Here is a 72,089-nt window from a genome sequence, read left to right on the forward strand (position 1 = left end):
TTTTTTCTATGGATGCCTTGCCCCAAATAGCATGAGGTATGGATTCCTTGCCCCAAACGCATCAAAATTTATATCCTCTCTAAGATTTGCTAGTCTTTTTACCCTAATTTCAGTCCCCAAAAGGCTATGTCATAAGATACCACAAGAGTGAACAAAGTCTTAAAAAGCCATAGTGGGAGAGCGGTCGGAGAGGGGAAACAAGACAACATTCATTTTAAAAAAACATAGCATTCCAAAAAAAAAAGGAGCACTCCCAGAGCTCCCTGAGAACCCCCACACGAACAGGTGCTCGGGGAGCTCTGGGAGCGCCCCTTTTTTTCACATACCCAAACTGTTAAAGCTCTGGGAGCGTGTGCACGGGATCTGCTTCTTCTTCTTCACTTTCTTTGCGATCTTTTCTTCTTCTTCTTCTTCTTCTTCTTCTTCTTCTTCTTCGCTTTCTTCTTCTTTGCTCTCTTCTTCTTCACTGGCGGCCACAAATAGCTTCTCTATACTATATAAAATTTAGGTTTTAGTAAACCAATAGTATATACTCTAGAGATAAATAGAGAAAGTTTTAATAAAACAATACTATATAAAATTTAGGTTTTAGTAAACCAATACTACATACTCTAGAGATAAATAGAAAAGTATAGTATATTAATTATAGTATAGTTTAGTGTCTTAATATTACTATATATAGAATATAATAAAAGGGATTGATTGTATTTTTAGTAACAAATAAAAGGGTGTCCTAGGTATAGTGTATTACTTACATATAGTATAGTAAATAGTATTACTTATAATACTATATAAATAGTATTACTTATAGTATAGTAATATAGTGTATTATATATAGTATGTTTTAGTTTAGTAAAGTATATTTAGTATTGTATAATATAGTATTATGTAGTGTATTATCTATGTAGTGTATTATAGAGTTTATGTATAATATTATAGAGTGTATTACTTAGTATGCTAAAGAGTTTTACTTATATTAAAGTATTATAGTGTATTAATTATTATATAATTTAGTATGTATATATAGTATATTAAGTGTAGCATAATATAGTATTTTATAGAGTGCATGATCGGGTATATGTATAGTATTAAAGGGGAGGAAATCAAGTAGATTGTTCCTTGGATAATGGGGAATGATAAGGCATAGCGCTGGACCTATGGCTATGACTAAGCTTCCTTATGAATACAATGGAAATATTGCATCCGTATTGCCTCCACATTCAGGGAATGGTTCAACTATGGATGGAATGCAACAAAGGTTTGATGGTCATTTGTGTACGAGGCCCAAGGTCATCACCATGGCAATAGACTGCATAGTTCATAAAAGCCAATGCCTTGGTTCTTTGAAGTGTCAAAGACTTAATTGTTTATACTATTTGAACAATAAAAGGTTTAATGACACATACTTTCATTGTTATTTAGATAATCATGTTTCAAAGAGCAGTCTTGCAGTGGAGGACAGGACAAGTATTACTTGCCATTACTATAAGAAAGTGATTTCCTGTGTTGAGACTTATTCTTGCATGGTCTATTATGTCTTGTCAAGAGGACATGACATGACAAGATTAATGCTACATGTTGGGGAGCATTTGCACAATGTGCAACCCGCAACATCACTAGCGGTCAATATTGAGAAGGTTAGGAAGCTGGTAAAAACTGTACTTAAAATAAACAAAAGAAGTGGTCCAAGACGTATTCAAATTATAGTAACAAGATAATTGATTATTGACTCTCTAACTCTTGAGAACACAAAAAAAATAGGTGACAGTGAGGTGATGAACTATCTAGAGGAGTGCATGCCCATTGTGCGGAACCAAATGTGAAACTTTAAACTTCTTCTCCTTATTGTATAAGTTTGTGCAATGCTAACATATTCTATTTGTTTATATGATTAGATTCAAAAATATTGTTACAACAGAGAGAAAACGAGAAATAGCATTGGGGGTGATGGGTATGATAACATTTTGCAACCTAAAAAAAATTGCATCTTTCCATTTTTCCATAAAAGCCGGTTTCCAGGCCAAGGAGGACCAAACAAGAAATGTTTCGTCTTCAAAATGTCGATTATAGGCTCTGGTTGAGGAGTTGACCTTGTGAACCGCATGTGGTGTACAGGAGAAGGTGACCTGCGTAATTCATGGGTGCATTTTGACCACACTCATAGGGTGGATGGATGGGCAACAATGTCATGCTCAGTATATGACCTTGGGTACGTGTCCAAAAGGCATTACAAAGGTCGTTCAAATGGTGGGAAAACAGGATCTCTCATTGGGGAAATCAACTACATGTAAGAATTATTGAATGTTCTCTCATTGGGGAAAATAAGTAGGTTGTTCTTTTGGGCTGTTGTACTTGGAAATATATTAACGTGCATTGCTTTTTTGTAGGATTCTCTGAGTCCTTGGGAAAGAGCCCATATACCAAGCATAAACATGTCTGAAAGTATTCATGCAAGTTGGCTAGCTGGAGAGGGAGGCAAAAGAAAGATCTCTTTGTATGATGCATGCGCCACTAATGTAATAAATGCATATATCTAATGCACAAAACAGCTAGGGCTCATGACAGGACGTTACAGAGGCACAGTCCCTAACATGGAGACATTGCAACACAGAGTTGCAAGTGATAGCACACCAGGACCCACTTTTATTTCTCAGGTGATGCAGGATAAAGTGTAAGGTACTCCCTTGTATGAGGAGCCAGTTATGTATGGTGATAGGGAGACCATTGAACAACGTAAACATCATGTTCGTCCATGGAAAATTGGATTTGAAACTACACTTCCAACTGCAATTGCTCATGATGAATTAGACAAGTCACCAAACAGAGCATTGCAAGAGGAAACAAACCATTCTCTTCAAGAAAATGAAGCCATTGGGGTGGTTGCAAGATGAGGGTACTCACTTTCGTTCACTCTCTCTAAAATTGGGACATCCATGCATCTCGGGCGGAGTACCTCGATCATGATAGTGCCGCGAATTAAAACACGACACGTGCCTCCCAAGCCTAAATCGACATATCTCGATCGAGATACCAACTAATGCCACGCTAGCAAGTCCGAGTTTCCAGGCGTCATCCATGTCACCAATACATGTCACCGCCACCACATTATCTCGATCGAGATATCTATGCCACTCGGATCCACATCAGGGCCACACTGTATCCCCCTAGGCATATTTGACTAGCACATCTCCATCGTCCACGTATCTCGAACGAGAAATTAACATCAAATCGCGACCATTCATTGTTCGAGGTAATGGGATACAATCTCCACCGTCCCCGTATCTCGATCGAGATACTGAGATCAAATCTCAACCATCCAAATATCTCGATCGAGATACAAAGATACAATCTGCACCGTCCAAATATCTCGATCGAGATACGTAGATGCAATATCCACCGTCCAAATATCTCGATCGAGATACGTAGATGCAATATCCACCGTCCAAATATCTCGATCGAGATACGTAAACGCAATCTATACCGTCCATTCACGTACGTTGGAAGATGCGATCTCAGCCGTTTTAATATCTCGATCGAGGTATATAATGAATCTTGACCGTCGACATACCTTGTCGTGGTAATGACTTTAAATCGTGGCCGTCCATGTACCTCGAACGAGATAGTAATATCAAATCTCAGCCGTCGATCCTTCCCCAACCCTAAAATTAAGTGTGTATCTTGGCCGTATGTTGCACTAACCCTAATATCCAGAGCGTTAATCTTGCAAACCCTAAATTGCATGATGTTACCGAACCTCGATCGAGGTTATAAAACCGGAAAACTTTTTTTTTTGCCTCATTGTCACAAGTCGTTTTCACTCTCCTTGCTCTCTTGATTTGGATTAGCATTAGTGAGCCCATTAGCATTGTTTTATAGCTTCATTAGTGCTACTTAGCACTAAGCATTAGACCCTTCACATTAGACCCTTCACATTGAACCTTTGTGTTTGGCTTAGGTTTTAGCATGGAGTCACACGAGGAGGGCCGCTCATCTATTGCAGACCTCATCGCGGAGATAGACTGCGAGTTAGCGGCTATCCGTAGGAGTGCTAGAGACACACTGTCTACATTACATATCGTGGCAGACTTGGAGGCGATGCTTTCGTCCCTTCGTAGCCTTCACGATATTGTTTATGTAGATGAGTGGATAGCCCACCATCGCACTGCTCCTGTGTCACATGGCCCGACATATCGTCAGGTCTGTGATCTTGCTCCTATTAGGGATGGAGCCTACCTAGATCTTTTCCTCGATAGTCGTGGGATGAGGCCTCGGGCGGGCAAGCCCCTTACTATTTCGTGGTGTTCGCATCCTCGTATGGCGGCACATATCTATAGTCGATATGTTGCCGCATATGGGAGGATGCCGAACAACCGCCAGATTCCCATATACTTCGCAAAGCAGTTATATGCGGAGTTTGTCTTAGGGGAGGAGGTGGATTACACCAGCCATCGTCCGGGTGGTGGTGCTGGCTGAGGCCGTCTCCAGGACCAGGGTAGGCGGCCTCCACCAGCCCTTCGTGTAGCACCTACCACAGATCCTTCATTTGTGCCATTGTCGACAGTAGAGGCTCTTGGCACCCAGGTCGGCATTGACGTACGGAGTACCACGGAGAGCATCCAGCACGTGGTGCGCCTGTTCTCACGATCTATACCGACGACAGATGTCGAGGTATTTACATATATATTACGTCTTAAGTTTTTTTGGTCATTTATCTATATGTTTTTATATACTTTTCTATATTTTTACATGAGCAGCATGGTTGATTGTGTCACGTAGGTTTCCACACCTACCACTGAGAGACTCACTCAGGAGTTGGTAGAGGCGAGAGCGGAGATTGACCGCCTCAGAGCTGCATTACAGATGGCAGAGGCAGCTACTGCAGAGGCACAGCATCTGAGAGAGTCCGACATCCAGCAGGTAGGTTTCTCTTGCACGTAAAAGAGTTATAATTAAGGTCCTAAGTTATAAATTTCTTTAAGTAATACCTAATGAGAGACTAATCAATTATTTTAATGCTTTACTTTTTTGCGTAGGCTCGGACCGAGGTAGAGAGCTCTAGAGCTGAGGCACAGCATCATCAGATTATGGAGCAGATTGCCCAGCATAGGGCAGAGCAGTTGATGCTGCATGTTTGAGAGTTTCGCAGATCCTCGGACGTGACAGTGCCTTACCTACCTTTATATCCACGGCCTGTCATCACAGAGGTTTTTCGACGACCTCTCCGGCAGGATGCACCACCCTTCCTACGTGATGCATGCTGCGCTTTATGTATCGAGGACATTGATAGTACAGGTGGATATGCCCTGGGATGTGGACATTTTTTCCACTTGTCTTGCATCACCCAGGAGCTAGTACGGTTCTCAGCATGCCCCTCCTGCCGTGCACGCGTCGACCTAGCGACGTACAGAGTTTTGGGCATCGATGATCTTCACCCAGGCCTCGTTCGAGTAGATGCTAGGACTGGCAGGCCTATTGATTTTACATCAGCTATTGACTTGGGACTCGACGCCTTCGACGATAGAGCCCAGGAGCCTGAGGTGCCTCCAGAGATTGAGTGGAGCTCACATGAGTTTGATGCTTACCAGAGAGTCCTACATGAGAGCCAGATCACAGCATATGAGCGCGTGGGTGGTGCTGGTCCTAGTGGCACCTCGGGTGATGGTGCTAGCAGCAGTGCTGCTTCTCATGAGCAGCGTGTCCTTACAGCAGAGGAGCTTACACGAGCAGAGTGGCAGACACGTATCATTGCAGATTATAGATTTTGGGTTTACAGACAGAGACGTCTTGCATTAGCACGACGTAGAGAGAGAGAGAGGGCCATAGCAGCTTTTGGGACTCGTGAGCTCCCGAGTACACCGACACCAGCTCACGATCCTGCCTTTGAGGCAGACCTCCCCGCAGACATTCGACGACCCCTGCAGCAGCCGGCACAGCCTCCTCGACGTGCACAGCAGCCTCGACGCGCACGTCGACCGGCAGTTAGAGATGACGATTTTGATTGGGTTGCCGTTGATAGTGACTAAACTCAGACTAGCTGGGTTAGCTCACTTACATTGTACTTAGATTTTTGGGCAGTGACTAACCTCAGACTAGCTGGGGTAGCTCATTTTCATTCTGATGTACTTATTTGATGTTTATATCATTATGAGTTTTTTCATTATTGAGTATCATTACATTTTAGTTGATGTTCTTGATTTTATTATATTTTTTAACACTTTGGCTATCATATTGTTTGTTGAAAATCTCCATGCCATCGTACCCAAACATGCTCTGATGGGGACCAAACTTTGCAAGCATGGGGGGGGACCCACCCCCACATGCTTGCAAAGTTTGGTCACAATCAGAGCATGTTTGGATTGGTAATTAGCGCCCAGTGTGGGTTTTTGAAGTCTCTTGGTGCTTAAGAGGCCATGGAAAATCCGGGCCTTCCCCATACCATCGTACCCAAACATGCTCCGATGGGGACCAAACTTTGCAAGCATGTGGGGGTGGCTAGCCACCCGAGATATTGACCCCCTAGTAGTAGATAGCTTACTTGCCAAATGAGCTTAAACACAAATGGAGAACTGCATTTTATAAAGATCAAAGAAAGTGGAGGCATGCTACTAGGTGGCTAGAGGTGATTGCAAACCCTGCACAAGGAGAAGGTTTCTTTGAGAAGCCTACACTCTTCCCTCTTTGCCTATTTGGTAGGCAATGACATTTTATGGTTTTAATGCTGTGGTTTAATTTTGGTATTGTGTTACATATGACTAGTGCAAGTTAATTAGGATGAGAAACCAGATTGTTGATAGAGGATAGGTTGTACAACTTAGCATCTAGCTCATTGCCAAATGACCAGAAAGTAATGATTTTAGATATTTTGATTGATGGCGATTCACAGAGGCTTAAGGGCTTACAAATCCCTAAAAGTAAGTAATAATTACTTCTCCTTTTTTCTTGATATATACAAAGCATTGTATTTTATATGAATAACAATTTCAATGGCAACGCAACAAATGCAAGTTTATTCAAGGATTGGCTAAGAAGCGAAGTCATATGGCATGATATTGGAGCACAAGGTGTGGTCGTCCTTATAGATATAACAGATAAGCACAAAATAATTTTCCCATATACATTTCAGGAGGACCTCGTCGATCTCAAGAGACTGTATTTTGGGAAGCTATTTAAGGAAATGGTGGGATCCCTAAAAAACAAGGCGTGGTAGCTTTAAACACTGTTATCATCAAAGCTAATAAGCGTGATGTGTTCAGGTGCGTAACATTCTAGAAAGCATACTTAGTGCTTTATTGTGCACTTATATTCATAAACTGTGTCTGCCATATCGAGAAATATATTGCAACTATGTCCTGCCACATCATAAATGACTGGTGCGATCCACGACATGAGAGCACTATGTATACACAAACAACAGCAACTTCGAGACCTTTGGAATGTAGGGATATACAAGAGATGCCCATTATTCCTTGACTTTCCAAATGGAAAATTTTCCAAGAGTGAGAAGGAAATGTATACTCGAGCCTATAAATCAATGCAATCAACGATGGTATGTATTATACAATTAGATATTTCAGTTCTTTTTTAATATTGTTTCTTGTATCTTTTCGAATCGTGATTTCTATTGTGAAGACTAGAAGTCTACGTGGCCAATCACATGTTCAAGACAAGGGCAAAGGTCTTATGAAAGATGAAGAGGATGATGATGATGAAAGGGCAAAAGTGCCAAAGAAGGATGCAATTAGGGAAAAGAAAAAAGTAAAAGCACGAGGGGAAGAAGATGATTTTGATGTTTACATCAGAGTAAGATGAAAGCGATTTTGAGGATAGGACTTGTAGATCGAGGCAACCCCAAAAGTTGACGAAGTTGTACAACCTATCCTCTGGTCATTGCAAAATATCTAGAATCATGAGTAAAAGAGTGCCAAACATCTCTGGTAAACTAATGAATCATGAGTAAAGGAGGCAACACAAGCAGGGCACTCTTTTACTCATGATTCATTAGTTTTATTGTTAAATAAATCATGAGTAAAGGAGGCAACACAAGCAGGGCACTCTTTTACTCATGATTCATTAGTTTTATTGTTAAATAGTTTGAATACTAATGAATCATGAGTAAAGGAGGCAACACAAGCAGGGCACTCTTTTACTCATGATTCATTAGTTTTATTGTTAAATAGTTTGAATATTAATGTATATGATTTAGTTATACATTCAGAGATGCTTGGCAAGAGGTAAGGAGTTTGATTATTATAGGGTTAGAATACTGATGTACATGATTTAGTTATATGTCCAGAGATGTTTGGCAAGAGGTGAGGTGTTTGATTATTGTACAGGGCTAGAATACTAACGTAGATGAATAAGTTATGGATCCAAATAAGCTTGGCAAGAGGTGAAGCACCAAATGCACCATTACGACATAATAATCCACCTAGCCTAGGTCTTCTAACCCCGATCCAAATGAATTTGCCAGGTATAATTTTACTTATTTAGTAATGATAATGTAATGTATATGTGTAGTACATGCACTTGCAAAAATGTACGCTTGAATTCTACATGATCAACTAAATGCTAGCTACTCACTGGTTACAGATGAGTTAGGTAATCATTAATGTATGACACTAAATATGCATCAATAAAGAGTATCCACTCATACACAGGGTTAGAATGCTCTGTAGCGACATTCTTGTCAATTAGTGCCACATCTTTTGACTGAATGAGACTCTTGATAATAGAATGCCTTCCATTTGCAAGAATTTGCACCAAGACCACATTCTTTTGATTAGCATGAACCTTGGGTCTAATGTAGACTTCTCTTGGTGTAGCGATGTCCTCATGGAATGGCTTGATGATTTGGGGCTCATGGATTTGGGTGATGCGGTTGTTAAGGCGAGGGAGAAGATCAAGGATAGAGGGATAGAATTTGGATGTAGGTTGTAATCCTATGGATGATGATACATGATGATTGGCAAGAGGGTTTTGGATGGGGTATTGGTTTTGAGGGGGTGGAGCAATTGGTGGGGTATTGGTTTTGAGGGGGTGGAGCAATTGGTGGGGTGGTTTTGGGATGGCTCATTGTCGGTGGGTTTGGAACCTGCTCCTCCTTGGGATCTTGTTTATAACCCAAACTACCAAAAGGGTGTGATTTCTTGTGGATCTTCATCTCTTAAAGGCTTGCACCTAACCTATTTAGCTTCTTCAAGGTCATCTTCTTCATCTATGGGTTTGTGGCTCTTAAAAATTTATAGGCCTCCTATGCCTCGTTGATTTGAATGATTTGATGGTGGCATCTCCAATTTGTGAAGGCTTGCAAAGGTATGTGTAGACTATTTGATATAGTTAAAGGATGCCCTATGGGTTATATTGGTTGTTGGGCATGTGGCATAAGTGGTAATAGCTTGACTTCATACTTCAGAAAATGAGTCTCTTCATGGTTACCATGGTGGAGTGAATCAAATCTTTGTTGATGGAGTACTTAAGGCCGAGGGGTGCCATAAGTTTAAGGAAGTGGTCTTCTTTGGTTAAAAAAGTGTAGAGTTAAAGAACAAGTGGCACCATGTGGACATGTTTGGGTGAGATTCAATGTAGTAAAGGAGCATGGTGTCCATGAAGGAAATGGATTGGTCATAGAGAAGAAGAGAGCAATGGTGAGGATTTGTTGCCACAGGGTGTTAAGGATGGTGTAGAAGATGGGAGTTGAGATTGGTTTGAATAAGAACATGTTAAATTGAAGCATGTAAAATGAAAGGTGTAATTGATGAGGGTGAGAGTATTGACGATAAATTGGTTGGTAAGGTGAGGTATCTAGCTTCTTTTAGTCATACCCTTCTAGAATGCCATTCAAGGCAATGGATTTCGACTTGCGAATTTTTATGTGGCTTGTTGTTAATAATGTTTTCTATGTGTTGGAGGACCTCTCGTTAAGCCTTTTCTCTAGCTATCCACGTGGTCGTCGCCTAGTTATACTCTTTAGAAAATTTGGCTGGGGCCTTTGTTGCCTCTCTAGTTGCTATATGAGGGCATCTTCCCATTCTTTTGCAAACTTAATAGCACGGGGTGGCTTGGGCTTCTTCTGCTTTCAGTAGAGCTTGGTTTGCTTGGAGCTTATGGGCTCCTCATTTCCTCTTATGGCCTTTGTCTTGCCCCTTGACACAAGATTATAGCTAGACACAAGATTTGGAGTGCTTGGAGCTCTCCAAATTTACACTTGCAGCATGTGCCACTATACCATAAGGAATGACATTAGGGTTAGGAGACACGAGATTCAAAGTGCTTGGAGCACTTGGGTGACTTAGTACATGGTTCTTGTGTTGTGTGGAAACTTTGCAATACAGTGTGGGCCATTGTATCACAAAAGCATTGCACATCAGTGTGGGCTACATGTCCAAGTCGAGCTGGCCAAAAGAGAAGCAGAGATCTAACAACCCAAGGACAAGCACAAGGATGAGTTACAAGTGAAAGATGAGCTGTTTTTTTTTTAAGGAATGGTATACCAAAGAGCGGGAAATATGGAAGGGGCTTAGCGAGTACAAAAATAGACTACTAGTATATTTTGTCAGAACAAAGGACAAAGTAGAGGAAACAATCAGGACAGTGTGCAAACACGTTAGGAATCTCACACAACATGCAATGAGAGTTGGAATGGAGGCCTTACAAAACGGATTGACTAGGAAGAGATCAGAGAATTCTTGGAGGAAAAACAAAAAGGCTCAAACTACAGACATAGGAACTATGATGAGGCCATCTAGAGGATCCACCAAGAAAGACATGCCACCAACTCGAGGACAGTTTGGGGAAGCATCTCTGCCTCCTAAGACGGCTAGCCCCAAGTGAGATAGCAAAGGCTCATGCTGATAGCAACACGGTCAAGGCCCCTCACTAACAAACATTATTGCCTAACCTCAAGAGACTACCTGGACCAAAATCTCAAGAAGTATGCCATATAAATGGAGCTAGAGCCAAGGGGATAGGAAACAAAGGCATGATCCAATAATACATATCTACACCGATGATGCCATTACTCCTGAACTCTCAACACACCATGCTTTTATTGTGCAAATGGTGATAGAAACCATGCACATAGCTAGGATCCTATACCCAGAAGCCAAGATCATTGGGGTGGATTTCAAGAACCAAAAAAAGTGAAAGGGTTGGGGTATGGCTACCTTAGCAAAGGCTCATGTCGATAGCAACACGGGCAGGGCCCCTCACTAACAACAAACATTCTTGCCTAACCCCAAGAGACTACCTAGGCCAAAATCTCAAGGAGTATGCCATATAAATGGAGCTAGAGCCAAGGGGATAGGAGACAAAGGCATGATCCAATAATACATATCTACACCGATGATGCCATTACTCCTGAACTCTCAGCACCCCATGCTTTTATTGTGCAAATGGTGATAGAAACCATGCACATAGCTAGGATCCTATACCCAGAAGCCAAGATCATTGGGGTGGATTTTCAAAACCAGAAGAAAGTGAAAGGGTTGGGGTATGGCTACCTTCGAAAAAGACAAAGGACTTACGACTCCAGATACAGTCCAAACGAAAGAATACAATTTGTGTCTAGAGGTAACAATCATGAGGACCCCAACCATCTAGGCTGGGGTCTAGGATAGAACAAAATTGAGATCTAGCAAAGCCTCCCAGCTCAAGAACAGGTTGAAGGTTCAAATTGTGGGCTCTGTCTCCCTCGGGTGTGCCAAGTGTTGGTAGGTGAACCGGCCCCAAGGATTCACTGCTACCAATAGTTTGCTTGCTAGGCACTAACGCCCATCCACAAGTGAGGCCGTGATGGCCTGTCATGATCAAGAGCTCCGACTTGGATAAGAGTTTTCTCTTCTTAATTGTTTTGGGGACAATGAGTAGTACTCCGTTGATCCATGTATGGGGACAGAGTGTGTATGAAAGAAGGAAATTGGCGGCTTAGTTTGGATAGTATATTCTTGCATGATTTTAAATAGACAAGCTTAGTTGGTTTTGTATGAATGAGATAAATGAGAGTGAGTAGTTTGCTATATTGTTTCTTGTACTAAGAGCCTCTTGGGAATTTTTTGTGATATTCATGCGCTTATGGACTCTCTCCCTTTGTCCTCAAGAGCTGTGGTATGTTAATGTATGTTTTGCACTTCTATCTCTCATCTCAATTAGCAGTCTAAATACCCGACTCAAGTCCAAACATGAGAAAGCTGATTGAGACAGCTTCTACAGATTGGTGTGGTGCCAACCACCAACTTCTTACATTAGGCACAGTTGGATAGCACAGCTACAAGACACTGGCTGAGTGGTCCAAAACCACTCGTGTTGGGTTTTTTTTTTGCATAAAAGCATGGAATAAATTGAGTTCTCAACAAAGATAACATCTCTATTCATGAATATCTTCCTTATGTCTAGATGGTAGAGTCTATACCTTTTCTTTCTGAGCTGTATTCCATTAAAAAATCATTTTACCATCTTATTACCTAGCTTATTGCATTGTTGCTTAAGCACAAGAGCATAAGAAAGATAACCAAAAACACACAAATAAACTACAAAGGACTTCTTGCCATTCCAAGATTCACAAGGAGTAATTGTATGTATGGCCTTGGTGGGACATCTATTTAGCACATAAGTGGCACACATACCTGCCTCCAACCAAAAAATATGAGGTAAATCCTGGCCTTTAACCATGCAACTTGCCATCTCCATGAGAGATCTATTCTTCCTCTCAGCCACACCATGTGTAAGGCACCGTGCATTGAAGTTTTATGCCTCTTTCAGCCATATATGCACGAAACTCTTTTAACATATACTCCCCTCCTCGTCGATCTATACAAAGGGTTCTAACTATACATGTAGACACATTTTTAGCCATAGAAACAAAGTGTCTAAAGCATGTAAAAACCTCTAACTTTGCTTTTAGTAGATACATCCACATGTGCCTGGAGTAGTCATCAATAAAAGGCATAAAGTAGAGATATTCCCCGATCATTAGTGTCCTCATAGGACCACATACATCACTATGTATAAGCTATAATTTCTAGACATCCCTTATTGATCCATCTTTGTGATGAATACACTCACGTGTGCCTGGAGTAGTCATCAATAAAAATCACAAAGAAGAGATATCCCCCAATCGATGGTGTCCTCATAGAACCACATACATCACTATATATATGTTGTAATTTCTAGATAGCCCTTCGTGATCCATCTTTCAAAAATGGTGCCTGTTGCATCTTGCCCAAAATGCATCCCTCACTTACATATTTAATAGGGGCCTCAAGCTTTGGCAACTCTAACACCATCTCTTGCCTTAAACTACAAAAGTTTAAGTGACTAAGCTAGGCATGCCATAGCTTTGTGTCACTTATAGCACGTGTGGCATGTCAATAAAACTGAATAAACATTATGTGCCAATCTCTAACACTTGTCCAACCTATAAAGCCCATGGCTTAAAGTATTGGATACCACATGATGTCTCCACATCACTTCAGTTATAAACACACTTTTCATTCATCAAAAAGTCTGACTGCACCATTTGTAACAGTGAGCACAACCTTACCCACAATGATGTCTCCATTACTCCGATCATGAAGCATACACTTGTCATCAACAAACTTGACCAATCTAACCATAAGGTTATGTCTCCATCACTCCGATCATGAAGTGTACACTTGACAACATCAACAAACCTGACCAATCTGACCATAAGGCTTGCCCTAGCAATGGCAGAGATTGATAGCAAGTTCTTTCTAATGTCGTATACAAACAAAACTTCTAAGAGAGTGATTGTCCCACAGCATTTGGCAGTAGTGAGCACAACCTTACCAACTCCTTTCACTAGATTTGCACATGTGACTGTGCCTCAAGGAAGGAAAACAAATCATGTTGAGAAGTAATGTGCCACTACCAAAATACTAGATATGCTACTGACATGCATACATGATGGACAAAAGGGTCACAACCATAGTGCACAACCCACACACACGATAGTTCAGTTTTATCGAGATTGCTCTTATTGTAAGAGCACTGCAACCAACTCATCAAATATAAGGGCATTAGGGTTACCCTTCATTGTGAGCTGAAGTGTAGATACAAAACCTTGGTATAATAAAGCTATGAGAAATCACCAATGAACTATCTAGATAGACTTCATCAATACATGCAAGCTGCTCTCTAAGATCTTTAATCCTTGTGAGAAACTCATCCATTAAGTCTCCCTCATCATTTGATATGCTTGGACTCTAACTACTTATGTAAGTAGGCCACTCGTGCCTCATTATGCACTTGGTAAAGCATGTAGCAAACATATCCCAAGTCTACTTGGTAGTTTTACATGAGTCTATATGAGGAATAATGCTCCGTTTCATGGAAAGTGCCACCAATGCATGTGCATGTGTGTATTCTTTCCATACGTGCCTTGTTCCACTATGGGAGGTGTGAAGGATGCCATAGTTACATCTGAACTAGTATCACCATCCAAATTACCTCTCTTATCATATACTAGTGAGATAGGGTGTGCCTCAATGCCAGTAACAACATTGCAAATCCCTTTGGAAACAGCCTATAGATGACGCATCATATAGGACCACAATGGGTAGTTGGTTCTATCAAGCTTATCCTCAGTGAAAAAGCATCCCAAATACATCATTTCTTTCCATTGGAGCCTACAGATAACGATAATCTTTGACACAAAATTCAAATATCCTAACAACATGCTGGTACTTTCAATTCCCAACCATTGAATATAACCGAGATGGCTACTAATAGATTATGAAGAAACCTGTAAAGTGTATAAAAAATGGAAAAGTATAGAAGTGTAGAAATGTTACTAGTAGGAATGCAAAAATTGATGACAATAATGATGATGTTGTCAAAGATATTGATGACGAGCTCATACATGCAATGTCAATAATGATGATAGCCCTGTCTTCACACCAAGTGTATGCTATTGTTGTAGCATAGAAAACCTAATATTAAACAAAAATAGTTTGAATTGACACTCCTTGGGGATGTTTGTAGAAACCTTACAACATACAAACTTGCTTGAAACACATCGAAACGTGTAAAAAATCTATTAATGTAGTTAACAACACACTATAGAGAGTATATCTTCTCCATTTGAGGGGATAGCTCAATCGAAGACAATCAGAAGAGCAACTCTCGAGGAGAACATGACAAGGGGGTGAAGGCCAAGAGAACCTATTCTGATACCAATTGTTGGAGTGGAGACAAAGGTAGCAACACACACATAGATGTAGCAAGCAAGTAGAGCTAGAGAGAACCTATTTTGATACCCATTGTTGGAGTGGAGACAAAGGTAGCAACACACACATAGATGTAGCAAGCAAGTAGAGATGGAGAGAAGCACAAAACTCAAAGTAGATTGATGAGAATAAGTGAAGTGACACGATACGGTCACTAGCACACACTCATAATAGTATATACACACGTTTAAGGAAAAAAACCTCTTAAGAAGGGAAAAAGTAACCGTGGCCCATTATTAACCTTCCCCACACATCACTACCATATAAATGTCTATAGAATTCTGTGATTCACATTTCACAAATCGTTGGCCTTTCCCACTAAGCACAGGTGGAGATTTCCAAAAGCTTCACATTGCTACTTAAACATTTACATGAATTGAACAAGATCCATTGGTCCATCATATTTTCCCATGAGCATGGTTGGCTCGGACCATATGTAACTCTTCTTGAGTTTAAAGCACCATTCATTCCTTGATGTCACTTGCCCTTCCTAGACCATTCAATATTGCTAATATTTGGGTATCTAGGGGATGCAAGGGTTGTTGAGTGTTGAGTGTTGAGTTTGATAGTCACTAGGGGAATAGGAGTCACCACCAACAAGGGTGTGAAACCTAATGACACACTTAGAGACATATGATGGGTTCAATGCATGGCTTATGATGCGGTTGGAAGTTATACTTGAGGCATGGAGGGCTGCAAGGGTTGGTAGATTTATGTTATTGGATTTAGTTCTATCAAGGCCACATTCAATCCCCTTGAGTTGGTCATGGCTTGCATTGTGCTGAATGCTCAAGTGGTCACTATTTTTAGGTTTTATTTTGTTAAAATTATTGGAATTGAATCTTTTTTGGGAAATTTTTTGGCTTTTGTAATTTGTTTTGATTTTTTGAGGCTCTAGATGTTTTTTTGTGTTTTGTATTAGCTTGGTAGGAAAAGAGAGATTAATTTATGTGTAAACAGCCTCTTAAATGAAGTGAAAATGTTTAGCCAATCCAATTTAGGTCTCAAAGATGCCTAAAAATAGTGCTTAAGGATACACACAGTTTGAGTTTGAGACAATTTGTCTCTCTTTGTTTCTACATATGTATACATTGAAAGAGGGATCCTGGGTGCACCTGCATGCGTTATGGAGTCTCTTAATTAGACCTAAGCATGACCATGCGTTATGGAGTCTCTTAATTAGACCTAAGCATAATTCCTTCTTGAGTTAGGTTCCTACTTCCAAGTGATTGTGCTGATGTTGTGCATTAATGTTGATTACATTTTAAGTCAATAAGCACTCATGTGTTGGCAATTCCACCAACAGAGCTCTCTTCCCTCTTCTCCTTACTCTCTTGCTTGTGTTCTTTTGAATCTTTGCACAAGCTGATGGTGGATGCTTGCATGGATAGGATTGGTTATAGGATCTTTCTTACATGAGCTTCCCATCTCTTTCCACCTCTTAAGGGATTGATCCATAGTGTAGGAAACCTTTTCCTCACCTCTATCAAGGTGTTCAAGCTCTTCCTCCACACCCATGGCTATGAAGCTTTTCGGTGTGATGATAGAGAGCGAGGATCCAAACAATGGACTAGCACACCCACAACTAGGAGAAGTTGCATTTCACGACGACTCTAAGGTGCGACAGTGGGGAGTGATGATCCAGTGTAACAATGAGGAGAGAGGAACAACGGATTAGCACAACCACAACTGGAGGAAGTTGCATTTCACAACTTGAAGGTAAAGCTCCCGATGACACATGTTTCAACAATGCTAGGAAAGCTTTCAACTTGAATAGAGGGGTTTCACTTGAAGGTCATTCCTACTTGCAAATTTAAACGCTCGAAACCAAGACTATATCAAGTCATGCAAGCTAGATAGGTGTGCAATTAATAGTCACCTTGTAGGCGATGCAAAAGGCCCACATAGTAGAGGAAAGTTTTTGTTTCCAATCATTTCTTGTGTCCCCTACTACCATCTTGGTCAAGATAGCACATGAGATTTTATTTGTGCTTTCAACTTGGCCATTTGTTTGTGGAGTAAGGGGTAGACTTAATGTGCACTACAAGAATCCTCCTAGTAGAAGGTCATAATGTAATTTATAAAATGCATACTTAATCACTCAAACCTCGATCACTCACTATTTCTAATGGTCAACCAAAGCGTATTCTCATAAAGGAACTTAGTGGTGGTGAGATGGCAGTCAATCTTGCAGTGATCTTTTCTTGCCGCTTTAGCCTCAGCCCATTTTATGAAATAGTATGATGTAGCTCATTTGTGTTCCTTTAGCAGTTGGGCTAATAGGACTAAGGAAGTTAATGCCTCACTTCTAGAAAGACTAAAGTGATATCACTAGAGTGAGCGGTGAGGTTGCTTACAATGAAAATTGGCTTGGGCTCTTCACTTGGACTAGCTAAATTGACTTTTTTGACCTCAACGAGGTCATCAAAAGAGGTGTTGGCCTCATCGGTCGGGCTTCATTGAGATTTTTTCCCATGTACCACTATGTTCCACACGTGTGTACCTCATATCTTCTTGTGGAGACCTAACAAGATTGCCTTCTTCTCTGCTTCTACCTTAAGCTTGTTGAGTTTTCTTCTAGCAGACTCGAAGAGCCTTAATTGCTTTAAGCCAATTGGCTCTTCGTCATTCTTCTTTGTGGCCACTGGCTTGGACAAAATCATGACTAAATTGAGGCCAATTTCCAATTTTTTTGTGTAGGTGTCATGTGAGTCGACAATCTCAACATATTGAAGCCAATGAATATCCGTTTCCATGGAGAGGCATGGAGTGGATATACTTCTTAGGCTTTCTCTTTGTTTTCCTTTTTCTATATTTCTTGTTGCCACAATGGGGTTTTTAGTAGAGGAATATTTGCTTGAAGGGTCAATTATTATTATTGGCTCAAAATTAATTGTGGATCCCAAAACATGAATTCGCTCCTTGGGGTCCTCTGGCTTCGAGAGAGGCTCATATTTGGGGCCCTCATTTTCACTATCCAACAGCTTCAACACATGTTGGGTTGAAGTAGTTTGAGCTATTATCTTAGACTCTTTAACCCATTGGGACATGATTCTATGTTTTTAGGTTAACTTTCAAAGTCTAGTCACGCTTTGGATGTAGATTGATGATTAGTGTCCCAACAATTGAGGTATCAACCTTGAATTGCGCAGGCCTTCTGAGGATCATGTTGTAGGATCCCCTTCTTTGGAAATTTATTACCACATATGAATGGTGGAAACTCAACCTAAAGGTCTTGATTTTCACATCCTTAAGGACTTCCATCAGTTAGTATGTTCCAATCACGTAAATTCACCATCAAGCTTATTTTAACCAATGGTGTGGGCTACCATAAGATTCCCATTAGAGCTTGTGGGGTGATTATGCTGACTCTAGCACCACCACCCAAGATTACAGCTACTTGTTTTCCTTTATCAGGGATCACAAGATTCATGTTGTTGCTCTTGAAATAAGATTTGGCTTGTTTATGGGCACTTTGGGTAATCCTTCTTTTGTCCTTGGCTCACAAGGAGAGCTTTGGTTGGGCTAGGTTAAATCTCTTCTAGTTCTTTGATTTGGGCTCTAAGATTCTCATTCATCTAGTTTGATAGGTGAAATCTCTTCTAGTTCTATAATTTGGGCTCTAAGGTTCTCATTCATCCAGTTTGATAGGTCTCTCCACAATTGTGAATTTCCTTGCAAAGGAGAGCTTATTGGAACTCATAATTTCAAGGATAAGAAGGCTATTAAACTTGATATGTCCCTCCATACAATGTTTGCACTGGTTCAAAAGCATCTTGCTCGAATTGTATAAGGTATGAAAATGATTCCTCCCTCATGAGGTCAAGCCTCTATTGTGTTGACCTATTGAAGGCATGGTTTGGCCTTCTTCTACCATGCATCAAGCAATGCTCAGCCTCGTTTGGGTTACTCTTGGACCTTTGGCTCTAAAATTGATTCTTCCCTTAGGTTTTTCTTTTGGGGGAGGGTTGGGGGATCAATGGTTCAGGTAGGTTTATGGGTTCACTTTAAGGCTCCCTTAGTGGTTTTCAGGTCGTCTCGGAGGCACTAAACACACTTGGCTCTAGCTCCAATTGAACCTACACTTTCTGCTTATTACTTGTGCTTTCTCCAACACACGATTGGGATATTCTTTCAAAGCCTTGGGGAGTTGGGTTGTCTTCCCTTTGTTTAGAGCTCGTTTGAGTGGGGTTTCTTTAGTTGGTGAGGTAGCTTCAAAACTCTCATTAGAATTACTCTCAATTATGGCATTGTCATTCTTGACAACTTGCATTTTTGTGCACTCTTGGAGGCTTTCATTTTTTGAACTTGTCCCTTTAGTCCTTTTCCTATGTTTGGGGTTTTCTTATCCTTGTAGGCTCAAGCTTCTGATGTGTAGGTTACATTGAGGTCAAAGCATGAGCCTTTTGGATTTGAGGAACCATGGTTGCCTTTTTGGTCATTGTTCATAACGTTGCATTTGGAGACTTGTCACACAACGATCAATGGAATTTCATGAAGGAGTCTGCCTTGCATATTTTATAGGTTAAGGCTATGTGGATTGTGATGTTTTTACTAGTAGGGCAATGGTCATTTTGTTTAGGCACTCCTTGTAAGCCCGGTCAAAAGCCCACATTTGTAGTGTGTTCCTCCATAGGGGACAATTTTTCGGTCTGGTACTACATGAGAGTTGCATCACTTTCCACTGAGGGTTTGTGAGGTCATTCACTAACACAATTGCTTTGGAAGCATTGAAGTGGTTGCTTTCGTGTCGTGTTGTTCTAGTGTCTAGCTCTTTGCTAAACTATAACCTCAAACATAAGACATAGCTATAACCTATGGGCTCTCCCTATTCAAGGTACCCATATTGGGCTTGTTGCTCATATTACTCGCTTAGTTGATAGTGTCATAGAATATTGCTAGAATGGCATAGTTCTTGGCTACGGGGGTTGAAAAGGAAAAATTGGAGGTGGTAAAGGGCATGTTATGGTTGATACTACATGCCTTTTTTAGTATGGGGTAGCACAACAATAGGTGTTTTCTATGGTGCATTTGGGTGTGCTAGAGCAATGCTAAAGGTCGCCTAGGTGGAGGAAGCATAGGACACTATTCATAGGAGGATTTCTTTGACTGAAGCATCATGAAGTGTTATGGTTCCCATAGCACTAGCAATGCACACAATATGTAGGGTCTTGCACTAAGGACATTCTGTGCTTGTATGATTATGGTGGCATGATGTACACCAAACCAAGATGTCCTTGTTGCTGGCCTGTCTTGGGTTTGCGACCTAGTTGGTTCAGCAAGTTGTATGCCAACTACTCGTCTATGCTCGTGTCAATGACTAGGGCATTTTCTTACTTGGGTTGCACCCCTTTTGAAGTGGATGCTTTTGATGATGTTTCAACATGTTCTTGGTTGGGATGGATGCCTTCCACATCCTTGTCTCTTGTAGGCCTCTCGACAACATTCATCAAATAGGTAATGTCGAGACTTATAAATATGGTCATGGAGTTTGTTGCTCCTAATATTGAACAAGAACACCATTCCCGTTGAATTTGGCCAGTAGCCTTGAGATGTGGACTTGCTTTGTTTGCCCTTGATCACGGGCAGGTGCTATTTGCATGGCCCTTCCCCTTCCCATTTCCCTTGCCATCCTTAACATGTATTCGATATATTCTTGTGGCAGTGGGACGTAAGGTTGAGATTGTGTTACCACTCATGCCCTTTCATGGGGTTAGAGGGTGCATAGGATCTGTTGACAAGTGTTCCTCACCTAGGCAAAAAGGATTAAACGAGGTCATGTGAACCATAGTGTTTACACCTACAAAGGGAGGTAAACTAGAAGGATGAATATAAATTTTAGATATTAAAAGGAGGACTAAAATTTGGGAAAAAATTCAATTATGTACTTTTTAGAGACCTCTCATATTTTACATTGCAAATTTGAACTAAAATTTTACCTTCAAAGTGAAAATTCAAGGCCACACGTCGACAATGCCATTATTATGTCTAGCATCTTGCTAAGTTATTGCTATTATATACAATTTTTACAAAAACTTATTAACACAATTTCAACCGTGTTGTGTTCGCACATTGAGCAGGTAAGCATGGCGGGGGAAACTGCGAAGAGCTCAGAGGAAGCGGGCTCACTGTGGATCGACTACCTTCTCCTGCCGTCCAAGCTGGAGCAGCACCTGGCCTCTCTCGCTGCAGGCATCGCCACCAAGCCCTCGCACCTCGACCTCATCCTCATGTTCCTGGACCAAGCTCTCCTCTGCCATAAGAGCGCTCCTTCAAGCAAAGAACTGGTGAGTCCATCCTCTTTTTTTGATCTTCAAGTCATCCTTCAAACCTTCAAAGAACTTCAGTTCAATCAGAAGCTCTCCAGACTGCAGAAGCGTGCCCCTGTGGACTCAGCTAGGTCATTCCTTAGTTTCACACAGATTACAAGGATCACATGGAAGTATCTGAGCTATATAGCATGTTAGGTGCATCAGCTGGAAAAAATATCATTCTTCTTATGGCCAGACGCCTTGAACATCAAGGATTAGGGAATTCTGACAGGTCCTTTCCCGGCCATCACTGTCCCGTGGGAGGGAGGCCAGGTAACAAATATGTTTTGACATGTCAGAGCTGCTGGAATATGTTCTGAGGTGGGCATTCCACCTTTTGACAACAGCAATGCAGGAGGAAATTATGAGGAGCTGACATGTGCATATCTGCTGCATCGGAAGAAGAAGAGGCCGAATGTATGCCTGATATCAAATTCGGGTAAACCATGGCGGTGCGTGAGAAGGGTTCGGTACAAGATGAATAAGTTGGGAGATGGAGTCCATAATATTATGCATAAAGCATTTGTGTGTGTGCTGACATGCATGAATGACTTGCCTTGACTACTTGGACAATGCCTAGTACTTCTGCCGGGCTCCGGGGATGCCTGGAAACCCTGTGGATGCGTGTGTGCACACCTGTTTGGGACTAAGGTAGTGGTCTTATGTGTTTTGCAAGTGGTAAGTGACCCCAAACTCAATTTATAGCTTATATTTTATTATACTAAGGTTTATGAGTGCACGTGTTCACACACACTTAAATTTGGGCGGACAAATTATAAAGTGTTCACACACTTATGTTCGGGTGGACAATTTTTAAGGTGTTCACATCAAAAGGGACCAATTTTTTAACAAAGCTTGGCCAATACTCGGCAGCCCTCAAGCCAAAAAAAGCTCCACGAGTTGCTATTCTGGGGGAGGAGGGCCAAAATTAGCTAGGTGCCTCCTTTTCCAGCTGTTTTTGGCTGTAGAACATGCAAGGCTTGGCCAGTTGTGAAGAAGACATGCAAGGGAACTAGAGAGAGAGCTGGTCAACCATGAGCATGGCTGTTTTATAGCTGGGGGACTGCCTCCATAGTTGGGACAACAAAAAGTGATTCTTCTCTCTCTCTCTCTCTCTCTCTTGACGTAGGCGACCATGCTTGGCCTCTCTACAGGGCTGGTCGACTGCTGTACAGCAGGTCTTTTGGCTCGTTATTGATGCTCTGAAGGCTCGGGATCCAAGGCAAACCAGAGAGCACTCATTTCATCTCTTTGGGCGACTTTTACAACATGTTTGTGGTCTGAAAACAGGGCTGTGCAGTCCAATTCAGCAAGGTTCTTCGCGACAAAATTGAAGGTAAACAGTCTTTGAACTTGCATGAGGCTTGTGGCTCCAAGGGTGGAGCCTTCGGGTGGCCAGAGCCAAGGTTTTCATGGCTGGTTATTTGGGACAGTATCACTGCTAGAGGGTGTGATCACGTACTAGAGTGTGGCTGTGCCCGAGAGACTCTTGGAAGCTTGAGATTGAGTACTCAGGCTACTATTTGATTTGTTTTCATCTTATTCTGGATGTATTTGGTGCCAGTTTGAAGAGTGTTTACTCTCTGGCACCCGTTCTCTTGTACTGGATTACTTTGTTGGTAATAAAGATACCTTGGGGGGCGGGGCGGCGGGGGGGCAACTTCAGCCCCTAGTGCTGTGTCTTCGTGCAGATTTTTATATTGTTGTTTTAGTGGTATCAAAGTATGATGATGATGATGCTGTCAGATGCTATGTATGATGCCATGATGTTATATATGGGATAAGGTTTTCTATATACACGCTTCCGTATTTGTGACACGGTCTTTAACTGACTCAATGATTTCAGAAAATGCTTCCATCGCTTTGTTAGCCTCAAGAGATGGAGACACCATTCTTGTCAAAAGAGAAGAGAAACAGTGACCAAAGGCTGCCTCATACGGAGTCCGTCCGACACTGGATGAATGAGTATCGTTCAAGATGGCTTGGACCAATGGAAGATAATGTTCCCATTTGGATTGCTGGTCATTACAATATGACTTGAGAACATCAAAGGCCAACTGGTTATAGATTTCTGTCTGGCCGTCTATCTGTGGATGGAATGCACTAGACAACTGTAACTTGGTTCCAAAGTTCTCGAATAATGCCTTCCAAAAATGCAAGGTGAACTTGGAATCCCTGTCTGATGTAATGGTGCTACGCAAACCACAAATGGGGTACCAATGCTTGAGAAAAAGGCGGGCTACGTCCTCTACTGTGGCCGTATGCTTGCATGGGATAAGCATGTAAAAATTACTAAAGCGATCCACAATGGTAAAACACTGAGTGTTACGGGATCCAGTGGATGCTGGTAGAGGTCCTACAAAGTCCATAGACATGTCGATGAAAGGTCCGTCGTTGGGGATGGGCAAAGGTTAAAGTAACCTAGCCTTCTTTGTAACTTTTTGACAAATCTTACAGGCTTGCACATGTGAATATACATCACGCCTCATTTTTGGCCAATAAAAGGACCGTTCCAATTTCTCGAGGGTACTGTTGATACCTCTATGTTCTCCAACTAAGGAGAAGAGCTGCTCGCTTTTCCTGAATGACACAGAGGCGGTTCTTGTAGAACAACCAACCGTTCTGCACTAAATAATGTCCAGGCTCAGAGGTGAGGGCTAAATTGTATTGAGTGCCAAACTCAGGGGAGTCGACATGCTGGTCTTTCATTCTATCTTAGTCTTTTCGAGTGATTTCGAGAATGGTAGACTCATGCATTGCTTGGATGCTGGCCTTTCGACTAAGAGTGTATGCGATTGGGTTATGCCTACCAGGGATGTACTCGATCATTCCTCCAAATTGTTGGAAGATCTAACGCCATCTGGCTTGCCGATCACTCCGCTGGGCACTTGGCATGGTTTGAAGCCACTTAAGTGCTTGGTGGTCTGTTTTGATTGTGAAAATCTGTCCATAAAGGAAAGGCTTTCAATGTTTGGGCGCAGTGATCACACCCAAAAGCTCTGTCATAAACCGAATAATTCTTTTCGATGACATCCAACTTTCTACTGTAGTAGGCCACAGGTCTATTGTCCTGCTGGAGATCTGCACCTATGGCTACATTGCTGGCATCGGTAATGACCTCAAAAAGTTCATTTGAAGATGCTAACTTCAAAACAAGCGCTTCTAAGGCTGCTTTTTGGAGTGCATAGAATGCATCAAGTGCCTTGCCTGTGATTGACTTTTTGTCTACGAGTCTTCACCTCCTTGAGCAAGTCGGGAACAGGTGCTGCAAGGCTGGAAAACTAGTGAACACGAGTGCTGTAGGCTTGGCAAAGACCTATGAAAGAACGGATCTCTTGGGCGGTCTGAGGGATGTCCCAATCCAAGATCTCTTGAACCTTTGAGGGTCAATCGAATCCCATAGGAACCGATGATATAGCCCAAGTATTTAACCTCTGTAACGCAGAAGATAGACTTTTTGGCGTTTATGTAGAGCCCATCATCTCGCAAAAGTTGCAAGACTTTCTCCACGTCTTTCTCATGCTGCTCCGCAGTGGCTGAGAAGACAAGTACGTCATTAATGTTACAACGTAACGTGATTGGTGTGCGTTGGATCTTCAAATCAAAGTTCCGAGCTGATGGTAGCTTGGACAAGCACAAGGCGAGGTTGGTTGCCAAGGGTTATGCTCAGCGCCTTGGTATCGACTTTGATGAGACCTTTGCTCTGATGGCCTGGATGACTCCCATTCGCACCGTTCTTGCACTTGCAGGACATCATAGATGGCCCGTTTTCCAGATGGACGTCAAGTCGGCTTTCCTGAATGGAGAGCTTACATAGGAGGTTTATATTGATCAGCCGCCAGGATTTGTTGTTTCGGGCAAACAGGATCATGTGTACCGGCGGAAGAAGGCTTTATATGGTCTAAAGCAGGCTCCGTGGGCTTGGTACTAGCAGATTGATGAGTTCTTTTAGAAGCTCGGCCTACACGGTTCTCACGCAGATTCGAACCTTTATATCCTCCTTGAGAGGGGGTTGATTGTTATCATTGTGGTCTATGTTGATGACCTCATCTTTATAGGGTTCTTGTTCTGTGCGGATCTGTTGTGTTATGGATGCTTTGGAGACAGAGTTTGAGATGACGGATCTTGGCCTCTTGCATTATTTTCTTGGCTTTGAGATTTGGCAGACCTCAAAGAGCATTTTCTTCTCTCAGCAGAAGTACACTCGGGAGATTCTCGACAGATTTCAGATGACTGGGTGCAAACTAGTATCTTCTCCTATGGATATTGGTGCGAAGCTTTCTTCACTTGATGCTTCTCCAAGGACTGATCAGGGACTGTATTGGGTTCTCGTCGGTTGTTTGGTATGGTTGACCTACTCCCGATTGGACATATGCTTCGCAGTCAGTTTATTGAGTTCCTTCTCATCCAAACCCCGTCAGCAGCATTGGCGGTGTGCTCTCAAAGTTCTTCGGTACTTGTGTGGCACTCTGGATTTTGGCATCTTTTATGGCCAAGGACGCACTCTTGTTGGATGGTCTGACTCAGACTGGGCTGGAGATCCAGATACACGGTGTTCGACCACTGGTTGTGTTTTTTCACTTGGGTTTGGAGCCATTTCTTGGAGCAGTAAAAAGCAGCCTACTGTGGCGCTTTCCTCTACCGAGGCGGAGTACCATGCAGTTTAATATGCTGCATGTGAGGTGATATGGTTGCGGACATTATTGGAGGAGCTTGGCTGTCCTACCGGATCTACTCTTCTTTGGTGTGACAATCAGAGTTGCATCGCCATCGCTAAGAACCTTGTGTTTCATGCTCGTACGAAACACATTGAGATTTAGTATCACTATGTTCGTTAACGGGTTCTTTGCGTTTGGAGTATTGTCCTTCCACGGAGAATGGTGCAGATTTGTTTACCAAGCCGGTTTCTCAGGCTTCCTTGGCTCCTCATCTTCGGATTCTCGGAGTTTGTTCAACATCTGGTGCTGAGAGGGGGTGTTAGCACATTCATCCCCAGATTCTGCTCTTTTATGGTGCCCATTTGGTCCCTTTTGCATGGCCCTTGCTTGTGGGCTGGCCAGCCCTTTTTCTAGTATTGTTCTGAGATTTTTCCCTGCCTTTCTGGCATTTTCCAGCCGGCCATGTCCAGTAGCTCCAGTTGGCCTGTTTTGCAGCTCCAATCGGCCAGCCTTCCCCTACTATAAATAGTGGGTGTTGGTCTCTCTTTTCTCATTTAGTCTTGTATATATTTTGCTCCCTCACTTACGAGACTTCTAGTGTCTCTTGCTTGGGACTGTTTTGCTTCAGTATATTCAGCATAGTTTTCTCCATCTCTCTCTCTCTCTCTCTTGCACTCTCTGTTCAGCACATTCTAGTGCCACTCTGCTTCCGCTCTGTGCACTCTTTCAATTAAGAAATATGAAAACACACTTATCAATGAAGACTGCGAAAATCCTGGACATCATTTTATTGAAGGTTGTGGGTGCATTGGTAAGCCCAAAAGGCATGACTACGAACTCGTAGTGACCCTGCTCTGTCTGGAAAGCTATTTTTGGAATGTCAGCTTCAAAAATGCGGACCTGATGGTGACCACTCTTGAGGTCGATCTTAGTGAAAACTTTTGCACTGTCTAAACGCTCCAAAATGTACTCAATCCTTGGCATAGGAAACTTATTCGTAATGGTGAGTTTGTTTAATGCCATGTAGTCTACACAAAGACATGCAGTTGTCTTTCTTTTGGGCAAATAGGATGGGTGCAGCAAATGGTGAGGAAGAAGGCCGAACGAATCCGGCTCGGAGGAGCTCAGATAACTGCTTTTCTAGCTTGCTCTCTAAAGTCTTGGAAAGACGATAGGGGAACCTGCTAGGAGGTTTTGATCCAGGGACCAAATTGATATGATGGTCCTCAGAACGGGATGGGGGAAGACTTGGTGGGAGATCGTCTCGAAGCATAATGTCCTGATGTCTAGATAGGAGGTCTGCTAACTGTGGGATTGGGGATGAAGATAAGATAGTTGCTACCGATGAGGTAGAGGCTGTCTGAGCACAAACATAAAGTAATGCTCCTTCCGCTTCCTTGCGGATAGCTCATCGGGCCTAGAGATGAGAAATCAATGGGATGCCAAGAATGCTTCTATCCCCACGAATCATGACGGGCTGAGGAAAACCTTTACAGAGGGTAAAAGTGTCTTGTCCCCAATTGGGAATAGGCTCGTACTAACGAAACCACTGGATTCCTAAGATCATGTTGCACCCTAGAAGAGGCGAGACAATGAAATCTCGTTGGAATGAGGCCTTTTGAACTACAAAGGCAAATTACTGTGCCTTCTGAGATATGTGGGTGCGGAGACCAGGTGTGAACCCGTCCACATCCAAATGATATGGCACTAATATACAGCTCATTTTGTTAGCCAACTAGGGAGAGATGGCGTCCTCAGAATTGCCCATGTCAAATAGGACTACAAACTGTCGGCCCTTGGTAGAGCCATAAGCTCGGATGAGCAGCATCGCTTTCACCCTCTTGCTTAGCATCAAATACCATGGATGGCATAGGATGCATAGAAGGCAAAAGCTGAACTGCGTTTGTGGTAGTAGGTGGGGCTGGAGGAAGAGGAGATGCTGTGGTAACTGTGGAAGAAGGGGCTTTGGAGGCTTGCTCCGCTTACCATTTATGGCAATCCTTCTTACCATGCCTGATGGTACGACAGAAAAAACATCTGTTTTTTGACTGGTATTTCCTTTGCTCCTCTGGAGGAAGATAACCTCAAGTGATGCCTGCTTTAGCCTTTTCCTCATGGGTTTTCTTAGGCTTGGATTCCTTATCCTTCTTACCCTTTGAACTAGAGCTATTATTGCCGTCCTTCTTAGCATCTTTAGAAGATGCATTACCTTTCCGTGGTTGCGCAATAGATTGCTGTTGCTGGGGTTTGGCACTAGACTGCGATGACTGCTTAGGCTTGCCTCCATTCATCTTCATTTCTTCATTTTGAGCCAGAGTCAAAGCCTGGTTATATGTACTAGGTTCAAAGTTACGAACTATGTTAGGATCTAATCCACGAATGAATTGATCCATCTTGGCCTGCTCAGATAACCCTAACTGTTGTGCTAAAGTTATAACCTTGCCGGAAAATTGAAGCACGGGTGACCCGTTCTATTTGAGTCCAGAGAACTCATCTGCCAGGTTGGTCAAATATTGGGGAGGGAGAAATCTGGTCTTTAGGTCATGCTAAAAGCTGTGACACCTGTGGTCTGGTCTGTATGAAGACTAGACCAATGCTGCCACCAAGTGACTGCCTCACTCGTAAGGTGGGGAGCCGCTACGTGGACTCTATCCTGAGGGTCTGTGATCTAGCTAAAGGAAAATGAGCATTAAATTGATGAATAAATTGATTAACTGTTAAATGATCACACTTACCATCATACTTACTAAAGTTTGGTTGAGTTCGGATGACGGTAGTCGATGTTGCGGGATGCTGGCTGGTGGCACTTATGGGTGGGGAAACTGAAGAGAGGTGCTGATACCTTAGATGTATGGCCTCCTTTTCCCTTTGGTGTTCGAGTAACATGCGGTCTTGATCGAGCTCTCGTTGGTGTCCTCGAGCGGCGAGTTGAGCCTAACGCTGGTCCTCGTCGATCTTGCGTCGGGCTTCCTCATAGTCCCGTCTATCTGCTTTTTCTTTGCGGCGTCTGGCTTCATCCTCTCGTCTTTGTTGTTCCATCTGAAAGAATAGGGTGACGAAGTCCGGGATAATTGGAGGAGTGGGTTTTGCTGCTATTGCCTCCAAGATTTGGAGACGCTCCATAAGAAGTTGGTTTTGAGCTCGGAGTAGAGCTATGGTATCTGTAGTAGGTGGAAGAGCAAGGTCTCCTTCGGGGGAGACGCCTTCTTGCTAATGTGTACTCTCCTCTGTAGACATGTTGCTGAAGTTGATCGTCACGTCGGAGTGAAGTCTGACCATCCATGGATGCCCTCACGCTGGTGTGTGTGGACAAGCTGAATCTGATACCGATGTAACATGCAGCGAAAGTATTTGTAATTGAGGATCCTGTCACACAAGTCTCACACCGCCTTCTTTTATCTTGAGTTTCGCAAGTTTAGCAATCCACTTTTATCACTTCAAACTCTTAAGAGATTTAGTGAGAGAGAGAGAACTGTACACCAGATTGGGTCCCGAATTACCCACTGAAGGGCCCCCTCCTATTGCTAGGAGTATTTGCTTTTATTACTTAAAGATGGCAATTGTAAGGGCGGTAACTGCTTTAGCAGCCCATCATGGATGGAGTATGCATCAGTTTGACATAAAGACTCCATTTCTGAATGGTGAACTTCAAGAAGAAGTTCTATGAAGAAGACTCCCTTGAGGTCGTATATGGTCGTCCGGTTGTCAATCCGATAACTCAAGTTCTTGAGACTTTCACAGGACATTGGGGTGCTGATCAAGTGGACTAGGATATGGATCAGATGTTGCGGGAAGAGATACAAAAGGCTCAGACAAGGCATGTCCGGGAAGTTGATAAGCATTGCTGGGATAGCAACATTAAGGAAAGATACCGGGTTTATCTGAAGATTCAGAAGGCTCAAGCAGTTCCGGGAGGGTTCTTCCAAACTGGTACGAAGAAGAAGGGCGGCAGCACAGAAGAGATCGGCCAGCCCTCGGCAGCTGTTGGACAGTGTGGGGCAGGTTTCACAGCAATCAGGTAGGCTGACCAGCCCAACCCTTCACCTATCAAAGGGTGTTTGAGGTTCTATTTCATCATCTCAGATTTCTGAAGCTCAACCACAATTTGGGGGCGCTGAAATCAGATCTGTAGCCAGGGTTATTGTACTTTCATTCATTGTACATAATACAATCAGATTAGGGTTTCTAGTGTGTGCTTGTGTTTGTGGATTTATGTTGTAGTTCTCTCTTTTTTTATATACTTTCACAGCGCTGTCTGGCCTGCCAAATGGGACCTAAAGTGCTTGGACGATTGCCCACATTGCTGATTTGCACTGCTGTTGGTCTTAATGCTGATTTGCTGTCCTGTAGGTGAATCATAAGGTGTGCATCAATGTAGGTACTCAAGATCTCAATGCAAAGAATTGTTTACACAGTAATGAAACACACATTTGCGACACTAGTGTTGGGTCTCAATGGGTCCTTTCTCCTCTCTTCCTGCACCTCCCTCTTTGGAGTACTTTCTTACTGATATGAGAGAACAAAAGTACAAACAGGAGACTGAAATCATGCTAGTTACCTCTATGTGTTCTTTGTGCAAAGTAGACGGTGAAGAGAGCAGGAAAACTACGCATTGTTGACCTCTGTTACACATACAATATGAATCTTGCCTTCATTGTAGCATCGCAACATTCATAGGCTAGTTTTAATTCAAAGTCCATGAGAGAGATTCATGAAGATTTATAAGATATTCAATGTTTGATCTGCAGGAGGTTGCTATTGCAGTCAGCAATGCAGCAGGAAAGCCTGCTGTACTTTGTGAACAGGCAGCAAAAGTAGGGGTGGCTTTACAGCTAACTCTTGCAGACGTAGAGTCTATTCCTTCTCAACAACATCAGTTTTTGCTTTTGAAGACATTGATAAAGTACGATAAGGCCAACTCCCTGCTTCATCAGTGTGACCTTCATCGATGGTTTATCCATAATGTACTCAAACCTCAACCAGCTAGAATCACACGATCAAGTACAAGATCTTCTGCTGCTTTACAGAGGGCTTCATTTTTAGGTGACGATTTGCACCTTATCTCAGCTGGTGAAACAGGTGATATAGTAGCAGGTGCTGAAAATGATTCAATCACATTTATAGAGAATGTCCTTGGCTGCTCGCAGGCTGTGGAGGACCATATAGACCAAGGTAATCAGCCTATGGTTCAAGTATCTGAAAGAAATAGATCTGGTGTCGGTGATGATATTCCTGGTATGGAACCTCTCGGCTCTTCAATCTTAAGCGAAATTTATGAGTGTCAATTACTAATGGATATAGGTGAGGTGCATTTTATGAGAGGAAGGATTTGGAAAGCTCATGAACTGTTTACTAGATGTGGGAAAAAATTAGAAAATGCTGCAATGTGTAATGATGCCCCCTCTGCTCAATTAGAAGTGAAGACTCTGAACTCTTGCAATTCTATCCCAATATCCAGGAATCGGCTGGCGGGATTTATCATTGCATGCAGAATGGCTTTAGGGATGCATCTACTCACTGCCCAAAGCAAGAGGAAAGCGGAACTTCTTAAAGAAATTGGTATGAAGCAACCTCCTTTACTGTTCTTGGACTCTCCCTCTTTAGCCGATCATGCTATCATTGCTTGCGAGCAGTCAAGGTGGCTCTTAAGGAGCAAAGCATTCTCACTGGTGCTGCCTGTCAATGTTTACGGATCAGTTGTCAATCATGCACCGGGTAACTTAGTTGTGAACTTGCGGAATCCATGCATTTCTGAGGATATTGGGGTCAGTTCTAGGCTCTTGCAATCAGATGGAGTTTTCTCATGTTCAGAGGGCTTTGAAGATCTTGTGGCCACGGCAGATTGTATCTTTTCCCTTGTAATGGAGTGTGCTGCTGTAGCCAATGACACAGACACGCATTGTAAGGAGGATCGAGCCAAAGATACATTAGAGAGAGAGTTTTTAGCGAGGTCAAACACTGAAGATCTCAATCAAGGTCAACAACTTGTTTCGTCTAAGGAGATTGCTCAGAAATGTTTAGTTGATGTCTTTGTTAATGATCTTTTTAGAGGGCATTTGACATGGGGCTATCGCTTCTCTCTGGAAAGAGATCTTTCAATTCCACCTTTAACTAGGTCTCATGTGATAGGATGCAACACACTTCGCAGCATTCTTGTTGGAGATCCATTGGAGTCATTTCTAAGAATCAGTGAGCACTTAGACAGTAGCATAGAGGTAGTTAGCTCCTTGTTGAAAATGATAGTGACAAGTCTGAGAGGAGAGGTTGCAAAGATAATTGTGAATAATGTCAATGAAAGCAAGCCTGAATGGTTAACTTCATCGCACTCGACCAAAAAAAGGAGGTTCAGTGAAGCAGATACTATCAATAGAGAAGTATTGGTTTCACGTTTTCATCAGTTTGTCAAATATGTTTGCTGTGTGATTGACAAGTTCTGGTGTTGGGAGCTAGCTCGAGACCTGTGTTTACTAACTCATGAGCAAATCAGAAAGCTGAGAGGAAGTGCGCTGGACAAGATTGTGGGGGACCAACACACGACTGCTGAGCAGTGCACATTCTCAAGAACCTCAGACCTGTTTGGGGAGAAGGATGCAGTAGCATTCTTCAAGCTGATGCAAGCAGAGAGACTTTGTGACTATGAAGCTCTCTTGAAAGAAGAAACAAAACCTTTTTTTTCACAAGAAGTGGCTCCAGCATGTTTTGACAGCATGCAGGTTGACCCGAAGCAGGAGTGTCTCTCTGAAGCAAAAGTTTCAAGCAAATGCACTGCCTCTGTTCTGAGGCAAAAGGCCTTTGACGCCGTCAGGCATGGGAGTCAATATGAACTTGCCAAGTATTTATACAATCAGGCATCACTATTTGATTCAGAGAACAGTGACTGTGATCTCATGCTGTGGTTGCTCTCCAAGGTTACTAAAGAAATAGGTAAAGAACTTGAGATGAACAGTATGAAATACTTACAAAACAAGCAATTGGAGTCATTTCCTGCTTTAGAAGTGGTGGCATTTGCTTTACAAAAGCTCATCGACATGGAGCTATGGGATAATCTACAGGAAGTTTGCATGTGGTTAGCTTCATTTGCTAATAATTGCTTACTTGATTCGACTGACAATCATGAGAAATTGAAGAAAAGAGCCAAAAAACTTGCCTTGTTCGGTAAAATGGCAATGGCTGTAGGAAAGCTATTTACATTCTGTTCATCCAAAGCAAGTTTAGCATCTAGTGACCTTGGCTCCATAATGTGTCGGCTTTTTGAGGACTTTCTGTGTCAGCTTTTCGATGTTGGTGGGATGTCGTCCAAAGATATCTCAATGCCACAGGCACAAAAGACCATGCACTCATCGTCAAGCACTAGTATAAGCACACTTCCTCTTATCTTAAATATTTCAAATTCCAATGTATTGATGTGCCTTGCAACCTTGACAGCAGGCTGGTTGCAAAGATGTCATACAGCAAGACTGACAGATTGTCCTCTGGATGTTGAAAGATATGGAGTTTTGGCCAGTATTATGGCTGGTGTGCCTATATCTTCATCCATGGGACCTTCCACAACATCAATTCACAAAAATCTTACTCTTCGTATATCACCGGATGTAGTGAGAGACTTCTTTCGCATGCTTCTAGAAAGAATTGCTGATCTTCCCAATGGTATAGAATTGGACATGGAGAGAGGTCATTGTTGGCTGCAAGGGCTTGCTGATCTTGCTTTTGAGGATGGTGATCACATCAAAGCTCTCCAATACTATTTACAGGTGACAAAATCTCCTTACTATTCATGTCTTAGTCTTTCCAATGGAGTGGTAATAAGTGGTCAATGCTCATGTGATTAATCAAACAATTCAGATTGTGTAGATCAATGCCTCAGCAGCTCTGCAAATCATACAAGCGTGCATTGTGGGTGTTAAAGTAACCTCAAGAACACTTGCCTTCGTGATAGCTGGCAAAGGTAGAGGGTATTGTTTTTTAAGGGATGCTTTTGTCAGAATGTGCAGCGGAAGACTAACGCACGTAGGAGACGCATCACCCTCGAGCTCCACGAACACCCCCAACGAGCACTGCAGCATCCCTCCACCGGGCTCCCATCTCCCGGTGAGCTGCCTCCCAAAACACCGGCCGGAGGAGATGACTATGACAAGGTGCCACCACACCCTATATATGGCGCTTCAACTTCCCATGCTTCCACTTATGGGATAATCCAAGGCACCTTCTAGCCATAGATCACATGCTCGAAATCGCCAACCTTCCAACACCCTCCCTCGATTCGAGCTCCGCAAGCCACCGAGGCGTGAGGGGGCCGCCCAAGACCACACACGCCCAGGCTTTGATACCATGTCAGAATGCGTAGCGGAAGACCAACGCACGTAGGAGACGCATCACCATCGAGCTCCACAAACACCCCCAACAGGCACTGCAGCATCCCTCCACCGGGCTCCCATCTCCCGGTGAGCTGCCTCCCAAAACACCGGCCGGAGGAGATGACTATGACAAGGTGCCACCACACCCTATATATGGCGCTTCAACTTCCCATGCTTCCACTTATGGGATAATCCAAGGCACCTTCTAGCCATAGATCACACGCTCGAAATCGCCAACCTTCCAACAGCTTTTCATATTCATCTGACCTGATGTACTGTAGTTAATAATTGGCCATTTTACAGTTGCTTTATCAGTCTGTAAGCTGCTTATCCCCTTGAAGAGGGATTATATCCCCTTCAAGACCCTCATTTATCTCTTTCTCTACGAGTTACAATGATCCTTCCTTTTCCCTATTGATTCTTGATAGGAACCACTTGGTGTAGGCTAGGACATCCCTAGTAAGGCTTTACATCCTTTCTAGCACCACCAAGTACTCCTCTATGATCTGGACAACACAGAATGTGTATCCCAAGCACTATCCTTGGTGCCGGATTTGTTTTTAAAATTTTAATTGCTTGTAAAGGTGTAGACAATTATTGTCAATAGCTGAAGGCATCTCCCTAGGCATGAGTTTGTCTGATGAGCAATCATCGATCATAGAAAGAACTGGCTAATCTTGCAACCATGCCATCCTTTGAAGAGTTTTTAGCTGTTCTGTGTCCCCTTTTATGTCTCAAACTGTGCTTTTTTTTTTTCAATTGAAAAGACAACTGCCCTCCTAGCAATATTACTCCCTATTGATATCATCTCTGAGCTGGTGCCTTTTGGCTCTGGTCCCTTTAGCCTTAATTTTGCTGCATGCATACTGTGCACTCAGTGTGGCAGAGGTAGGAGGGAGTTTTCTCGGTGATATCAAAGCATAAGACACCTCTTTGTCATTTTTCTTAATGATATCATAACGTGTGGCTTAAGACACTGTCAACGGTTTGCCTGGTCCAACCCCACCCAAGATCTCCCAAACTTAGGCTAAATCCATGATTAGTCATAAGTAGATGTAGCAGGCAAAAGCTCTCCACCCAACTGAAGGCCTACATTGGTAGGCCACCCTTGAGCCTAGGGGCTCCTCACAAATCCATGCCAGTCAACCCTGGTGTCCCATACCACCAGGGCATGCTTGCTAAGGCCTTCGGCTTACTATCTGCATCATGGTACGGACTAGCAAGTTTAGTTCTTACTTATGGCTGGGTATTGACCATAATACAACAATAACCAATCCTCACTCAACCCCCCACTTATATAGCAGATCCTCTAGCTATAAATAGCCATACTTATGGGGTCATGAATATATGAGCCTTAACCTCTAGAATCAACATGCATCTCTAATCCCATGGTCCCCTAACCCCCAGATTAGGTCAACTAGGCCAAGGTTAGCATCAACTATATAACATACTTCCTCTCCTCAAACATTTACATCCTTGTAAATGAATGCGAGGAATTCATGTTTCAAACTAGCTATTGATTCTCAAGTAGCTTTCAACCCTATCATGAATGTGAGGAATTTCTCCTCAACCCTATCTTTCAACTTAATGTTATATTCAAGGATCAACTTATTCCTAAGTTTCCTCTCCTTGGAAGTCAACAATGAGCTCCGGCTCATTTGGAACAAAGGACGTCCTCAATATCAAGAAGTTCGTGAGATGACACAATGTTATCCTTGTCGCCCATTTTCTCCTCGAGTTTGCTCACATGAAAAACTGGATGAATTCGGACATCTGGAGGCAATTCTAGTTTATAAGGAACCTCACAAATCTTTGTCAAAATCGTGTAAGGTCCTACCATGTATTGCTTACATGAAATATATACAATGTTGAATAGAGATACTAAAATGGAAGCACTACTCTTGAGTTCTCAATGACTCTAGGATGAAAGCCTAAACTCCTATTTTTAGTGTCTAATGTTGGTGAGTTGGCTACCAACCCTAATTATAATGTCCAACTAGGTGTGTTCACACAATAACCCATTGGTCTGCACTAAGCTACTCATTGGGCACTTGGACAATATTACAAAGATTTGGCACAATAGCCCTTACAAACACATAAATCCGACCATGTACTCAACCCCTGAGGTGGCCACTAGGTAGAAGCATGTCCATGTCACACTCCGAAGAGTGTGCACATGACATCCCCTTTTGCTTAACTTGGAGCATGGGTGCAACTGATGCTCCACCGCTCCACCTTGGTATGGATCTTCTGGTGAACTTGCGCTCTACTCCATACGTGGAATAGCATGGTTACTGGACCTGCCTTCTCTAATGATGTCTCCGTCACTGCCTCTTCGGGAACTACGGGCATTGGAACTAGCCTTCCTACCTCTGGATGCTCAACTACCATGGTAGCCACCATTGCAAAATCGCTCATCTCATCCTCCTCGATGGATTTGAAGAGAAAAATCTGATGTTCTCTTACTTACTCCTTTTTGTCCTTGGAAACGGAAATGGACTTTGGGATGGGTTGTTCTCCATTTGTTCGGATTACCTTCAAGCTTGGTAGTGTTTGCTCCTTGGGCTCATCCTCTAGAATCTGCTCCTTACTTGGGGACGATACCACTTCCTCTCTTGAAAGCTTTTTAGCATCCTCGGACACTCCCGCCTCTTGAGCTCCATTTGTGGATGGACTTACCGCTATATCTACTACCTTTCTTGCTTGGATCTCTTGTCAGCAAGCTGCCAACTGGCTCTCCAACTACTAGATAATCTCCTCATTCCCCTCTATCTTATATGTTGCCATTAGGCTCTTGTAGAGATTGAGGTTGATGGACCATCCTTTCTCCCAAGAAACCAAGGAGCTCTCTGCTGCCCTGTCTGCCTTGTAGCACCCCCTTGGAGGCGCCCTTTTGCTGTGTTTTGCTGCTGTATATGGCCATGTACTATGTGTTGTCTTGGAGCCTTCCTAGGCTGCGTTTTTTTCTGAATCTGGCTGCCCTTATGCTCTCCGAGTGGCCTTTGAGTGCCCACCGCTAGACCCCCCCTTGATGCGCCTTCTTCCACTTCTGTTTGGCTACGTTTGAAGCACAAACATGCTGTCTTGCTTGCTTGCTCTGTCCGCTCTTTACTTGGTGTGTTTGGTCCTCCTCCTTGCCCTTTGGTTGAGCGCCCCTTGCACACACAAGAGCTATCTGTTAGAGAATTTGCAAAACGTAGTGAAAAAAACGCAAACGTGAGTGAAAATGTAGATGATGATGTGGTTCTTGGTGATGGATCTCCACGTCCTTATGAGAGAAACAAATTGCAAGCTTTTTGCCGTTAAAATCTGACACTTTGATACCAATGTAACATGGGTGCTTGCGGAAGCATGTTTATGAATTGATTGATTGCAATTAGTGCCAATCAGAGACTTAAACCCATGTACAAATTGCTTCTTCTTCATGCTCAATACACAGTAGAGAGAGATGACCTAATCTACCATGTATTACTTTATATGAAATATATACAATGCTGAACAGAGATACTCAATGATAGTAGTGCCCTTGAGTTCTCAATGACTCAATGATGATCAATGAATGAATATGGCTTAAGCCTAGACTACTATTTATAGTGTATAACATGTTGGTGAGTTGGCTACCAACTCTACCAACCCTAATAATAATGTCCAACTAGGTGTGTTCACACAAAAACTAAATAACTTTATCCACATCTAACTTCTTGCTCACAATCTAGGATAGATTGTTAGACATGATTATCGATAGTAGTAACTTACCAAACAATGCTTGCAAAAACTTCTGCACTTACAACAAACCTGTGATGTCCAACATAGTCACCCCCTGTAGTATTGTAAACCTGTTATATTCTAATTGTATATGAACGAGTCACATAAACATACGTCTGCCAATAACCTCTAAATCTGAGATTCTCTTTACAAAATGTCCTGTAATCAAATTTGTGCCACAACTATGCACTGAACCATAAATTGGACATATATAGTCAAAATCGACACTTTCCTGTGCTGATGCCACCTAGAGCTCGTGGAAAGATGCTCGCATGGCTATCTTCTTTGAAGAATTCCTATTTGTGGAGGAGCTTCACGAGTCTTGTGCCTTACCTCACCTGAGCTATTTCTGAGACCTTCTCCTTGTTGTTGCCTTGCCTTTTCTATAAGAGATGCAAAGCTTGTCCAAGAAGAGGCAAGTGGTTGTGGGCTTGAAAGAAGTCCACGATGAGCATTTTGGAAGGGGCAATGCTCAAGACTTGCTCATGGAAGATGTGGCAACATTGACATGGAAGCAATAGAAGGTTTTGACAATGTTTCTATACCTATGGGTTTGAAAGAGAAGCTGCTGAGATAGCACCTTTAAAGATTGTGCATGCAAGGATGGGAAGCATGCAAGTAAGGAGCTCATTTGCGGAGCTCATGGTTACCATTTTTATGGTTGGTTAACCTCATGAAGAGGATTAGTTAAAGCAACAAAGCAAGCAAGAGCAGCCATTCAATCTGCAAATGCAGTAATGAAGTGTCCAATGTTTACAACAAATAGAGAGAGGCGGAAACTGCCAATAGCATCAAACGTTACCTAGAGAAGAGCCGGCAGCAGCAACATCTGGCAAAGAGAGAGCGAGCAATGCATAGCGATCTCATTAAAACATAAGCTACAAAGGCCACAAATGAAGAGCATTTGGCTTTGATTGTTGTAGCTCTCTCGACGAAGGAAATGGCGCCTCTTCATGCAACACACAAGACAAAGAACCATGGGATCCTCTCATCCCATAAATCAACAACCCTTCTTTACATTGAGCATTCTCTCTTGTTCAAACCAAAAACTTTGAGGCAAAATTGCAAAACCAACCTTATCTTGAGACACCATAGTCTCCTTGGTAGCTTCCTTGTTGATGGTGTAGACTCCAAAGGTTTTCATATTGTTGAAATCTTCAAATTCAGCTTTGTAGGCAGCTTCATGATCTCTCCAAATCACCAGCAGCATAATCTCTCTCCAAATGCAATACTAATGATAATGAGTGTGCTTAATTTTTTCATAACAAAAGATGCAAAATCATACAATATGCTTAATCAAATGAACTCTCATAAAAAAACTACTATACATAGATATCTACCATAATCAAGAGCCCATCCTAGCTCTGATACCATGTTAAAAAGTTAAAAATCCTAATATGGGATTGATCATGGTGTTGTACAACATAGATTAAGCATAAACTATGGTGGGTTAAACCACACCAAGAACTGGCAAGGCTGGTTGCTTGTGAAGAATTTTGAAGCAAGGCTAGTTGCCTGTGAAGGCTTTGGACAGAGGCATGGTTGACTATCATGTCTATGTGAGTATGTGTATCATGTGACTCACTATCGCAGGTATGTGAGTTCTTGAGGGATTTATGGCTGGTGGCTATCAAAATCTTGACTTGTTTTGTGTACCTGCTATTTTTTATGTATTCGGAAAATCTGTTGTGTGTGGGTTGAGGACTCTCTTGGGCACCCACATCAATACCCCTTTTGGTAATAAAGATACGAGAAGAAGGGAAGAGGGGGGGGGGGTCGGCCCAACTTTGACCCCTAATTAAAATATGAATATATACAAAGAGAGCTCTACTATAAACTGAGATATTGCAACATAAACCCAGTACCAAATACCCATATATTCATGTGCAGGCACTTCCGGCACAATTCAGAAGCACGTGTAACAGGGATGCGTGTTTCTCCGAACACTTTCATAGTAAACTTGATTAAGCTATGGAGGTGGGGATAGGCGTTGGCACAGCTAGCTTCTTGGGACAAGTTTTACCGGTGTGTCCCATTGTATGGCACCAAAAACAACATTCTTTGCACTGATGTTGGATTCTTTCAGCTTGTGATAAGTGACTCCTTGGCTTGCTTCCTTGGCTTTTTAGTTGGAGCAATCTTGGGCGCGCTTTGAGCCAGAGGCTCTGAAAGCCTCCGTTGGGGTAGACCTCGAACTTGACGCTTTATTGTTAGCATTTTGTGGCGTAGGTGCAGTGGACTGGGATTGTACGATCTTGAGTTTCCCATGGTTGTACACATGAAAGGTAAAATTATAAAGTTGGGATCAAGTTGAGAGAAATAAAGAAGAAACATGGGATGGATCATAATTTAAAGGAGATTGTGAGAAATTTGGGGAAAATCAAAACTTGAAAGAAAATCTTGAGAGGAGATTAGGAAATGGGAAACGAAAACGGCGACTTGGAGAGAAACCGCATTTCCACATTTTTGGCTAGGAAATGGCTGTTCCCTGTTACTATAGTGCCTACAAGTGACGGCAAGGAGGGAGTTGTTTTCTCTAGTTTGTCCATTTTACCAGTCATGTTTCTAGAAGCTGGAGTCATATGCTATAGTGACCGGATCTCAATCGGCATCATTCCAATACTCAAAGTAAGAAAAAAAAGAACATATATAGGGAGTGGATGATCCAGGAGCAAAGGTACATCATGCTCCCTAGTGCTCTTAAGTTAATGAGGGGATGTCACCTGCACACCTCAATTGGTAAGGATTAGGGCTACGAATGAGTCCTTAGAGGCGCGCATTAGCGCCCAAGCTAAGCGCCCGAAGGCTGGACACCTTTTTAGCACAGTATGAACACGTTTAATCAATTTTATGGCATTACTCAAAGAGCTGGCTGACTGGAGCATTAATGAGCCTATAAAAAGGGGGACTAATAATCATAATTCAGCATTCAGCAATTGGACTAGCAGTTGTCAGTTCTTGATTGGCAGTTGGCAGCCTCAGGACAGCAGTTTGCAGAACAGGATGAGCTGGTTTAGTCATCAGCATGCAGTAGAAATTAATGCACAATACCCATGAATCCGGATCTACTCCATATCTGAACTACCATTGTAAATATTCATATTCATTCATTCAATTAATGCATATACAGAAGATTAGGTTAAAACTCAAGTCTCTGCCACCTCTCTCTCTCTCTCTGAATTTTCGGTTTTGTGCATCTAATTATCATTAATCAAGCACGCTTCTGCTTAGCATGTAACATCAAGCTTGAGAAAATATGAGGTAAACATTGCATACTTGTGTGGTTTTGAGCCATTTCAAGATTAAATTTGATTTGGTGGTTTCAATCATCTTTATGCTACCTTACATTTAAATACACATATTGTTAGAGAACTCAATCTGATTGCCAACTTTGGTCAAATAGAATGACTGTTTCTGAAGTAAAATGTGTTGCTAACATGAACTGTTGAAGATACCTTTTTTGTTCCTTGACATTTGCAAGATGGGAAAATGGTTGGGTTGGTTGCAGGCGGGTGCAATAAGAAGTGGATGCTATTGTGACTACACATTATCAATGCCACGCGACATTTTTACCCCTTGGATAGTAAGTTTTGTTCTTGAAGTCTGACCACTATGCTTTCCTAAATCAGAATGGGGAATTGTATTTTGATTATGGACTCAGGCTTCATGCTAGTATCATTCTTGGATATTCTTTTGTAAGCAATTTCAGCCTAAAAATCTCAAGACTATTCCAAGTGAAGAGCTTTTACTCACAACTAAGTGTAGACCTGGCTCAAACCATAGAAAGTAGTTCTTTTCATGGCACTTGTGGCCTCCAGTGTGCAACTCCCTGGCCCTTCTGCAGTCAGCCATTAGGAAGATTCTCTGATGAACTGGCGAGCTCTACAACAGATTTGAACAAACCTACACGATTTGAAGGCGATTTCTTTCCTTGCAGTTGGTTCTGCTTGGATCTTCGGCTTTAGAGTCCATGTTTCCTGCGTGGCTGCAAACAGTACATGCCACATGATGCAGAGAGGTTGGATGTACATTCCACAATATGCAAACAGTATATACACATGCGAACAGCTGGTAGAGGAGAAAAATCCGCTCTGGTTGAAACACATTAGGTGTGCTGGCCCTGCTAAGGTTCCCTGTGCTAGAAAAAGAAGTTGAAAGAGATTGTACTTTTCAATTCCAGGTGCCCTGCACGATTACCTTTGTGGTGCCCCTGGTGAAGGACCATCTGCAGGTGGTCATTGTAGATGGGTGAAGTCCACCACCCTCCCAAGATAAATATCTGATTTTGCTAGGATTGAGGCCATTTTACTTATTGTGACATGAAGGGCATCAAGCTTCCAGATAAGTGTAGGCTCTTTGTGGAGGACCACGCCCGTGGCCATGACTCCTGTTCCCGAAAGCCACACTTGCACGTAAGTTTGGGTCTTTATTGGAGAAAGTAAAAGCTTTTCATCAGGTTTGAATATAGATGGCATAAAATAGAGAAAAAAAAGCATACAAGATTGGGAGCTAACAAGCAGTCACTCAGTTGATCTGGACTCAAGCTCAAGGCAAGAGCCCTTGCATAGCTTACAGAATGCATCTTAGGTGGTTCATTCGTTTTTTTGGATTATACCTGCTGTGTGTGAAAACAGATGACTGCAGAATTTAATGACTATAATTAGACTAAATAATTTGTTGTTGTGGTCGTGGATCGATCAGGTGTCGAGGATGATTAGTGCATGCAAAGCTATGGGAGCTGGGTTACAAGGTGCTGTACTCTGTCAATGCCTCCCTGATCCAGACTGTGATTTGGCTTTCCAAATTTTACAGCAGAGCATGGTAATAATGGACCAAGACATGGAGTTATATGCCGAATGTCTATGGGAGGTATGACATCATATGTTCCAACATTTTTCAGCATTGGGTGGCATACTTGTTTGTTTACAAAATGAGCAGTTTCAGCATTCCACAACAGGTGCCCATCTTGGAGCTTCTTATACACATGCATTCCAAGGCAGGAGATGAGGCACGTGTGAGCTTATTGATTTCAGTGCTCCAGCAACCTGCATTGAATGTGCATAATCCTTCTAGTGTCCGAAAATGCCACATCCAGGCAATGGAGCAGCGTTTTCTACAGCGATTTCATGATGAGATCATGTGATGTCATCAAATTTTTTTTGGGTGGAGGAATGAGGGAGGGGACAGGGTGAGGGGCACACTCACCAAGAAAAGAGACCTGTATTGTACATAATGGCTCAAAACAAGGATTCACAGGGCCAAGCCATGCCACTCATGTTCTTATGTGATGGTGTACAATTATACAACTTCAGCATGACACAGTCTGAAGGTATTCCTACGCAGAACATCACAGTTTTAAGAAAGAAACAATGACTGCACTTGAGTGAACTGAATTTGTGAGAGCCATAGCCTAAGCACAACAAAGCTTGTGTCTATGAAGTGCATTAAGTCTGACATATTTTTAGGTTACAATCTCCCAGTAAGTGTGTAAACCGGGAGACTGAAGCTGGACCTGTTACTGCTGAAACAATGAAATCTACTCTAAACATGCATTAAAATTAAGTCATGTACAATTCAATGTAAAAATAAGTTGTTTAATTTCAAGGTCAAGAAACTCACTTCAGAAAAATACCACTCTGACCATCTTGAATGGCTTAAAAATTTGCATCTAACAGTAAAATCCAGTAAGCTTTGACTTGTATTTTTGGCTTGCCTGTGGCTTTGACATAGTCTCATTTGATTTTACTTGTATTTTTGGCTTGCCTGTGTTAAAGATAGGACTAAGAAGTCTTGTAATATTTGCTCTAAGAATAGCTCAATTAAATATTCGAAAGAAGGAATAAATAAATGATTTAAAAATGCCTTATGCAACTTCCACACAATCCACCGATTTTATTTATTTTTTTCATTTTAAAAATGATTAATGTTCACATCTCATCAAGTAATGATTTTAGTGTCATGGATATCTCTCTCTCTCTCTCATATACCATGCACATCCGTTTTTTAGCTTTACCACTCTGAGTGCCATGTTGTGCGGGATATCTTAGGATGATATGTGAGCCTTATGCTCTTTGTACATGAGCATCTCAGCTTTAGCATTTTAGCCTTTTCATTTTAGTACCCATGATGATGTATTCCATGGACATGATGTAATCCTTTTTGTGGCATAGGTCATTTTTTCCTTTTGTAGACGTCGATATAACTCTCTACCTCTCTCTCTCTCTCTCTCTCTCTCTCTCTCTCTCTCCCCCCCTGGATGGCTCCCTTCCCCTACCAGGGGAGGTTGTATGATGATGATGGTCCCACTTTGCATCATATGGCTCAGATTTGACATTCCCAGCACATAGGTCTAGTCTTTTGTTTTTCTTTTGTACCATGATGAGAGTACATTGACACTATTGTATCACTTTTGGTCTCATAGAGGTAGTGGGTCTTTTGAAGGCATTTAGTATAACTCTCTCTCTCTCTCTCTCTCTCTCTCTCTCTCTCATATACCACGCACACACGTACATACAATTTTATGAGTAATGGTATTAATATATAATTTAAGTCTTAATGTACAATACTTTATTTTAAAGGGGGTCTTCTTGTTAAGTGTCTGATGATGAAATGAATATTAATAAATGAAAAAAGCTCTTGTTGGCTTGTCTTCGTAAAAGAAGTGATCATTTAAGCTTTACTTAAAGAATAGCTTAGAAACAACGATGTGCAATTAGCAAGTGGAGTTTAACGGTGTATAATCATAGATTTTGTAATACACAAGTATTGTTTTGTTCTAGCGAATGATTCAAAGCTTTGTATGTAGATTTCATTATTGGAAAATAAAATTGTGTACACTTTCTTGTAAACACACAATCAATATGTTTGTAATAAGAATGTGTACATCGAAGCATTATGATTTTTGAATTTTAGAATCAAAATTATTATTATAAACACATTAATACATATGTATACATATATTAATAAATGTATAGATACTATAACCACCACTTCATGTGGGTGGAGAGTTTGACAAACTTCCTCCAAAAATTCTTAGATCCACGTGTCCTTGGAAGTTTACTTTCATCCTTGTATACATTGAGCCTTACATATGTGTATTTGAGAACTTGATATTTGATTGTAAATACACCAAAACGTGTATATATTAATAAATATATGGATATTGTAACTATAATTTCATGTGAGTGAAAAGTTGATACCCTTCCTTTTTGAAAATTCAAATATCCAAGGAATCTACCCTTCCTTGGAAGATTGCTTCTCTTATAATATAAAGATGCTATAACCACACTTCATGTGGATGGAGAATTGGCACACTTCCTCTCCAAAAGTTCTAAGATACCAAGAAACATGCTCTTCTTTGGAAGATTATTATAAACATAGTCTTGCATTTGTGAGTCCAATGAATTGAATTTAGTGGTGTGCAATCTAAAATGTTGTAATTTGCAAGCGTGTAATATGCAAATTCCATTAATGAAACAAAAGTGTATAGACACTTTTTTGTGAACACACAATTGATATGTGTGCACATTTCTTGGCCCTTATTTGTGGCTCCTATGTTGCACACAACAAGCTTTTAAGCTGCAACTAAATGTGACGGACTATCTTGGAGTTGCATCCATTCAAAGCAATTCGATGCTTCCTCACCATGCATGTTATCATCCAATTAGTGCATTCCATGAGAATGTGTCTCGAATTGGAAGCTTGTCAAACACTTTGTGTGCTCTTCCAAGCAAACCATAGCTAGCATACATGTCCACCAAGGTGCTGCCATCCCAACCAAAATATCCCTTTCAAACCTTTTCTAGCAATCTCCATGTACTTCTTGACCCTTTTCCATGGCTCCTATGTTGCCACATACCTTCAAGCTCAGTACAGATGTGACATTATTTAGAGAGATACCCTCAAGCTGCATTTGTTCAAAATAGTTCAATGCCTCCCCACGTGTGTGTTTGGCATATCCTACAATAAGTGTGTTTCATGAGACCACATAATGAAACAAAAACTTAACAAACACTTCTTGTGCCTTTGTAAGTAAGCTACAATTGACACAATAATCTCCATCTAGGTAATTGCGAATTGATTTCTCAAGCATATGAGTTAATCAACCATTGAATATAAAACAATTTCAACAATTCAACACAAACCAAGTTTGAAAATAACACATTAAAATACTTAGCTTTGTATGACATAATCAATGGGTGCAATCTTTCCTCCTCATGTGTGTGCCCTATCTAAACACGAGTATTTTTGTACTTTTTTATTCCAATAATAGACCATAGCCTCCAAAAAATATATAAAGTGTGCTTTTCCTTGCACAACACTCTCTTTTATCCAAAATAGAGATCAATATCAACTACTTGGGGCTAAGATAAAAGCTTTTCACGCTTTACAAAATATTAAAGTTTAAATATTTTCCAAAGTCTGTGCTTTCAAGCCTAAGCTTGCAAAAATAAATAAAGAGGTGTGCACAAGCATGCACATATTTTCAAAGCTTGTTCAAAATTGTGAATGCCATTTATGCGTATCCACTTCAATATTTCAAGTCCTCCTCACCTTTAAAATGTCCAACAAATAATTTAGTAAATCCAACACATATTCCATAGGCAAACAAATCATCACCACACCCATGTTCATTAATCGTTAAGTACTCTAGAAATCACCCTACCATAACCAGCTCTTAGAAGCACTGAAGGCCCCAAACATACGTTAATGTGTTTAATATTTATAATGGCATCACCCACAATATTAATGTAACTTGGCATGATACAAAGATAATCTAAGAATCCCCAAATTATTTAAGAGGGCATAATAATATTTTTAAGAGGGGTTAAAATACATTCTCATAACATTCCCTCTTGCTTGAGTTTGGAATTTTTGTTAATTGCGAGTTGGTTGAAAAGAAGCGAGGATCTCAGGGATCTTCATAAGAATGATTTTTGAAAGCCAATAAATATTTGCCAGTGCGAGCAGATGTAAGCTGCTGGTCAATAATAGTATCTAAAATCTAAACTTCTTCCTCACCCTCAATAAGACGTGGATCCTTATAAACTGAATGAGTGGGAAGTGACCTAAAAGGTTTAAGTAGACTAACATGAAATGAATTATGAATCTGCCAATGAGAAGATAAATCTAATATGTAAGCAACAATAGTTAATCTTGTGAATCACCTTAAAAGGTCCATAAAATATTGGTGCAAGTTTAATATCTAGAAATTTCAGAGTAGTATGTGTTTCTCAAGTAAAAAGATATAGCTTTATGTTTTTGGTTTTCGTTCTTAACATATTGTTCTTGGGTTTTTACAATATAGTTAGGTACCTGACCCAAAATGCGACTAAAGTCTATAGTGACTTGATCAGCACCTTCAATTTTGTGGAACAGTCTTGTAGCCGGAATGGATAGAGCTTTGCTATACACAATCTCGAAAAGTGCATGACCAGTAGTAGTCGAATGAGCGATCAAAATATGGTTAAACTTTATTTCTTGACTTTGCCATCTACTTGAAAACTAAAATCCTTCTATTAAAAACTAAGAAAATTTTCAGAGATTTTTGTGAGGTATTTTTCGACGGCCTTTTTAGGCTTAAAAAAGGTCTAAATTTTTTTCGCGCTCGAAGAATTACTAAAAATTCTCTAAAAACTCTCAAAGATTTTGAAAAAGCTTTCAGTGCCCCTGCATGACTCTCAAAATTTCCAACATGTCATTTGACCACCAAAATGCCTTGAAATAGGGCTTTTTTAAAGCTTTTCAAAGCCTTCAAGCTAAGTAGCTTAATCTTAAACCATGGTTTTTCAAATAGTTTTAAAAAAATGTGAAGAAAGGAGGGAGATTTTTGAGTCCCTCCTTACATATAAAATACCCGATAAATAATCTAAGACATATTACATATGTAAACAAACCATCACCAAACACATGTTCATCTCACAGGCGTAAGTACTCGAGGTATCACCTTACCATACAAACCAACTGTAAACACTAGAAGCTCCAAACATAAATCAATGTGCACCAAACATATCAATATTTATAATGGCATCACCCATGATATTAACATAATTTGGCATGATACAAAGACAATCCAGGCATTAGGGGAAAATATTTCTCAAGTATCCATTTGGCATCTTCAAGCGAGAATGATTTTTAAAAGTCAACAAATATTTGACATATTGATTGCCAATGTGGATAGACGTAATTTGCTAGTCAATGATAGTATATGGAATCAAAACTTCTTTCTTGCCCTTTATAAGAGGTTGATCCTCATAAATTGGATAAGTGGAAAGTGATTCTCTAGAAGGTCTAAGCACACACTAACATGAATTGCATTATGAATTTGACAATGAGAAGGTAATTCTAATCTATAAGCAACATCATTAATCTTGTGAATAAAAAATACGGTGTGGAGGAAAAGGAGTTTGTTTAAGTCCAAAGCTTGTCGTTGGGTCTTGCCTTAGAGCCACAGACTATAACTTCCCTATGTGGGTGCACTAGTTGGTCCATCGCATCCTCACTTCGTTTGTCACATCGACATAAGTCACACTAGCATGCTTCTTTGCCAATTGGGTCAAGGCTTGATGGAGGCAACAAGAGATCCATCTTTGCAATGGTTCTCTCTCATAAAAGGCAGGAGAAGAAGAAGAAGAAGCTACTGTCAGAAGAAAACCTACAATCAAACCTATTCAAATAAGCATCCATCTAGCATGTAGGAACCCAATAGCATGTAAGCAAGCAAGAAGAGGGAAGAAGAGAGATCACAAGTAAACTATTATAAGGCAATGATTGTCCATTGATTATTATCAAAATGACACATATACAAATGACTAGTTTTTACACTAGGCCGACCAAACTTAAGAATGGTATAGTCTCTATTACTAGTCTTAAGTAGCTTTTACATGAAGTCTGTAGACTTTTCCTATTTGATATTAAGATAAGTTACTATTCAAGCGCCTTAATGTAGGTTGGGTGAAACCATGTTAACCTATGGAGTTTCTAACATACCCCTTGCCTAATGAGACCACGTCCTCACGTCACCTAACTCGATGGTGAAGCTGCTGTCAGGGTGGAAAGATGTGGACCTTGGCTTGCCCCATGAAGTTGGTAGCTAAGGTTAATAAGTATAGGTTAGGACCAATCTGAAACCGGATGTAGGGAAAAGTTATGGGAAGCTTTAGGTAGTCCTAATGGTGAACAACATGGTAAGGCGGCATGGGAAGTGCTACGCAATGTAGAGGTTCTTCATACAAATCTCTTTTGGTTGTTGTAGCATGGACCCTTCAACATTTTGGTAGAAGAAGTGGTCCACACCTTGTGATTGGAGGAATGAGCACTAGGACCATGATGGAATGATTTGCATGGGAAGATGGCAGTTTGAATCTTCATGGCATGACATGAGAGTATGACCTAATCCCACAGTGTGATGTTGAGAGGTAAGGCTTCTTTGTGGCAAAAACATCGGCTAGGACAAGGTTGTGTTGGTGGCGGTGAGAACTGGAATCAAAGCAGAGGGTGTATACATTGAACTCATTGGAGGGACTTGCAAGGATAAGGTTTCTCCAGGCAGCAATGGGTCATACCATGGGATATTGCAGGTGGCGTGCATGGGCATTGGGCAAAAGGCGGGCTTATGTAGAAGCTTCTTTTGGTGAAAACAACACTCTGCTTTCTTTGACACTTTTCATTATTCTATTTTCTTCAACTTTCTTCTCTTTTTTTCTTTTTCTCTTTTCTTAAAAGGTAGCTTGTGTGTAGTACCCCTGGACAAGGGTTTTGGACCAAAAAGTGGGCCCATAAAGAACTAAACATGTAGTAGGCCATCGGGCTTGGGTGGGACTTACCAACCCGCATTGTACCAAATATGCTACCAATCTCATAGAAAGACGTGATGAAGGGCTTGCAAGAAAGCTATCGACTAGAGATCAATGCATGATCTCAAAGGGCTTCCAAAACCCAATATCCGACATGTCTTTAAAAGTGACCACTGTGGCCATGGAAGTATTTGACCATGTCATAAAGGTCTATATGCTAATGGAAGTTGGGATATTCAATTGAGATTGAAGACTAGTCACTCTTAGCTTGTCCATTGGTTCTTGGGAACCTCCTCCACCAGGATAAAGATGATGAGCTGAAAGAACCAGTACGCGATAGTAGCTGGGTTAGGGACCTTAGTGTAGTAGAGGTCATTGAAGCCATCAATATAGGAAAAGTTGTGAGTTGGCCCTTTTCCTTCCATGCTATGGAACTTGCGCCAACCTTCTTTTGATTGGAATGAACTTGGGTTTAATACATATTTCTCTAGGGTGCAGCCATGTATTCTCATCACATTTGATCACTAAGGAGATAGGGCATGTGCCACACTCAGGTTGAACTTCTATGCGACCTGTGGGGCTAGGTAGCCCCTGGGATTGACAAAGTTCCATAGGTAGTCTTCCACTAGGGGAAAATAAGGAATCCATGTGTTGGTTCACCAGATGGATTTCGGCCATGTCAAAGGGTGTATCCACACGGCTTTGGAAGTTACCCCCTGGAATGTGACATCCTGCACGGTTGTGGTGGGTATGTGAGTTGTTTTTCATGGACATCCCTAGGTCCTTCCCACCATCTTCACTGGCTTCTTCTTGAGTAGTTTCTGGTGGTTCCTCATTGAGATCATAAGTAGTTTATAGTGATTCCTCATTGAGATCCTGAGTAGTTTGTCGTGGTTCCTCGTTGTTGAGATCTTGCCCCTTGTGGAATGCTTTGATGATATGGGGGGGGGCTAGTGGATGTAGTTAATGAGGGGGTTTAGTTGGTTAAGAATGTCAAGGCTATGTGATTGAGTGGTGGATAATGTCGGCTCCCATAGAAGGTGTTATGGATAGCTTGATGGGATAGTTATGGGTGGGGGTTAGGAGTTGGACTTGGTAGAGATGGGTTTGGATCTAGGGGATTTGTTTTGTTGCCTAAACCTCATGACAAGGGGTCTTGATTGGCTTGTGTGGATTCTTCTCATGAAGACTAGTGCCTGTTGTGATTTCCTTTTGAGAACTTGTCAAGGTCATCCTCCTCATCTTTAGGCTTATAGTTATGGTAAAAGGCAAATGCCTCCTAGGCCTCATCCATGGAGATGTCTTGCCCAATAAGCCATATGAATGGTTTGAATGGTGGCTTCACTGGTGGGAAAGGGCTTGTTTGAGGATGCCAAGTGGGTTGTACTAATTATTGGGCTTGTTACAAAGCTAGAAGAAATTAGACCTCACTGCTTGGGCGAACGAGGGTTTTCATGGCCCTATCATGGCCAAGTGAAGTGACTCTACATGGATGGGAAATTTGAGACCGGGTGTGGGGGGGTGTGGCACCGTGAGGTTAATGAAATGATCATCTCCTCGGTAAAGAGTGCGGAATTCACAAACAAGTGACTGCAATTGGCCAAGTTGGGGACACAAGAAAATGGTATTTAATAGAGTATAGGAGTGTAGTGTCCATGAATAAGATGGATTGTTCGAAGAATTACAAGGTGGTGAGGCGGGTTGTCATGTGTGGTGTTGATGTGGGCTAAGATGGCGTGCAAGGTAGGGGTTGAAATGGGGTCCGATAAAAATATATTGAATTGAAGAAAATAAAGGTCCAGGGTGTGGTTGATGAGGGTGAGGGTGTTCCGATGGAATGAGATGGTCCATGAGAGACTAATCTATAGCATCTTTAAGGGTGTCCCAAAGGTGGGTAGTATGGGATGCTCCCAAGGGTGAGGTTGGCTGAAGAAGATGTGGTGGATGTTGGGACAAAGTAGGAGTTGGTTATGGATTTGGGGAGGGTGGTGGGAGCCGTCTCATGGGTCACTGGGTGTATCTCTTGATGGGTATCTTTAGCTTGGGCACCACGTGCTACAAAAAGAAGTCTTGAGGTTCAAACATATCACTAGCAAGCCCAAGAGGAGATTCTTCTTGAGTGGACTGGGGAATGTGGATAGTGGTGACATGAGGTTGAGGTTACGGTTAGGTTGCAAACAACCAATGATGATTGGCCGGTGTCAAAGATTCCTCCAGGACTTAGGGATGAAAACAAGTGGATTACAAGATGGCTCTCATTTATGTTTCTTCGAAAGATGTTGGGACTTGTGGGTGTTGGAGGAATGCAAGTCCACAAGGCATGAACGGTCTAGGTGAGGCATGGGAGTTGTCAATGGCATGACAAAGGATCTTTGTGAGCATACATACGTAGTGTAGCTTGTATGTTGGTTTCTTACAAGAGTTTTGGAGCTCAACGGTAAAGGCTTCAACCCGATTTGTTGGTTGTCCCTGAAAAGCAGCTTGGTTAGGATGGTGAGGGACACCCAGTTGTTATGGTCCTGAGCCTTCTGGTGAATGAGGAAGGTGAGCACCCATTCTAGGACAACTATGTCACCAAATTTAGCCTGAATCTGGCGAGTGAGAAAGGTTAGCACACACCCATTCTAGGACGACTGTCACCAAATTTATTGGAATTGAGGCCATTGTTGGAAATCAGTAGGTCCCAAACCTAGGTCATTAATCCCTTCCCAATGTGGAATTTAGATACATGGGCCGGGAGACACAAGGCTATGAGTGGTATCTAGAAAAGTGTCTTTGCAAGTGGATGTATTTTGGTAGGACTCAATGTAGTGTAGGGTAAGAGGGAGATCTGGGCCCCATGGTGTCATTTGACCCCTACCTTATCGAGGTAAGGAGCTACTTTGAGTAAATGGAACATGCCATGACATTTGTGTTAATGCAGGTATGTGGTCCTAAAGAGGTTTTGAGAGGGGTTTTAACTTAGAAGTAGGTAGCCTCGGACGTGCAGAATTCAGACGTAAAGAATATGTATCACTGAAGTTCAGAAAGATATAGTAAGCTTTGTAAACTTTCACACCACCCCTAGAGATAAATTGAACCAAGAATTAGCAAGCTAAGTTAATATATGATCCTCATGAATCAGTTGCATAGACTTCAACTTCTTCTCAGCATGATCATTCTTGACCATTTGTAGGTAAATTTGCACATTTAGCGGATAGAGTTCCGAAGTTTGTCAACTTTGTACACATTCAGAGCTTCATTAAACATTTGTAGGTATATTTGCATATGTAAGAGCTTCATTGTAATCTTGCTCATGAACACAGACAGTTCCACCAAAAAGTTGCAAAGTTGTGTTATTTGCGAGGGGGGCTAGATAAGAAAGCCATTCGATAATGTGTCTTCTTTTCTATAGTTGTCTCCCCCCAATGCAAAGCCAAAATCCGTTCTCTTAATGTGAGACCCCTAACCCTAATAACTCTAAATAACTACAGCAGAAGATTATATTAAGGCCAGAGAAACTCACTTGAGGCGTCCATACATCAGTGTCCTATCGCTCGACTATTCAACAACTTTCTCAACTTAGCTGGACTAGAATCGTCCTTACACTAGGAATTGATTACTATTCCTCTAAATAAGAGGCCTCTTCATAATTCTCACAAATAAGAGTAATTAGCGGCTCCCCTGGGCTCAAGATGATGTCTTATTTCTCGATTATGAAGACTATTCTACCTTGATTTTGCTAAAAACCACTATAATCTAGAAAATAATTCCTAGTTTTTCCTAAGCTTCTATGTTTACAGACAATTTTGGCATCAATTTGGAAAGCACCCACTATAATCTAGAAACTAATTCCTAGTTTTTCCCAAGCTTCTATGACAGACAGTTTTGGTATCAATTTGGAAAGTACCCATAATCTTGAGTCTGGCTGGTAGCCACCTGCTTTGGAAAGCACCTATAATCTCGAGCCCACCCAGCGAGACGATGGGCAACCACCCGCCGCTTTGGAAAGAACTCCCAATCTTGAGTCCACCCACTTTGGAAAGCACCCGCAATCTTGAGTGCACCTAGCCTGCCGCCGCGAGACGGTGGCCACCCGCTTTTCAGTGTTTAATCCTTTATCAACTTCAACCAAATCCATACACTAAGTCTAGCCCCTTCCAATACCATAGGTCTAGCATGCGGCCCTCCACTAGGCCTATGGAGTTGGTGTGAACTTATGCACCCATAATTAAAATCCACTTTATTCTCATTACAAACACACCCAATAGAAAATATTTACATACGCACTGTGTGACTCCACTCTTTTTTGAATATGAGGCATAATAGAATCTATTGAATATTCATTACACAATTTAAAAAATATGTATAAATGTATCAATATAAGAACACTACAACACTCTACAAAAATCCATCAATATATCTACACACCATGATCGTGATCCTCAGACCAAGAAGGTATGTACTACTGAGCCCGAACACTCCCTGAGCACTATGCTAATTGGAGGAGCCCATAAGTCTCACATCCAAATCCAACAAGTGTGTCAAAAGGCCACTTCTGACAGCCATACCACTCTCAAGGCAAGAACACTCCAAATATCTAGTCACATAAGAGCCACATGAGACTGATGTGCACGTCTAGCAACCACCAGAGACTTACCTTGCCCAAACATCCAAAGCCTCTTCTTGTCCATCACACCGATTGTGTTGATGTGCTCGACCAAGATGGGTCAAGGTCTCAGTGACTATCTTTGTGACGAGACTCACCACTCGGGTGACTTGTTAGACAAGTAATACATGATCGAACAATCATATCACACATGCATTTTGAGAGTGGTCAACCATCGTAAGTTTGATGAGACATCCACACTATTCTCAAGTTACAAATTCAATTGCAAATCCCCAAACTGTGTAGTCTAGGCGAGGTATCACGAGGAAAAAATTTAGTGTCTCAAGATTACTAAAATCTAACTTACATTTACCAAAGGTCCTTATCTTGCAAGGGTGAATAATCTTCTACTGTTCTTATGGTCAAGACTAAAGATATAACCATAACTTAGATTTCTTGGTTTCTTTTCACCATCTTAATGCCCCTTATAATAAGGCCATTTCTCTTGCTAATTCTTTATTACACTATAAAAGAGTCTAATATTCTAACTTAATCATTGTCTCAAGATTTCAATCCATTTAAGAATCCATTAAAAGGTTTGTTTAGAGAATACTTAATTTGCACTTCTATGTGCATTTCTATATGCACATTTGAGTGTACTTGGCTATTCCTTATTATTTACAAAAGTCATAACTTCACCATTGGTTACTTCCATTGGGATGGGGTTTTAGTCTCTAATGCCTAGCTTATTTGACTATATACTTGGGTCTAAGTGCTTTTTACTAAATCACCTAGATTTCTCTCTCCTGATTTGATTAGCATAAGCTCTAATCTCTTAAGTCCTCAATTCGATAAAAGATTCAATCCCTAACCTAAGAGTGTGGCTTTACTTATAATGTTGGCCCTAAGCACCTTTTTTTGTTTCATTTTCTCTTTCTAGGTTTATTCTAAAAAGATCCAATTTCTCTTTCCAGGTTTATTCTAAGATTCAACCATTGTTGAACCCTTTTTTAAAAAAACTCCAATGATTAACGAAGAAAAAAAAACCAAAACTCAAGTCTAAAACCGATTCAAAAGAGAGTGTCGAAAGTGCAAAGACAACGGTTGAACAAAAAAATCCGATGCAAGATAGCAAAGGAGAGCTCAAAACCGCATGGTCTTCAATGAGTGAAGACTCAAGTGGACAAGAACAAGGTCTCAATGTTCCTCCCAATTTCACACAGTACACTCTTCAAGATCGGAAGATTGTTCTTCAACAGCCCATGCGACAAAAACCAAGCATGCCAGGGGTTTCATACGATGGTCCAGAAGATGCAAAAAAGATTGATATTGCTAAGCCAGGAGAAGAGCCTCGCTATGTATGGATTGCCACAGACTTGTCCTTAGATGAGGAGAAGTTATTAATACAAACAATAAAGGAGTATCGCGATGTTTTTGCTTGGAGTTATAAAGACCTAAAAGGAGTTGATCCGAGCATATGTCAGCATACAATTCCATTGCAAGAGGATGCAAAGCCCTCCAAGCAACGTCCTTATACTTACAATGAAAATTTTGCACGAAAGATAAAGGAAGAAATAGACAAACTCTTAGAGGCAGAATTTATCTATGAGATTGAACACACTGAATGGGTCTCCCCTATTGTAGTGGTGCCCAAGAAAAATGGAAAACTTCGAGTATGTGTAAACCTCAAGAAGGTAAATGCAGCAACTGTACGTGATCATTACCCACTTCCAATCACGGATCGTGTTCTGGAACGAGTTGCACAGAAAAAGGCATATAGTTTCTTGGATGGATTCTCCGGTTACAATCAAGTGTCAATTGATCCAAAGGATCAACACAAGACAGCCTTTGCTACTGAAGATGGCATCTTTGCCTATCGTGTTATGCCATTTGGTCTAACAAATGCACCAGTTCGGCGGTTAATGAGTCATGTATTCAAGGAGTACCTTCAGCAATTTCTTGAGATCTTCATGGATGATTTATGTGTTCACTCACAAGAGCGTGATGATCATATAGAACACCTCAGACTTGTGTTTCAAAAGTGTCAACTTTATCGTATATGCTTGAATCCTGATAAGTGCAAATTCATGGTAAGACAAGGGAAAATTTTGGGCCATATTGTTTCTCGCAATGGGATTTCAACAGATATGGATAAAATTGATGTCATTGTCTCATTACCTCGACCTATCAACCCTAAAGGGGTACAAACATTCATGGGACATTGTGGCTATTACCGTAGATTCATCTACATGTACGCTGTCCTAGCCAGACCATTATATGCTCTTCTTGTAAAGTTTAATTGGACTGATGAGTGTGAGGAATCCTTTGAAAAGTTGAAGCAAGCATTAGTGATTGCACCCATATTACGGGCACTAGATTGGAACCAAATCTTTCATGTCCATATTGATGCTTCAAACTTTGCAATTGGATGTATTTTGGCTCAATCGGGAGAACATAATAAGGATTTCCCAATCTCATATGCTCGACAGTTGAACAATGCTGAGAAGAATTATACCACAACAGAAAGAGAAGGATTGTCCATGATATATGCAGTGAAAAAGTTTCGCCATTACCTTTTGGCAAACAAATTCATATTTTTTGTGGACCATCAAGCATTGCTATATTTGGTAAATAAGCCTTGTGCAACTGAAAGGATTGTGAGGTGGTTTATCATCCTTCTTGATTTTGATTTTGAAGTGGCAGTTCGAAAAGGAACAACTCATCTTAGGGCAGATCATTTGTCTCGAATCACCTCTGGCGAAGCTCCTGTGGGTGTGGATGATGATATGTTAGATTCAACACTTTTCCTTGTAGAGACAGCTCCTAGATGGTCTGAATCCATTTTAGAAATTTTGACAAGTGGGCAGATACAACTAGCGGGTCCTAATGTGGACCTATGGCGACCATTCAAGTTAATCTCAGGGAGATCATATCGTCAGGGTAATGATGGAGTGTTGCGGCTTATACCTAACCCTGACCAATATGAGGAAATCTTGGAATGGGCACATGCAGGTATCGATGGAATCCATGCATCAACTACTACTTGTGTGCGACGTATATCTCAGGATGGGCAATGGTGGCCTACCATGCATGCAGATGCTGAAACATTTGTTCGTAACTGTGCGTCATGTCAAATTCAATAGCCAATTCATAATGTCACATTATTCCAAATTTCAACTACACCAAGTTGGAGTAAGTATATTGTGGACTATCTTCAGCATGGTCATACGGATCAAAAAATTCCTAAACATCGAAGCATGCTATTAAAATTGAAGCGGCAAACTATATGCTGATAGAGGGCCAACTCTACAAGAGGGGCAAGGATGGCAACTTACACATGTGTGTATGTGAAGCTGACTATTTGAAAATCTTAACTCATGCACATGCAGGTGTTGGGGGTGGACACTTTTCGGACAATACCACAGCTAAGTTGATTAGGTGGTCTCGGCTTTGGTGGCCAACCTTACAAATGGATGCCGAAGAATATGTAAAACATTGTGACGATTGTCAAAGGACCAAACCTCCCATCACAAAGGACAATATGCCATTGCGACCTATGTTAAGCACACGTGCTTTTTTAAAATGGGGTATTGATTTTGTCGGTCCCATTAAACCTCCAGCTCGTCACACGCATGCAGAATATATTATAGTCGCAACCGACTATTTGACCAAATGGGTAGAGGCAAAGGCTACAGTCAAAAATGATGCCAGAACCACAGCCAAGTTCTTGTATGAGTACGTGTTTACACGCTATGGCTTACCTATTGAGATCGTTAGTGATCAAGGTGTACACTTTGTGAATGAGGTCATAGAGTTTTTGCTTCAAGAATTTATGGTAATTCACAAGCGTTCTGCACCCTATCATCCCCAGACCAATGGACAAGCTGAGAGTACTAACAAGATTCTCTGCACAGCACTCACAAAGATTGTTGAGGGACATAGGACTGATTGGGAGCAAAAGTTGCACTCAGTTCTTTGGGCATATAGGACAGCCTATAAAACATCTATGGGCACAACCCCATTTGAGCTTGCTTTTGGATTAGACACAATTCTTCCCATTGAATTTCTTGTACCTACTCTGCGAGTAGCTAAACAATTGGATTGGACTGGTCATGAGCTTTCACAATGCATTGATGAATTGGAAAAGCTTGATGAGACCCGCTTATTGGCGGTAATAGGGATGTATGCCGAGAAGAGGAGACAGAAGCAATGGTATGATAGATATGTAACAACTGGCCGATTCAAAAAAGGGGACCCGGTGCTCTTGTACACACTTAAGAAGCATAAGAGAAAGCTCAAGAAATGGGGCCTAGGACCGTTTGTGATTAATGAGCTTACTCCAAGTGGTCCAGTGCGTTTAGAGACACTAGAAGGTGAGCAAATGCCTAACTTTATTAATGGAAGTCGTCTCAAGAAATACAATGAACTAACTGAAGCCATGCTTCAACAAATGCACGCCGCACAAACACGGAAAGAAGCCTTGACCTACTTAAACGTCGGGCTAAAGAAGAGGCTAAAGCTAGAGTTGCAAAAGCCAAGGAGCGTCGCAAAGCTTCTATGTTGGCCCTACAGTTGGCTACTGATGAACCATATGTCGATCCATTCAATATTCAAGTGTGCCTTCATCTTCATGAGACTACCTACTTTGTCTCTGCCTTAATTGACTCTGGTGCAAATTATAATGTTCTCTCGTTTGACACATGGAAAGCCTTGGGACAACCACCACTTGTGCAAATTCCTGTTGACTTACGAAGCTTCTCAGGTGACGATAACCCTATAGAGGAAAAATGTGTCATTATGATGTCCATTCAGGATCACCAGATGTCAGTGCCCTTTTATGTGGCAAGTAAGTCCAAGGCAGTAGTAGAGGCAGTAGTAGAGGCTGTTCTCGGTCGATCGTGGTTAAATGCTACCAATTGCTCATTAGATTGGAAGAATAGACAATACAAGTTGCAAATTGATTCGGATTGCATCTTGGGATCTGCTACTCCACGAGCTTTATCAAGTCAAAAGGGTAATGTTTCTACCTTACACAACCCACTCTCAAAATCTGCTCTTGAAGCTCCAAAACAAATGATGTGGATAATTGATGAGTACTCAAGTGAGGGCCATGGCTGGCATGTTCCAACTACTCTAGTTGCTGCTCAAAGAAGGCCAGGCAAGAAGGAATTATCAATTTGGCTACCCAAAGATGCGTACAAACTTGTACCATCTAGCCCAGTTTGCTAAGCCTCCTAAGGAGCACATCTTTTCCAAGCCTAAACCTCAGATTGTTACTCGTTGGGTCCCAAAACATGTTCTTAAAGCACAAGGCTATTATAAGGGGGCAACAGCAATTTGGCTTCCAAAATGCCATGGTTTGCTAGGGGTAAAAGAGTGTTTCAGAAAGATTCCAAAAGCCACCCTTGATTTTCCATATCAGTGGGTGCAAAAGAAATCAACACAAACTCTTCAAGATAGGATAGGTGGCTGTGATAGCACCTACAAATCTACTTGTGTTGATCTTCCTAAAACATGTATTGAAACACCGGTTGTCCCAATTTCTCCTTGTTACACAATTCTACCATTAACTTGTGTACCTAAGACAAGTCCAAATGAGTCTCATTTGAGCATAGATTCTAGCATTTCAATGCCTAAATCCTCTTATCTTGCTCAAATTCCAAGACAATTGCTAAAATTCCCACCTAAGAAGGACATACCAAAAACTAAAGATAAGGCATTAACACTACAATTGAAGCTCTTTGGTAGATCAATGTTTGAATAATGTGGTTCCTTATGCCTTTAGAGGATTGTGTTCTTTTTGAGATAATCTTGTTTTTGATTGGAATTGTAATGATGGATATGAGTGTTCTAAATTTCATTGTTCTACGTCCAGATAACTCCTGATGGATATTTGGCGAGATACATGTCCACCATGCATTGACCCTGATAGTACTCGACCTGATCATCGCAAGGGTTATAGTGCTCCTCCGTTTCAAACACATTCTAGGTACTTCTATGCTCCCTTAGGTGAAAATTGTTGTGGGCATCACTTTGTCACGTTATTCTATCAACAGCATCACCCATTTCCACATTGTCAAGAGTGTGCACGACTCGTATTAGGAGAAGCTTCACATATTTGTTGGATATGCCGCTCTTACTTTAGACGATATGGCACGGGCTTAATGAAACAAATTGTGGGAATTACACCCCAACGCCATAATCTTCTTAATGTGAGAATACCAGAGAGAGGACCAAATCAACGTAGATTACCTGAGGAGGTTCAAGCACAACAATGGAGGGATACATGCTTAAATGACTTGCAACCACCTATCTTGCAAGCCCTCCTTCCCCAAGCCTCAACATGTCAATATTGGATCAATATGAGTACCTATATTGCGCAGTTCCAAAATCGAAATTATCTGCTTAACCTTCATAGAACCAATGCCATATTTTAGTGAGGAAGCACTCCTTCCTCTACCACCTTCTCCAGAGACCGGTTTTTGTGAAGGGTTGTCCCTGCATCCTAAGGAAATTGATACCATCTTTCTAGCAGACGTGGACACGGATCCACCACCAGCGCAAGGGTAAGCACATCGACTCCACAATAAGATCGACAAGCCAGGGCACTTTTCTCCCACTGGGTTTTTCCCCTCGGCTAAATTCGGTGATTGGCACCAATAGCAAATTTTATTCCTTTCTTTTCTTTTCTTGTTTGTTAATAAAATTTTGCAGAGATCTCAGCTAAACAAGAGCATCAAACACGCCCCAATAGTCCACCTACCGTGCACACAAATTAGGCAGGGGGGAGACATGCTACGCCTACAAAGACCAAGGAGGAGCAATCTGCACAAAATCAGCAATGCATCAATGCAAACGAACAACATCAATGGGCACTACAACAGGTGTATTCAAATCATAATCTTTTGTTCTTTATGTGCTTTTATCTTTTGGATATATGGTTTGCATGTTCACACAATGTTGGCTGGTTTAAGTTTTTGATTAGTTGTTAAAATATGGTGAGTGAATTCTAGATTCTTAGAGAACTTAGTAGAAGATATTTCTATTTAAAGACAGTGTAGGATATATACCAATGGAGTATGCCAAGTTCTTATGCTTTCAAGGTATATTAGTTATCCCTAGTGGTAGCTACCTCTTAGGTATGAGCTAGGTGCTAGGATTAATAATTTTAAAAAAAAATTACGAAAATATACCCAAATATATATATATATATATATATATATATATAAAGTGAATCGAGACATGACGTGTCTACAGCCATGTGAGATGTTGGTAGGACCTGGGGTTGTCTTAGCACCTTGGGGCCGATGCCTTGGTTTCCATGGGGTGAACACTGATGTCTAAAAGCTTCAGAAAAAGACCTTCAAGGAATCTATCGCCTTGATAGATGTTGGTAGGACTCTGGGGTACACTATGGGCCCTCGAGACCGATGCCCTCATCTTCATGGGGTACTCCTTTATGACAAAAAGAAAGAAAAGGGTCTGTCACCTTTGAGATACTTAGCGGCCTTTAGATTCTCTTGGCAGAGGTCTCTTGGCCATTGCTTGGGTCTCATTGGGATGGAACCTTAATCTTTATCACCTTCTACACACATATCAAAAAAAAAAGGAGTTCCAATCACCTTTGCTCATATTTAGGAGTAGGTTTGCCACTGAGGAATAACTTAAATACTTGTAGAACATTGAGACTGCGGTCATAACCGGCGGTGTACAAGCACACTTGCCTTTGCATAGCACTATCTACCACTTAAGTCTCACTTTGACTAGTCTTTACTCACCTATTTTAGTACTCTTTAAAACTTTAATCAGCCTTGCACTTGTATGCTCACGTGTGAAATTATCATTGCTGTTTTTTTTTCTTTTCTTTTCTTTTTTTTTCTTTTTCTCAATAAAAGGCTTTACTTGTATCCATTGTTTTTTGCAGCTCGTGCTCCTACCACGCTCGAGGACGTGCGCAAAATAGGAAGGGGGGAGTGTTGCATGAGATCAATGCAAGGATGCAACAAAAAAGACACTTAGGGCTCTTGTAAAGAGTTCCAAGTTGTAGATGAATGTGGGAGAGGGCTTGACAATAATCCCACATGGGAACTTTTGGGAGTTTTAGAGTTTTTGTATAAAAAGTGGCTCATTTGAGAGCTAAGGAGCACTCTTTGGTCATTTGGTTGAGAGGCTCATAGAGAGAGCTTGCTCCATAGCTCCTTCTCATGTGCTCTCCCAAGGCTCTCCATCTCCATTCTTACTTCAATCTTGTACTCTCTATTCTCTACGTATTCAATGATTTGAGGTTGCGGTCTACACACTTGCTAATCTAGATTTCTTAATGATGTTTTGATGCTAAAATCTGATTTGTGAATTGTAGAGTGCATGTGATGAAGCTTGTGCATGAAATGATGTGTAGTTGAGGCTTGTGTGATAGCTCTTTGCATGTTAGATTCTTTGCATAAGTTGCATTTTTTTGTGCTTAAGTGTAGCCTAATCTTGATGCGTTGATTATGTTAGATTGAGAAGGAATCAACGATTGATTGCTTGATTGTTGAAGAAGGATTGAGTAGGATTAGAAGTCATTAGTGTGTGGTTAACTAATCTTCTCCCATTCGGGATAGCCTCTATGCGCTAACCGGGTTGCATTCACGGATTAACAAAGTGTGTGGGTTGGAGTGTAGCCTCCGCTATGCTATGATGTCCCAAACAATGTAGAAATAAAGGAAACCAATATCCTTGCATATTTTTCAAACAAATGAACTCAAATGAGAAAAAAGAACAATTGTACTTCAAAATCTCAAATTTTGATTTTTTATGTGTAGCCTTGCTGGGCGGTGATGTATAAACCTCCAAGTCCTCCAAAAGCTAATGAGTTTTCTAGCTTGGTTTTCAATGCCGAAAGTAGCCTAATAAAGAGGTAGATATGTACATTTGACTATGCAACAAGTACCTATGCTAGGTAAGGTACCCTATGTACTAGTGTAGACCACAATGATGATGAAAATGATAGCTTTTAATCCCCTATAAGTAGGTGTGGGAAAAATGAAGAGGGAAGGGGCCTTTTAAAAGCCTCACCCAGCCCCTTTTTGCATGTTCAACTACCTTTTCCAAGTGTGTGGTTAGCATGCAACTACACTAACTAAAGTGAAATATAGGCACTCCTCACGGTTAAGTTTACTTAAAGAATTTTGTAGACCATGCATTAGTTGATAGTGGGCTAGAGTGAACCTTAGGATATACATGTGCCTTTTTACCAAAGTTAACTAATAGAAGGGAGCACACTATCTAGTTTGGTTCACACCACTTACCATCACCACTTTTGAAAGACCACAAACGGTTTACTACTTTCCACCTACCTAATTCCACCCTTGGTTTTTCCAAACCATGGTTTTGCCAACCTTAGATATTTTACCATGCCAAATTAATCTAATAATATGAACACATAGGGTAATTAATTTATTTGACAAGGGAAGCCTTAATATTTTTGGCCCAATATTCACACTAGGGAAAATGGCACATACTGCATCTTTTTTTGGCCTCCATTTTTCCAAGTTCACTCATCTTTAAATTTTTACTTTAATAATGTCGGGGGTGCATACACATGTGCACGTAGGCCCTTAAGGCCTTATTTAATTTTTTCAAGCATGCAAACCTTGATATTTTCTCTTATTTTTAATCTTTCCATGCTAAATAAAATTATTGTTATATCTTTGAGGAGAATTTACAAAACACATTGCTTTACACATTTTCTCTCTCTACAATATAAAGTTACATAGTTTGATAAATTTTGCATTAATCAAGTAGGGATCTTTCATTCTCCCCCACTTAAAGAACCAAGATGTCCTCATCTTGAAAACTGGGGAGAGTCTCGTACCAAGTCCTCCTCTTTCTCCCATGTGGCATCTTCTGTAAAGAAAGAATTTTCACTTCATTAAGTATCCCTGCAATATCCTATTCCTTAGAGATTTTTCTCTAAAGTCCAGAACTTTCTTAGGTTCCAACTCTAATTGACCTTGAATAGGCATAGCTTTTATTTGATCATCCGTTAGAGTTTTTTCTTTAAAGTCAGAAATTTCTTAGGTTCCAACTGTAACTAACCTTGAACTTGCATACCTTTTATTTGATCATTATCGAAGATATCAGTAGGATCAGGGATATACTTTTTCAATAAGTTGGCATGAAAGACATTGTAGATTTGAAGATGTGAAGGAAGAAGAAGTTCGTAAACTCGTTCTCCAATCTTCTAAGTAATAATATATGGTCCACAATACCTTGGCCATAACTTCTTGTACTTTCGAAGGAGAGGAAACTTCTCTTGGTTATACACGAAAGAAAAACCAAAAGAAGTTCGTAAGATTTTTTCTTCAATCCTCCAAGTAATAATATTTGGTCCACAATACATTGGTGATAACTTCTTGTACTTTTCCAAGGAGGGGAACTTCTCTTGGGTTATACACAAAGGAGAACCATATCACCTTTTTCTCAGTTAAACCTCTTAGGATGAGCATATTATTATTAAATGCCTATCTTGCGTAGCCTTGATGTCTTTCTTTATAGACTGCATGTGTTGATCCATCTCATCAACTATCTGCTTTGAAACTTCCACCCTAATCAATGGATCTGGCTAATTTAAGGGTGTGAGACATTTTTATCCATACAATGCCTTAAAAGAATTATACCAGTACTTTGGTGGTGAGAGGCATTATAAGAAAATTCCACCACATGTAGATATTTCAACCATCTCTTTGGCTCATGGCCGCAAAAACGCGAAGAGTATCTTCTATGATGTGGTTATTGACTCCCTTTGTTTAACTGTGCTAGTTTTGGGATAATAGGTAGTACTAAGATCAAGTGAATTTCCTATTGCTTCAAAAAATGATATTCAAAATTGAGAGGTAAAATTGACATCCGTGTCACTATAATTCTCTGGGGTAACCCATGAAGTCCAAAAATATCTCACGCAGAAACACTTTGGCAATATCCAATGTAGCAAAGGTTTTCTTTACTAGAATCAGATGTGTGATTGTAGTTAACCTATCAACCACCACAAATATGGAATCATAACCTGGCACTTATTGATGGTAGATGAGTGATAGAGTCCATACTTATGCATTCCCACTTCATTTGTGGAATGTCAAGGGGATGAGACTTTCCATGCCTCTTAACTCTTTCAACCTTAATCCTTTGACATGTAAGGCATTGACAAACATGATTGAGTACATCCCTTTTCAATCAAGGGCAAAGTTAACTCCTAGGGGAGTCTTGCTCTCCTACATTAACAAGGTAATAATTAGGGGTAGAACTCATCTGTCCTAATCTTCTCTTTTATTTCCACAAACAATGGGTTTGGGATCATGGTTATTGCTTTGTGTGCTAACAAAGAAACTTTCTGACTAAAGGCATCATCAACCACATTTTCCTCCCCAAACTTGTACTTTATCAAAAGTAAAATTCCTTTAGATTCTGAATCCATCTCCTTTGACACATATTGAGTTCATTATGTGGGTAAATATCCATTTTAAACTATTGTGATCTATATTCACCAGAGTTAATCTCTACCTAACAGAAACTAAAAGTTCCAAGTCATGAGCTGCATAATTTTTCTCATGAGGCTTCAGCTTTCAAGACTCATAAACCACAGGTTGACGTTGGTGCATAAGGATTCCACAAATGGCAAACCCACTTGCATCAGTGATAACTTCGAACTGCTTGCCAAATTTTGGCAACTTTAGCATCGAGTTGGGTAGACTTTAGTTTATCAAAAGCACTTTGATACATTGGAGTCCACTTGAATGGTGTGTCTTTCGTAAGAGGTGTTGTCTCAAAGGTGAGGCAATCTTAGCATAACTTCTGATAAATATCCGGTACCAACCTGTTAAACCAAGAAATCCTCAAACCTCTTTCACATAGTCTTTGGCTTTGGCTAATCAATGACAACTTTCAATTTGCCTAGGTCAACTGAGATTCCATCCTTTGAAACAATGAATCCTCAATGCAATCAATAAAGAAGGTGCATTTAATCCTTTTAGCAGAATCTCCAAAACTTTATGGATATGCTGAATCTCATGATTAGCAGCATTCTTGGACCAAGATGTCATCAAAGAACATAAGAACGAAGCCATCCAAATGTTCTATGAAGATCTCTTGCATAAAAATTTGATTATAAGGGCATTTGTAAGACCAAAAGGCATTACTGTGAACTCTTCGTAATGTTCATACCTCATATTGAAGGTCGTCTTTGGTATGTCATACTTCTTGATTCTGAATTGATAGTACCCACATCTTAGATCAATTTTTGTAAACATTTGATCACCATGTAGGACAATCCAAAAGTTCCTCTATCCTAGGGAGAGTCAACTAATTTAATCCCCAGTTAATCGATGCTACTTCTTCTGAAAGAGATACTTATTCTTAGTTATCAACTAATTTAATCCCGATAATTGATGCTACATAACCTTAAAGTACCATCTTTCTTCTTCATCTATCCTAAGGAGAGGATACTTATTTTTAATGATCAACTAATTTATTCCTTGAGAAAATCGATGCTGCATAACCTTAAAGTACTATGTTTCTTCTTTTGAAAGAGATATGATACTTATTCTTAATTGTTAACTAATTTAATCCTCGATAATTGATGTTGCATAACCTAAAAGTACTATCTTCCTTCTTCTGAAAGAGCACGTGCACCTCACACGGATACACTGGGTTGAACAAATTTAGCTCTACCTTGAAATAGAGGGTTTCGCACAACCACCTCCTTAAGTTCCACATCCACTGTGTGAATATGCAAAAGACATGCTAAGGATGGCATTTGAAATGGGAAGGGGGAACATAGAGGATTTGGGCAAAACCAAGCCAATCCACATTTCAAAGATAATGACCAAACTTGTTGATGGAACTGAAGATCCCATTGAATACCTTGATAAGTTTCAACAGATTTGTGAGGCCATGGGACAAAATGATGATCCCACCAAGATGTGTTCATTTGGACTTTTCCTTGAAGGAAAGCAGTGGTTTAGGTCTCTAAACGCACATGAAAAGGCTAGCCTATGAGGTCTTAAGACACACATTCACTATAGGATTCTCACCTAGTGGTGTTAGATGGAGTCCCATTACATAGATACATAACCTCAAGTAGGAGGAGGGAGAAATAATGCGAGATTACATTGCAAGAGCCAAGTATATCCATATGAGATGCATCATTGTGAAAGACTAGCCATGAAATAATAGATGTTTTATCACTCATTAATCAATTTATGAGATCGGTTTCAAGAGCAAGAGGCTTCACGTCCATCTCTATAGGTCTAGACACTACATCTCTGATGAGTGTTACCCACAAGGTATGACCTGGTAGAAAATTTACAAGACAAATATGTAAAAGTTATCCACCCAAACCAAGAGATAGGAGACACATAACCCTTAGCCTCATCGGCTAAGGGTGCCCAAGTAAGCACCAAGAACTATAGTCCTAGTCGAGGACATGAGCGTGAACGAGTTGGCAAAGAATCTACTAAACTTTTTAGGCCAACAACAATAGGGTAGGGCTAGCCCTAGCCAACACCTCGAGAAGGACACCCACATCTATTCCCATAATGAGGTATGGTTTGGTGCATAATCATACAATTATAGAGTGTCTAATGTTAAGGCCTAGACAGTACAAGTGCCATGGTAACCATGACACAACTCGTTGTTGGTACCAAGAAAACCCAGCAAAAGGTGGACACTGACACCACGATAGATGCTCCTTGCACACCAAGGCAAGGTGACCATCAGCCTTGCCAACCCCCCACAGTCACTCTTCATCAAGTGCAAGCTCTAGTACCTACCTATCAAAACCCCTTATTATCGAGAGGTATGTTTAGACCACCCTAGTTTTCCATATCCACCTTTGGTATGTAAGGTTCCCCCCTTCCACAAATAGGGGAAACGCTTAAGATAGTCCACTAAGTCTTAACTTGGAGAAAATTTCCTACTCATCGACACCTTGACCATACAGAGATTCAAGGATACGATTCATAGGTAAGACCTAGTTCTATCCCGCAGGGGGAGCGTGGTCTTGTAAACATCAAATCACCCATAGGGTAATCGATCATAAATTGGGCAACTACTAGTCTTGATTCCTAGAGACAACGCTTTTTTCCTCATCCATGCAAGGCACAGCCGTTGGCCTAGTCTTCTAGAATAGAATTGCTCGAGAACCTATTTATCTAACGTAGGGCTTTCACTTAATATGTTGGAAAGCTACCCGACTAATCGGGTCCACCCGTCCGTAGGATGGTGCCGTCGGGGCATTCCATCCTCCCACTTTCCACCCTACTCACGCGTCAATTTGTTTTCTAATTAATCCTACCACACTGTTTGACATAAACAAACATGTTCCTTAATTAAGGCCCTTTCACAAGGTTTATTAAAACAACCTTTGCCTTTTTTCACAATACAATAATGCCAAAGATAAGATTTATAAAAACAAAGTTTAAACATGAATCAATTTCATACAAGCCAAACTGGCTCTCTTATTCTTTTCTTTTATACCGCCGATGATCTAGAATTCGGCCTTCCAGCCTCCACATGCTGGGCAAAACCCTACGGGACCATACACCTCATCGTCGGTCGCTGGCGAGGACTCAAGCCGGCCTGTCGCCCTCTCAGGCTCCATCGCTCGATCCTCCCGCCCCTCAGAGGGATGTCTGCGCACTAGGGTGGGCTAATTCACCGCACTAGCCTGGGCCCTCAGAACTAGGCAGCATCATCACAATCACTTGCCTCAATTGGCAAACCTCATTCTCCCAATGGTATGAGGGATACCATGGGCCAACTCCGGGCCTTACTAACGTCTCCGCCGTCCGGCTATACAAGCACAAGAACGGGGCAGCGTCAAGGCAGGGAGAAGTTATACCTGTATCTTAATTTAACCAAGATAGCAATCCATTTATTCAACTAAACCATAGTACTAGAATCCATGTTACCTTCTCAAGAAAACAATCCTTTTCACAAAGATTTTAGCATTTCAACTTGAGATTGCGATAAGACATTCTTTATTCAGGCATATGCTATTGCTTAAAAGAATACAAACTTTAAATGATAAATCAATTAAATAGATCACTGTAACAATCAATAGAGAAGCCGGGGCCATACCTCAACCCCTAAGAATGATATATAATTGAAAAACAAAATATGTATATACCTCATAGAAATTTGTCGTTTATCGTTGCCTTTGCTCGTTGTTAACAAGAGCTTTAGAAAATAGAGTCTTCTAATACCTTCTCTTATGATTGAAATCATCCAATCATCTCCAAGCTTTATCTCCTCTTACTCATACTGTGACTCTCCTCTCTTTCTAAGATCTATGGCAAAATAGCCTTCTCTTACAGGGCTACGGCATACTATTCTTTCTCTAAAAGAAAAGCTATGGAGTTTTGGTCTCTTCCTCCGAAAGACCATAGAAAATCTAAGCTTCTTTCTAAGATATTAGATAAGAATGAAAGGATATATGCATCTCAAACTCTAGGATTACCTTGAGGCTACTTGCTGTCTTCTCACAGTTTTCTCTATGTAGAGACCCTGACAGAAACAGCAAATTGTTTCGACCATAACTCTCTGATAAAAACTCAGAATATGGTCATGTAGCCAGTCAAAAGAACGGGAAGGCATCTGGTCTACAAGCCAGCGCGGGCAGAATAGGCAAAAACGTCTGTATATAGCCGCAAACGCACCATCTTTGGAAACGCGTTGTTTTTTCATATTTTTAGTATGCATGGACTCTAAATGTGTAAAAGTACTCTAAATATAACCTCTTATCACCTAAAATCGAAATTCTATTTTTGGAGATACTTATCTCTTAATAGAACTATTCTTATGTTCTTATTTCTTTTAGGATTTTGGGAGCTAATATTTTTATTCTAACACTTTTCTAATGTTTCTAGCCTTATTGTCTCACTCTTTCTAATTACACTCTCTTTTCTTATTGAAATCTATTTTAAAAGAGACACATACATACATGGCTTGGGAGGGACGTTACATGGTATGACCACCTCAATTGATTCCTCCAAGAATCGTACCAGTACAATAGTACTTTGTGACTCTTCCCATAGAGATAGCAGAAAACTAGGAACAAGAGAGCTATGAGTCTTATGACCAACAAGATCCCTATGGGCATCTTAAATAGGCTTTCACCCATAGATTAGGCCGATGTGCTCAAAGCCATGGTGCAACAAAGAGCAAGGGACCTCAACAATATGGTATGTAGGCCACCCACACCATATTGTAGGAGGGTGCCCCCCATAAAGACCCTACACACCAAATCCCTTGAGTGCTCCAAGCACTCCAAATCTCATGACAAACCCCAACATAATTCAAGCACTCCAAATCTCATGACAAACCCCAACATAATTCCTTATGAAGGCACATGATATAAGTGTAAATCTAACCATGCTTACAAGGATTGTCCCAATAAAGTGACAGAAGAGCCTACTATACCACTTTAATGAGCCTTAACTTGTTAAGCATAAAAGGAGGACTTTTTCACACATTCCCTCTTAATTCCATCATAAGGCTCTAAGCCAAGATAAGGGTGACAGCCAAAGGAACATCCAAGGCTATAAGGAGAACGCCCAAGCTTCAACTTTGAAACGTGCATCCAAAGAGCTAGAGGTGCAAGCCCTAAAGGCTCTAGTAGCCCCTAAAAAGGCTAATGAACTAGAATTAGAGGTCCAAAAAAATACCTTGAAGAGTATATATAACACAATACGTGATCAATTGTCAAAGGCAACAATGTCATAATCATTGAGAGTGGTTCATAACAAGAGATCCAAGGTTGCCTCTCTTGTGGCGATACCCATCAATCTCCCACTCAAATCCACTCTCTTCCCAAAGAAAAGAAACCCATAGATTACAAAAACCCTCCAAATATATCAAGGAGTACCCCAACCCCATGTTTGAGAGAAAGAGAGAATGAAATAAGCCTAAGGGCTTGTGAAGGCACATAGCTGAACTAGAGCAAAGAAACTCAAGGAATACCCCAACCCCATACTTGAGAAAGAAAAAGAGAAAGAGAAATAAAGAACAAGCCCAAGAGCTTGCGAGGAAGGTAGAGGCTAAACTAGATCCAGTGCTAGAGCAAGTGGTTAAGTACAAACCACTAACCCCACCTAAGTGTATCCCCTCTGACCCTATCCAAGAGCCAATCATAGACCCTTTGAACCAATTCTAGAAACTATGTCTCATTGGAACCAATCTAACCAAGCTCCACATTACTAAATGCAGGAGCACTCAATGGGAGGTGAAAGTTGGCTTCTTCATGGGCCACCATAGCCAATGTAACATTTTCTCTGGGGTGATCGATGACCTTTAGAGGCACCACCTTCTAGGGAAGGATCAATGCACATCCCTTAAACA

General features: G+C 41.2%; 1 protein-coding gene across 1 annotated transcript; it reads left to right on the forward strand.

Moving 5' to 3' along the window:
• Positions 1 to 21,293: 21,293 nt before the first annotated feature.
• LOC147605969 (uncharacterized) lies at positions 21,294 to 43,959 on the forward strand. The gene is made up of 5 exons (XM_086792344.1): positions 21,294 to 21,529; positions 30,960 to 33,962; positions 41,839 to 41,913; positions 43,032 to 43,199; positions 43,288 to 43,959. The coding sequence occupies exons 1-5, from the start codon at positions 21,329 to 21,331 to the stop codon at positions 43,471 to 43,473; spliced, it is 3,633 nt and encodes a 1,210-aa protein (XP_086648470.1). The 5' UTR covers positions 21,294 to 21,328; the 3' UTR covers positions 43,474 to 43,959.
• The last annotated feature ends 28,130 nt before the right edge of the window (positions 43,960 to 72,089 follow it).

Source organism: Cibotium barometz, chromosome 58 (genome assembly GCF_041138505.1).
Source record: "Cibotium barometz isolate CiBa-2024 chromosome 58, ASM4113850v1, whole genome shotgun sequence".
NCBI lineage: Eukaryota > Viridiplantae > Streptophyta > Polypodiopsida > Cyatheales > Cibotiaceae > Cibotium > Cibotium barometz.

What these genes read in the sequence shown, in the direction of transcription:
- LOC147605969 (XM_086792344.1), top strand. Translation starts at nt 21,329, where the DNA reads ATGGCGGGGGAAACTGCGAAGAGCTCAGAGGAAGCGGGCTCACTGTGG. An exon ending in CTCCTTCAAGCAAAGAACTG is followed by an intron (nt 21,530 to 30,959) that starts GTGAGTCCATCC and finishes TTTGATCTGCAG; the next exon opens with GAGGTTGCTATTGCAGTCAG. An exon ending in CTCTCCAATACTATTTACAG is followed by an intron (nt 33,963 to 41,838) that starts GTGACAAAATCT and finishes GGTTGGTTGCAG; the next exon opens with GCGGGTGCAATAAGAAGTGG.